At 38.6% G+C, this 61,827-nt stretch overlaps 1 protein-coding gene and 1 pseudogene across 1 annotated transcript; both read left to right on the forward strand.

The window, feature by feature from the left end:
• The first annotated feature begins 7,952 nt into the window (after nucleotides 1-7,952).
• GPRASP1 (G protein-coupled receptor associated sorting protein 1) lies at nucleotides 7,953-14,304 on the forward strand. The gene is given in 3 exon segments (XM_043571176.1): nucleotides 7,953-8,784; nucleotides 9,465-13,412; nucleotides 13,415-14,304. Coding segments are annotated over 2 exon segments (4,179 nt in total). The 5' UTR covers nucleotides 7,953-8,784; nucleotides 9,465-9,775; the 3' UTR covers nucleotides 13,957-14,304.
• A 2,087-nt stretch (nucleotides 14,305-16,391) lies between these two features.
• On the forward strand, nucleotides 16,392-60,047 carry LOC122477112 (annotated as a pseudogene).
• The last annotated feature ends 1,780 nt before the right edge of the window (nucleotides 60,048-61,827 follow it).

The raw sequence follows: 61,827 nt of genomic DNA on the forward strand, positions 1-61,827 counted from the left end.
GTAAACTTTTAGAAGTGGTAAATATGTTGTGATGATGGTTTCATGAGAGTATGCATATGTTCAAACTTACCAAATTGTATATGTTAAATATATGCAGTTTTTAATAGGTCAGTTATATCTCAATAAAGCTATTTTAAAAAGTCATCATTACACTTAAGGTCATCAAGTTTTCTCCTATGTTATCTTCTAGGAGTTTTATAGTTTTGCTTTTAATATTTAGCTCTGTGATGTTTTGAGTTAATTGTTGAAGGGTGTAAGGTCTGTGTTTAAATTAAGTTTCTTGCAGTTGGATGCTCATTTCTTCCAGCACCATTTGTTGAATACACCATCTTTGCTCCATTATATTGCCTTTGCTCCTTTGTCAAAGATTAATTGACTGTATTTATGTCAGTATATTTCTGGACTCTCTATTCCATTGATCTATTTGTCTATTCTTTTTTAAAAAAATTCTATTACTTTTTTTAACGTTTATTTATTTTGAGAAAGAGAGAGAAAGCATGAGCAGGGGAGGGGCAGAGAGAGAGAGGGAGAAAGAGAATCCCAAGCAGGCTCGCCACTGTCCGTGCAAAGCCCAACGTGGGGCTCAAACTCACGAACTGTGAGATCATGACCTGAGCCAAGATCAAGAGTCAGATGCATAACTGACTGAGCCACCCAGGTGCCTATGTCTACTATTTTGTCAGTATCATACCATTTTGGTTACTGTAACTTCATAGTAACTATAGAAGTCAGATAATATCAGTCCTCTGACTCTCTTCTCCTTCAATATTGAATTGTCTATTCTGGGTCTTTTGCTTCTTCATATAAACTTCAGTATCAGTTTGTGAATATCCACAAAATAACCTGTTGGGGTTTTGATTGGGATTGCATTGAATCTATAGACCAGGTTGGGAAGGACTGACATCTTGATAATGAGTCTTCCTATCTTTGAACATGGAATATCTCTCCATTTATTTGGTTGGGATCTTTCTTTAATAGGCAAAAACCAAACAAACAAACAGCTCTATGACTCTAATGATAAGAGAGAAGAGGAAATAATTTGAGCTGCACAATCAAAGGATATGCTAGTTTGAAAGTTTACATGCATGTGTATGTGGGAGATAGGGGTGGGACTGGGGGCACAGCTTCTTCTGTATCCCTGGCTTTATGCTCGGGAAATTATTTTGTTCTAAGTTGTGGCATAGGTCCCAAGCATATGGTGGGTATAAGAGACAGAATAGAACTAGGACTCTTCCTTTATTAGGCTCAGAGGGTGGGGAGCCTAGGTTCCACAAGTTCACTACTTATTGGATAACTTAAAGCATAAAAGTGGGACTTAGGGCAGGGGAAGAAAAAAGGAGGATCAGTTAAGAGTTCAGTTACTTAGGTTAACCAGGATGTTCTGAAAAGTAATTTCATGGATGGGGTGTCCCAGTTCATTATATGGTTGTTTTGCTAGTAGGTGGGTCATACATCTAGCCATATGTTTATTCAAGATGGATGTCTTTTCATGAATAGACAATTTTCCATTGAAGACATCCAGATAGCCAACAGGCACATGAAAAGATGCCCAACATCACTTATCATCAGGGAAATACAAATCAAAACCACATTGAGATGCCACCTCACACCAGTCAGAGTGGCTAAAATTAGTAACTCAGGAAACAACAGATGTTGACGAGGATGCGGAGAAACGGGAACCCTCGTGCACTGTTGGTGGGAATGCAAACTGGTGCAACAGCTCTGGAAAACAGTGTGGAGGTTCCTCAAAAAATTAAAAATAGAACTACCCTACAACCCAGCAATAGTGCTACTAGCAATGTATCCAAAGGATACGGAAGTGCTGATTCATAAGGGCACATAAACCCCAATGTCTATAGCAGTGCTTTCAACAATAGCCAAGAGCCCAAATGCCCATCAACTGATGAATGGATAAAGAAATTGTGGTTTATATATACAATGGAATACTACTTGGCAATGAGAAAGTATGAAATCCTGCCATTTGCAACGATGTGGATAGAACTGGAGGGTATTATGCTAAGTGAAATAAGTCAATCAGAGAAAGACAGATATCATATGTTTTCACTCATGTGGAACTTGAGAAACTTAACAGAAGACCATGGGGGGAAGGGAAGGGGAAAAATAGTTTCAAACAGAGAGGGATGCAAACCATAAGAGACTGAAATACAGAGAACAAACTGAGGGTTGATGGGGGAGTGGGAGAGAGGGAAAAATGGGTGATGGGCATTGAGGAGGGCACTTGTTGGGATAAGCACTGGGTGTTGTATGTAAGCAATAAATCATGGGAATCTACCCCCAAAACTAAGAGCACACTGTATACACTGTATGTCAGCCAACTTGACAATAAATTATGTGTGTGTGTGTGTGTGTGTGTATTTGTGTGTGGTCTTTTTTAAACTTTTAATTCCAGTTAGTTAACATACGGTGTAATATTAGTTTCAGGTGTAAAATTTAGTGATTCAGGAATTCCATACATCACACAATGCTCATCACAAGTGTATTCCTTAATCCCTATCACCTATTCAACTTATCTCCCCACCTACCTCCTTCCTGGTAGCCATCACTTTGTTTTCTATAATTAAGAATTTGTTTCTTGGTTTGTCTTTCTCTGTCTCTTTTTTTCCCCTTTGCTCATTTGTTTTGTTTCTTAAATTCCCCATATGAGTAAATCATATGGTATTTATCTTTCTCTGATTGACTTATTTCACTTAGCATTGTGCTCTTTAGCCCCATCCATGTCATTGCAAATGGCAAGATTCCAATCTTTTTATGGCTGAATAACATTCCATTGTATATATACCACATCTTCTTGATCCATTCATAAATTGATGGACACTGGGCTGCTTCTGTAATTTGGCTATTATAAATAATGCTTCTATAAACATAGCGGTGCGTGTATCTCTACAAATGAGTGTTTTTGTATTATTTGGGTAAATACCTAGTAATGCAATTGCCAGATTATAGGGTAGTTCTATTTTTATTTTTAAATTTTTTTAATATTTATTTATTTTTGAGAGAGAAACAGACAGAGCATGAGGGGAAGAGGGCAGATAGAGAGGGAGACACAGAATCTGAAGCAGGCTCCAGACTCTGAGCTGACAGCACAGAGCCCGATGCAGATCAACCTTGAGATCATGACCTGAGCTGAAGTCAGACGCTTAACTGACTGAGCCACCCAGGCACCCTGCATAGTTCTATTTTTAACTTTTTGAGGAACCTCCATGCTGTTTTTCACAGTGGTTGCACCAGTTTACATTCCCACCAATAGTACAAGAGGGTTTCTTTTTCTCCACATTCTCGCCAACACTTGTTGTTTCCTGTGTTATTGATTTTAGCCATTCTGACAGGTGTGAGGTAACATGTCATTATAGTTTTGATTTGCATTTCCCTGATGATGAGTGATGGTGAGCATTTTTCACGTGTGTGTTGGATGTCACGTGTTCACGTCTGGATGTCTTCTTTGGAAAATGTCTCTTCATGTATTCTGCCCATTTTTAATTGGATTATTTATGTTTTGGATTTTGAGTTGTATCTGTTCTTTATATATGGCATACTAACCCATTATTGGATATGTCATTTGCAAATGTCTTCTCCCATTCCATAGGTTGTCTTTTAGTTTTGTTGATTGTTTCCTTTGCTGTGCAGAAGCTTTTATGTTGCTGTAGTCCCAATAGTTTATTTTTACTTTTGTTTCCCTTGCCTCAGGAGAGGTATCTAGAAAAAAGTGGTTATACCCACTGTCATAAAAGTTACTATGTGTTTCCTCTAGAATTTTAGTGGTTTCAGGTCTCCAATTTAGCTCCTTAATCCATTTTGAATTTATTTTTACATATGATGCAAGAAAGTTGTCCAGTTTCTGTCTTTTGCATGTTGCTGTCCAGTTTTCCCAACACCATTTGTTGAGACTTTTTCCCACTGGATATTCTTGCCTCCTTTGTCAGAGATTAATTGACCACATACTTGTGGGTTCATTTCTGGGTTTTCTATTCTGTTCTATTGCTCTACATGTCTGTTTTTGTGCCAGTGCCTTATTGTTTTGATCACTACAGCTTTGTAATATAAGTTGAAGTCTGGAATTGTGATTCCTTCAGCTTTGCTTTTCTTGTTCAAGGCTGCTTTGGCTATTTGGAGTTTTTTGTGGTCCCATACAAACCTTTGGATTGTTTGTTCCAATTCTGTGAAAAATGCTGTTGATTTTGATAAGGATTGCATTAAATGTATAGATTGCTTTGGGCGGTACAGACATTTTAACAATATTTGTTCTTCCAATCCACGAGCATGAAATGTCTTTGAATTTATTTGTGTCATCTTCAATTTCTTTCACCAGTGTTTTATAGTTCTCAGAGTACACATCCTTTACTTCGTTGGTTAGGTTTATTCCTAGGTATTTTGTTATTCTTGGTGCAGTTTTAAATGGGGCTGTTTTCTTAATGTCTCTGCTACTTCATTATTGCTGTATAGAAATGCAAGATTTCTGTACATTGATCTTGTATCCTGAGCCTTTACTGAATTTGTTTATCAGTTCAACCAATTTTTGGTGGAATCTTTCAAGTTTTCTATATATAGTATAATGGATGTCTTTTAACCAGATACCTTGGCAATTAAAGCTCAATGTCAACCACTTACACTACAGACATTTAGATTTCAAGGCTAGTCAGTGTTGCACAGGTGCTAGTTGGAGATACTGGGGAGTGAAACTCTGGCTGTTGTAATCTACTTTAAAAGGAAGTAAATAGAATATTATTTTAGCAACCAGAAGGACATAGCTCAGCATCCTGTTTCAATCTTTTATAGGCTCTCTGATATTAAAGATGACACTTAACTTATCTGATACATACACATAAAGTGCTAACACGTAAAGAGTTTAAAGTAGGACTTTTCTCAGTTTGATAAGTATTAAACAGCAATAGGGCCTGTTCTGTAAGTGAATTGAGAATAAATTGTCCAACAAATTTTCAAAGTCTCACAGTATAATCAGTCGACTTGTGGTAGATCCACTCTATTGTCAATAAATATCCACTCAGAATCAATATTGAATCACCTTGAGAATTACCAGACAACTTTATGCTGGTATGACCATAAAATTTTAGGATAAAAATGGAATAAGAAAGAAACTACAAGTAAATATAGCTTCCACAAGAACAGAGATATCTTTCATTTTTGTTTGTACTGTATCTCTAGTGCCTAGGAAAAGTAAGTAGTTACATACATATTTATTGAATGAATGGAAGACACCAGAGACTTTAAGAAAGTGAAAGAAGACTTCTTCAGGAAGGCAAAGAGATTCACACACCCACAGATCCCAGCAGAGTTCATTCCCTTCTTTAAGCCTGGCATTCCGCCAAGACAGTATGCTATGGAGCAAAGAAAAAAGTGATCCACAATTCAGCGAAAGCCATTAAACAGCACAGTAAAAGCAGCACTCCTCTGATAATTGACATCCATTGTCAGTCCAGATACTGTATAGAATCATCTACAGATGTTTTTTTATCACCAAAATATTGCAGAATTATAATAAATAGTTAAAAACAAGTAAAAGCTGAAGTGAAAATATATGAAAATTCGTGGTAAGAATATGGCTCTCTTTTCATTCTCAAAAACATCAGTGATTTTCAATATATAGGGACTTTCTCCAAGATGAATCTCAAAGCCGATGCAAACATTTTTCTTTAGTAAATAGAGATGGGGAATGCTGGAGAGGGTGGTTATAGTGGTAAGAAAAGAGCCCCCAAAGTGATCCTCCCAAGGGTTGAGGTCCAAATAAACATAGTCGAGTAGAATGGACTATCATGATGCTGAGTAAATTCGGTTCCTACTGCCTCTGTAACACATTACCACCATCTTGGCAGCTTAAAATAACACAAATGCATTATCTTACAGTCCTGGATGTTGGGAATACAAAAAGGATCCCACTGGTCTAAACTAAAGGTGATGGCAGGACTTCATTTTTCTGAGGAACCCTTGGGAAAATCTGTTTCTTTAGCCTTTTCTGGCTTCTGGGAGCTGCCTGCATTCCTTGGGCCTTGGCTTTGTTTCATCTTCAAAGCCAGCAATGCCCTGTCCAAACCTTTATCAGGCTACTTCACTATGACACTGACTCTTCTGCCTACATCTTGCACATCTGAAGTACCCTTGCAATTACAATGGCCAGGAAGCCCCAGCATATTCTTATTTTTGAAGTCGGCTGATTAGCAATCTTAATTGCATCAGCAACCTTAATTCTGTCTCCCCTGTAACATCACATATTTACAGGTTCTGGAGAATAGGATGTGGATATCACTGAGGGACCTTTATTCAGCCTACCACAGTGAAAGTGCCATTTAATTTAATTTAAAGGGTTTAAAATGGGCAACAACAGGTCTGTGCTCAACCACATTTGTGCTTAAGCTCAGTTGCTCTGTCTGCCCCATGGAGCACAGAGAGGAAGAGCTCAAGACTAGAGGAAGGATGTAGGGGTAAGGGACTCAGAGGATTTAAGAACCACCAGGCTTCTGTCTTGGAGAAGTAGGTACATGATGGGGCCCTCTCCAAAGAGTGTCTGGGGGAACTAGATAGGTGTGCATTGCAAGTGGCTGAGATCCAAGCTGGTTCTAATCCCTGCCACATTTCCACATTGCCAAAGATAATGAGAGCTTAGATGTGACTGCAAGAGAAGACTTGATAGACAGGACAGTGGAAGAAGTAGCCAGGACTATCCTGACACCTGGCCATGGGGCAACAGACCTGAAAGATCCTATGACCTAGTGTGGGTCCTTACAAGGGAAGGCCCTCCTTCTTGGGCAACTCTGGGGACTGCAAAATGGCAAAACATGTGACTAGTCTGAATAAGAGGGGGAAAATAACTGTGTGGTAGAAATAATGGGCACAAAGCAGTGGTTGGTTTTCTCGGGCTAGAGGTATGGGTCTGCTTTCCTTTAGAAAAGGCACAGTGGTGAGGCCTCCATGGGAGCCCCCTCCCACCTTAGCTCATCAGCCTCCAGGAAAGAGGGCAGGCCAAATGGGGAAGCGCATGGTGGGCAGACCAAGCAGCCTGGGGGTTCTCATACACATAGGGGCTGTTGATATATATCTGCTGCTGCCTGCATAGCACTGCCACCATCACCACCACCACCACCCCTGACCTCGCGATTCTAGCCCCCACCACCAATGGTCCCCAGGTCCCTTTTATTGCTGTGCCAGCAGTGAGGGGGTGGTCGCCTCAGAGGCCTGCAGAGGTCCGCCCCTTAGGCTGGCGAACCTCCTGGCCCCACCCCCCCCCACCCCCCGGTCGGAACTAGGGTGGGCCAGGGAGGGGGCGTCTAGCCCATTTGTGCTGTATCCCTCCGCCCCCTTCCCAACACCCTTGCTGAGAGCGGTTCTTGCCGCATCTTGCGCAGTCCCTGGTCAGTTTGGTGTGGCACCGCGGGGGGGTGGGATGCCTTTTTGCGATTCTGACCGCCCTCTAGGTGGTGGGAATCCGAGTGAGGAGCTCCGAGAAGAGGGGGAAGACAGCGACCTGCACCTTGAGCCTGTGAAGGCAAGTGGGTTGTCGTGGGGAGGGTGGGGGGACCCCCACTGTCGCCCGGCTTACAGCCTGCCCGGACCCCAGCCTCTGGCAGCCTGGCAAGGGAGAGGCGACCCGGTCGTACCCTGTCCGTGACAGAGGTGCGCAGCGCCGCGGGATCCCTGGCGAGGAGAGGCAGTGACCGGTGCGGGCCGGGCCCAGGGCATGGGGGCTAGCGGGAGATGCTCCCTCGGATCCTCTGGAGCGAACTGCGCCAGCCACTCCGCAGCGAGCTTTCCAGGCGCCCATGACCCGCCCTGGACAGTGCTGTGCCCGGAAAGAGCTGTCGGGGTGGGGGAGGGGGAGAACCTGCTATAACAGAAATGGCGGAGCTGGAGCTGGGAGGGGGTGCAGCATCAGAGTTGTGTGTCCATCTGGCGGGGGGAAAAGGGGGCGGTGGTGTCTGCTACTCCCGGGCCCTAATTCTGGAAAGGGGCCTGTTGGACCTCGTGCTCTGGGTGCTGCCTCTTCTCACAGGTGCCCGGTTGATACGCAGTTTTCAGTCTTCGTGGTAGGTCTGGCGGTTTCATCCCACAGGTTGCATTTGTAGAGGAGAGGCTTGAAAAAAAAGGAAGAGCAGGACAAGATGCCTGACTCTGGTAGTGTATGGGGGAGGGGCATGAGCAGCAGCCATTGAATGGAAACACAAATATGAATGGAGTTAACTGTGACCAGAACAGGTCAGGCATCCAGGAATACCTTCTAAAATTCCCCCTTTGTACTAGCTTTCTAAGCCTTTCCCTTGCCTTTCTTCCTCACCTTCACTCAAAATTGGTAGCAGTAAAAGATGGACTAGGAGGTGAGGGTGAGACAGAAGTCATAATTACAAGTGCCACTGCACAATCTGTTTTCTGTAACATGATGGGTACTTTACCCCACTTCTGTAGTACCAGTACAAGGTACTGTGAACACCTACTGGTGAATCCTCATAACTGGAGAAGGGAGTAATGTAATGGTCAGAGTGTAATGTGAAAAGCAGCTGTTATCCAGAACCCTGAAACAGAGGGCCTAAATTATATGAGAATATTCTCTCAACAGGTCCTCTAACTCTTGTTTTCAACAAGATAGAAGATAATATGGATACTTTTTGGTGTTGGTCTGTCCACCAAGCATTCAGTTGCTGCCATTATTTCCTGAATGTTTTGCCTTTGTGTCTGTCCATAGACTTCCTTTAAGGCTGCTCACTTCTATAAGGAAGGAGAGGAGGAGACTGGTTCAAATCTCTGGAGGTTGGCGTGAAGGTGGGTAAATCAGGGGAACACTATAGAGTAAGATCATGGCAAGTGTCTTTGATCCAAGTGGGTATGGGAAATCCTCCATCTCTCCTGCTTGCTGCTATATTTGCAACTGCCACAGCATCCCTTTTCCATTTCCTTCAATAGATATTAGGAATATTGGGGTATGTGTGGATTGGTTGTGATAGGGAAGAGAAAACCTGAGAACATGGACATTGAGATAGGAAACAACAAATTGAACTCTTGTGGTAAGAGATACTTCCATCAGGGTCAGCGTGCCCTCTTATTTATCCACAGTCAGGCTCCACTCTTTCCTTTATTTTTACTTATTCCAAGGCTGCTTTAGGGCTTGACGACCCTGGAATCAAGGAAAGGAGGGGAAAATTGCACCAAATCCTTGCAGGTTGGTGTGAAGTAGGTACAACTTTGGGTGGGGAAGTGGAAATCAACACTGGCCCAAGAGTGATTAGGGTAATCTGGGGCCTCCTAAGCCTCTCCCATTGCCAACACTCACCAGTTTCACACCTGTTTTATAGCAGGCAAAGTAATATGGCAAAATCTGGGGTAAAACATGTGGGTCCAACTGTTCCACTAAGTATTCAAGGTCCAGTCTCTCCATGTGAATCTCTGCATGGAGTGATGCAATTAGAAGAGATTCAAAGCCCCGTGTCATTCTTTTTCCTTAGATCCACCTCTAGTGGCAGCTCTGGTGGTGTTGGATTGCTGCTGACCACCACCGTCAACAGGTCTGCTCCTACCTGGGAACATCCATTGTCCCGCAGCTTGCTTGTACCTATGCACTTTGTGGTATTGACTGAGGCTAGGCTTTGGAAGGAGATCGATTGATTGATGGACTGGTGATTGACTCTAACTCTTGTTTTCAACTATATCACCTGAACTGAAGATCATAGTGTGAAGATATAAAACTGTGAGAGATCTGTGGTAGAGGCTGAGACATGTAGGGGTACTTAACTGGGCCTCCTCTGTAACTTATACCATGACTGGGGCTGAGATTGAACATGCTGCTCAGGAGAAGCCTGAAAAGAAGGCTGAAGAAGAGATTGGGGGTGGGGCTGAAAGAAAGAATAAAGTCCCACTGGTGGTCAGACCCAAGGTTAGAACCCAGGCACAGGTAATGCCTGGGGTAAGGCCTAAATCTGATGTCATGGTAGTAAGTGGGGCAAAGCCCAAAGCAGAAACCATGGCAGTAGGTGTGGTACATACTAAGAATGAGGCCAAGGTAATCCCTGGGGTGAGGCCTACAGATAAAGCCCCTTCATGGACCATGACTGAATATGATGGTGAGGAGATGTTGAAGAGAGAGGGAGTGTCCCAGACCAATTCCATAGCCTGGCCACTGGTCAGTACTGAGTTTGAGTCAGTTGCTAAAATGAAGACCTTATCTATGGATAAGGAACTGATCAGTGTGGACACTGATTCCTTTCCTGTCACCAAGGTCAAGTCCCAATTAGGAATACAGCCTTTGTTTGGGTCAGGGGAGAAGTCCAATGTGGGATCCTGGTGGTGCCCCACGCCTACATTCAAACAAGAGATCTCTCACAATTGTGATTTCAGATGGGTGGACAGATCTTGTCTGAATTCCTGGTTCTGGAGTGGAGAAGAGGTCAGTACAAAGTTTCATCCTAGAGACAGGGTAAAGGCCAATGCCAGATCCAGGCACAAGGCCAAAGAAGAGGACATGTCTAGGCCCAATACCAACTGGGAGTTTTATGTGTCTAGTGCCGGCTCTGAGGATGAATCTATTAAGACATCCTGGCTCTGGGCCAGAGAAAAGGCTAATATCTGGTCCATGCCCAAGGAAGAGACCAATAACAGGTCCAGGTTTAGGTCCAAGAAAGAAGTCTTTGAGTCCATTTCTGGATCTGAATGTGAGGACAATGTGAATTCCTGGCTCTGGGCTAGAGAGGAGGGCAAAGGCAGGTCTAAACCCAGAGTCAGGAAAGGGGCCAATGTCAGGGCCAGGCACAGGACCAAGCAAGAAGCTTCCATTGATTTTGTATCTGGATCTTTAGATGTAGTCCAAAAAGAGTCCTGGTTCTGGCCTGGAGAAAAGGCTAATAACTTGTCAAGGCCCAAGTTCAAGAAAGAGGCCAAGGCCAGAATAATGGCAAAGGAAAAGGTCAAAAATAAGGCCAGAGCCAGGGCCAAGCCAGAAACCAGGTCCAAAGAGGAGTTCCTCATTGGGACCTGGTTCTGGGCTGCAGAAGAATCCAGCATAGTAGGTGGGGCCAGTGTCAAGTACAGCTCTCAAGTGGAGGATGATTCCATTTTTGGCAGTTGGTTCTGGACTGAAGAAGAAGCCAGTATAGAGACTGATGCTAGCAGTAAATCCAGACCAAGCACTGAGGAGGAATCTATTGGCAATTTCATCCTTGGGTCTGGGGAAAAGGCCAGTATGGAAACTGGGGCTGAGGCCACCTCCAAATCTATGCTAGAAGATTATAAAGAAAACGTCATTGTTGGTTCCTGTTTTTGGATTAGTGAAGAGACCAACCTAGAGGCTGAGGAAGAGACCATTTTTGGGTCTTGGTTTTGGGTCAGTGATGGGGCCAGTATGGAAGTTGATATTAGAGCCAGCTGTGCATCCAGGCTAAGGTCTGAGGAAGAAGGGGTCATTGGTCCCTGGTTCTGGGATGGAAAAGAGGTTGATACAGAGGCTGAGTTTGGAGAAGCCAGGCCAGGAGATGAAGAAGAGTCAATATTTGGGTCCTGGTTTTGGGCTGGAAACCAGGCCAAGATGGATTCTGGGGCTAAAGTCAGTTGTGATACCATGCCAGGGGCTGAGGAGGAACCCATTATTGGGTCATGGTTCTGGAATGGAATAGAAGCTTGTGTGGGGACTGAGGTCAGCAACAAGTCTACCCTGAAGGACAAGGATGAGGTTATTATATCATCTTGGTTTGGGACCACAGAAGAGGTCAGTATAAAGTATGGAACTGGTGCCAGATGCAAATTTATGGCAGAGGCTGAAGAGATCAATAATGAGTCTTGCTTCTGGGATGAAGAAGATCCCTGCATATATACTGCCAATGGAAGCAGGTGGAAGTCTAGGCCAGAGGAGGAACAGGACACTGTTAATTCATCGTTCTGGTCCAGGAAACACACAAGGCCAGAGACCATTATAGGGCCCTGGTTACAAGCTACAGAAGAGGTCAGTACAGATGATGGGACTGGAGAAGAGACCAACCCACTGATCAAGGAGGAGACCATGATCACATCCTGGTTCTGGAAAGGAGATGAAACCATTAGAGTGGCTACAGACAAAGAAGAATCCAGGCCAGATGCTGAGGAGGAGGACATTATTGGTTCTTGGTTCTGGGCTGGGGAGGAGGACAGGCTCAAGACAGCAGCTGAAGCTAGAGAAGAGGACAGGCTGGCAGCTGAGGAGGAAGCTATTGTTGGGTCTTGGTTCTGGGCCAGGAAAGAGATCATTAGGAAAGAGGCTGGCTTTTGCAACAAATGCAGTCCAGAGGCTAAAGAGGAGGAAGCCATTGTTGGGTCCTCGTGCTGGGCTGAAAAAGAGGCCAGTATGGAGGCAGGAGCCAGTTTCGAGTCCATGCCAGTGACTGAGGAAGAGGAAATCACTTCCTCAGTCCTGGTTGGGTCCTGGTTTGGGGCTGAAAAAGACAACAGTATAGAGGTTGGGCCTCAGGCAATAGAAGAGAGCAGGTCAAGGACTGAAGAAGAAATCATTTTTGGGTCCTGGTCCTGTGCTGCAAAAGAAGTCAGTGTAGAAGCAGAGACATTCTGTGAATTCAATCCAGAGGATGATGAGATAATTGTTGAGTCCTGGTTCTGGTCTGAAGAGAAGGCTATTAACGAGACTGGAACTGTTGTAACTTGTAAGACCAGGCCAGACAATGAGGAAAAGGCAGTTTTTGGGTCCTGGTTTGGAGCTAAAGATGAGGCCAATAACAGGACTGACAATGGGACCAACTGTGAGACCAGGACAGTAGATGAGGAGGATGATCCCATAGTGGGATCCTGGTTCTGGACAGGAGATGAGGCCCATTTTGAATCAAACCCTAACCCTGTGTTCAGGGCCATTTGCAGGTCTAGGTGTTCATTTGAGCAGGAACCTGATGCTTCACACAGGCCCCAGAGCTGGGAAGAGGTCACTGTTCAGTTCAAGCCTGGTCCATGGGGTAGGGTTGGCTTCCCATCTCCAATACCCTTTAGATTTCCAAAAGAAGCAGCATCTATGTTCTTTGAAATGTTTGGAGGAAAGCCAAAGCACATGGAACTTAACCCAGAAGGGGAAGAGCAGGAATCTTTGCTTCAGCCTGATCAGCCTGATCCTGAGTTCCCATTTCAATATGATCCATCCTACAGGTCAGTCAGGGAAATTCAGGAACATCTTAGGGCCAGAGAGAGTGCAGAACCTGAGAATTGGTCCTGCAGCTGCATACAGTGTGAGCTTAATATTGGTTCTGAAGAGTTTGAAGAACTCCTTTTATTAATGGACAAAATCCGAGATCCTTTTATTCATGAAATATCTAAAATCGCAATGGGTATGAGAAGTGCTTCTCAATTTACCCGAGATTTCATTCGAGATTCAGGTGTTGTCTCACTTATTGAAACCTTGCTCAATTATCCCTCCTCCCGAGTTAGGACAAGTTTTTGGAAAACATGATTCGCTTGGCTCCACCATATCCAAATCTAAACATGATTCAGACATATGTATGTCAAATGTGTGAAGAAACCCTTTCTTATAGCTTAGATTCCCCTGAGCAAATTTCTGGAATAAGGATGATTAGACACCTCACTACAACTACTGACTATCACACACTGGTTGCCAAGTATATGTCAGGATTTCTCTCCTTACTAGCCATGGGCAATACCAGAACAAGGTTTCATGTTCTGAAAATACTACTGAATTTGTCTGAAAATCCTGTCATGACAAAAGAACTACTCAGTGCTGAAGCAATGTCAGAATTTATGGGCCTTTTTAACAGGAAAGAGACAAATGACAATACTCAAGTTGTTCTAGCAATGTTTGAGAATATTGGTAACAATATCAAAAAGGAGATGGTGTTGTTCACTGATGATGATTTCAGTCTTGAGCCACTTATTTCTGCATTCCATGAAGTTGAGGAGTTTGCTAGGGAACTGCAAAGCAAAACAAATGATCAATATGACCCTGAAGCAGGCCAGTAAAATTAGTATGATTAATCACTTGCCTTTGTCCTAATGTTCCTGAGTTAACAATTCCTTGAATAATGTTTTGGTTTACATGGTCGGTTGTGTTGTAATGTACATCTTTATTGCTAGCACTGACTTTGCCCAACTCTGTATGAGCTGAATCATTCTTCTGGTGCCAAATGAATATTAGAACTGACAGAACATTTGTTGATATTTGTGTTTTTGTCTAAATTGTGACACTTAGTATTTCGGCTAGAGTGAACTGAGCCATCATAAGTAAGCCAGCTACCCTTCTGATTGTTGTTCTAGTGTGTTGATGTCTATTTGAGTCTTGTGTTTTCAATAAAGTTCTGTTTTAAAGTTGTCAGAAGTCACCCTTCTCCTTGAACTTAAAATATAGATGCAAAGATAATACAGGAACACACATAGATAATTAATCTATAAATAATATGCTCATTGAAAAAGTTTATTCTGATGACATTAAATGCAAAGGTTACCATGGGCTGCTACTCAGGGAATACCTCAGGAGAAAAAGAACTCAATTAAGCTGGGCTCTGGAATATATGAAAGACTGGGTGGTGTGAATAAAATCATGGAGTTGGGAAAAGTTGTTCTATGTGAGTTACCCAGTCAGACTGGAGTGGCTGGGAAGGGTGTATTAAGGGATAGAGAGGATGAGATAAGTTTTGAAGAAATAAGAAGTTGAATTTTGCATCTCAAAATACGGGTGTTTCATTGATACTGCTTAAAAGTTAAAAGAATTAAGAAAGTACAGAAAATTAACTGAGACAGGAAAACCATTTCTTCATAGTGGTGCCCATGGAAAATGTTATGGTAGTAATACCATACAGCCTCTAAAAGTGATGAGGTATAGATTTTTCAATTGAATAAGAAAATAATAAAGCAAAATGCTTTATTTGGTGGAATAGAAAAGACTGGTATTATACATAGAAAGTATAATTCCATTGTAAAAATAAATGTGGTAAATAGACCAAATGTATGCAGTTTTGACTGTAAAACATAACAAAGGAGTAAACAAATGTGAGAGACTACAACTTCAAAATGACTGGCTTGCCAAGTAAAAGTACATATTAAATTAAAGGGAATAAACTTTAAAATTTCCAAAGTTCCTGAATTCACGCTACATGTTTTTCACATTCAAAAATGTAATACATATTCAGACAGAAGCGAAAGTCAGGCATACAGTTGTTTTGGTTTGGGATAGGGGATTTTGGGAAGTCCAGGTTAAGAGTAAATCTGCAAAGTTTTATTTTCAGGAAAACAACCAAACATGGTGACCCTGTCATTTTTTTATTTGTCAGGATGGAAAGTGGTGTTTTTTCCTACCTGATTCTGGTATGCAAGGTTTATGGGCATAGAGCAAAGTGGTAGTTTTGCCTGCCCTCACAGTGTTTGTTTTGCTTATCAATATTTTTCAAGACATACTGTGTGTGTGTGTGTGTGTGTTAATATGTCTCCAGAGTATCATACAGATTAATAAAAATAACTTCCTTTCCAAACCCCTTCCTCACCAAGTATTCCTTGCCAGCCCTGTGCTGCTAAAGAGCAAGGCCCAGGCCTAGCACTAGCACTGGAAGTTCCAGCTCTAAATCCAGCCTTCCTTCAGCTCTCTATCTTCACCAGGGTCAGGAGCTTCAAATTCTTCTAGCAAGCATCTCAACCTCAGGGGCAGAATATTCTACCATCCATGCTGCAGGGCTGCGGCAGACAGGTTGACTACGTGGTCACGTGAAGCTGGTGGTGGGTCACGTGACCACGTTCTCACTTGCAGAAGCACAGAGGTGTGTCGCACTGAAAGGGGACTGGAAGGACATACACCTGACAACTGACAGATGGCCATGGGAGGAGTGGTAGAATGTTGGGCTGGGTGGGCAGGTGTCTCTCCATCCTGAAAACGGATCTCTCAGGCGACTGGAATTACAGCATTTGTTTTTAGAGGGCACAACCCCTCAGCCAGCGTCTGAGCCAGGCTCAGTCTTTTGCCCAGGAGCTCAAGAGGCAGGAAGTCATCCTGCAGGAGGCAAATATGGAGAAGCAGTGGTTGCTGTTGGAGGAGGTGGGTGCGAGGCTGGGAATGGCATCCATGGGACATGGTGGCTGAGAATAGGTCCGGTGCAGGAAGTCCCTAGGACCATCCTGGGTCTCTGCTTCTCTCACCTTCTGAACACCCCTCCCCCACTCCCAGGCTCCCCGCCCAGCCCAGCTGTGTGTGACTCCATTACTATGTGTCCGGTAAGGGAGGTGGACTCACGGAGGGAGTTGGCTTTAGGGGAGACCAGAGAGAGGAAATGGTGAAGTGACAATTCCTGAACACCCGTGGCGTTTTCTTTGAAAAGGCAGGGATGGGGACTAATGGGATCTATGATTTACGTTACCACACCCATCCTCTCACCTAGTTGGCACTCTTTCTATGCTTTCAAGTGGTCAGGATGGCTAAGCTCAATATTGGGGGTGAGTTGGGGTGGGGGATGAGAGGGGAACAAGATTGACTTTTACTCCAAGGCTCCAACTGACTGGAGATGTAAGAGCGGAATTAACCTCAATCCTGCCAGCTCTAATGAAGGTGAGAGGCAACACACTTAAGAGGAAAGAACCTAGGGGCCCCTGGGTGGCTCAGTAGGTTAAGCCACTGACTTCGGCTCAGGCCATTATCTTGGGTTCATGGGTTCAAGCCCCACATCAGGCTCTCTGCTGTCCTCCCCAAGCCCACTTCAGATCCTCTGTCTCCCTCTCTCTGCCCTCCCCAGCTCGTGCTCTCTCTGTCTCTCAAAAATACATTAAAAATTATATATATATGTATATGTATATATATGTGTGTGTGTGTATATGTATACACACACACACATATATATACATATATATATAATTTTTACACACACACACACATATATATATATATATGAATTGGTAGCTTCAGTATGGACTAAATGTAAAAAAAAAAAAAAAAAAGAGGAAGGAACCTAGATGCTTTGGGGTCTTCACATAGGATTTCTTATTGGTAATCCAGCAAGCTTCTCAACTCCCAAGAGGACCCCTGTATCTCATCTGGGGCAGCAGTGTTCTTGAGGTCTGCCCTGGATATAAGGTTCTGAAAGGGCCTAGATCCATTGTACTCCCAACAGCTCCCTCCCATCTAGGGATGCAAAGGTAAGTGCTCTGTCTGCTCTGTCCTAGGTCCGTCCCTTTCCCATCCTGAGACTTAGAGGAATGTTTCTAGGAACCACCTATAGAAACCATTTTATGGATGGTCCCACAGGTTCCCCTCTGTCAACCTTCACTTTTTTTCTTGTTTTTGTTTTCTGGGCAAAGCTTTAGACTTGGTGATTTACAGCTCTCCTTTGTGGCACTTCCTTATTTTTCCTTATCTCTTTTGGTCAGAGCTCAGAACTGTGAAAGAGCCACAGGATACCAAAGTTTTTTTAAGGAAAACACAGTTAGGAAAAAATAAATTTTATTAATTCCATTAATTTCTCTATTTGCACATTTTCCAGACTTGAAGCCAGTTGATACATAGAGATCATTCTCATTCTTTACAGCTGCATAACACTCTCTTGTGCCACTACCGTAATTTGTTCAATCACTCTGTATGTGGACATTTATTTCCAATATCTTGCTGTTATAATTAATGGTAGTATAACCTTACGCAAATGTATTTTTGGATGGTTAGAGTTCTGTCTTCAGGACATATTTATAGAAATGGGGATGGTGGATCAAATGATAGTTATGTGCAGTGTAGTTTTATTAGGTAATCCCAAATATCCCTCCAAAGAGGTATTACACATTTTCACACCCACTAGCAATGTATGAGAGTGCCTGTTCTCCTTCAGCCTTGCCAGTTAACTTAATATCCTTTTAATATTTGTAGAATATCTACTGATGTCACCTCTCTTGTTCCTAATGTTAGTAATTAGGTCTTCTGTTTTTTTTTTTTTCATTATCATTGTGGCTAATATATTACCAGAATCCCACCAAGGGCCAACCTTGCAAGCAGACCTTTTTAGGCTAGCAAATTCAGGTCTGATGTGTTAACTCTTCTACACATTTGGTGAATGGTGTTAGAACAATTACCTAGTCATTTGGGAAAAACAAAGTTAGATGAGACTCCAATACATATGAGCAAATTCCAGGAAAAATAGGTATCTTAAATATTTTAAAAGATATGGGAGGTTAAAGAGAAAGAAACACTTATTTACCTAGAATAAATATTCTCTTGTGTTATGTAGAGGAAAATGGACATAGATTCTTATGTAGAGGAAAGTGGACATGGATTCTTTCCATGTAATACCAGTATCTTTTATTAAATAGTCTGCCCTACTCCAATGGTTTCCAATGTCTCCTTTGTAGTGTATGGAGTTGGTTTCATATATGTTTCTCAGGTAAATGCTCTCTGGTGTTAGAAATATACAGGTTTGTTTATTGCAGTTTATAGTAAGCATTGAGGGTTATCTGAAATGTTATATCCATAATTCACATATGTGATTGGATTCTCCAGTTAATTTTATCATTTTATCATATCTTTATTTTTTTATTATAAAATTTATTGTCAAATTGGTTTCCATACAACACCCAGTGCTCGTCCCAACAGGTGCCCTCCTCAATAACCATCACCCACCCACCCCTCCCTCCCACCTCCCATAAACCCTCAGTTTGTTCTCAGTTTTTAGGAGTCTCTTATGTTTTGGCTCCCTCCCTCTCTAACCACTTTTTTTCCTTCCCCTCCCCCATGGTCTTCTGTTAAGTTTCTCAGGATCCACATAGGAGTGAAAACATATGGAATCTCTCCTTCTCTGTATGATTTATTTCACTTAGCATAACACTCTCCAGTTCCATCCACGTTGCTACAAAAGGCCATATTTCATTCTTTCTCATTTCCACATTAATTTTATTATATCTTTAATATGATATCATTATATTGACTTCTTTGAAACTCTTGGAATTTCAAAATAGGAAAGTGTGTTGGCAAGGCCAAAAAATATGTCTCTGTGTTGCCAAAGCCATTTTGTTGTCTTTCATGAAGACTTTCATGATGGTGCTTATTACCTATATGACTTTTTAAAGAATCAACAATTTCTGTACCTAAACCATACCAGATTAGAAGCTGATTTTCCTCACATAGAAAATTAACATCCATTTATATCGGGTAAGCTTATAATTAACAAAATCACAAGGCTTATATAAAATCCAGAGTATCAGTTTACTTATTTGTACAGAGAAATAGCAACATCAGAGGAAATAAAATAATATAATCCAGTGAATTTTCTCACTGTACAACTGTAGGAAATTAAAATCAAAATCTAAAGGTCAATTAACTTGAATTTAAAAGCACTTTTTTCATATATATATTTTTTTTTGAGAGAGAGAGAGAGAGAGAGGGAGAGAGGGAGAGAGGGAGAGCATAAGTTGGGGAAGGGCAGAGAGAGGGAGGGAGAGAATCTTAAGTAGGCTCCACACTCAGCATGGTGCCTGATGTGGGGCTCGATCCCACGATCATGACCTGAGCCTAAACCAAGAGTCGGACGCTCAACCAAATGAGCCACCCCATTCATATTTAAAGTGTTTTAAAGTTTGTTTTAAGGCTAGAAGATAAGATTACTCTTGTTTTAAATTTTTTCAAAAATTTTTCCACCTTTATTTAAATGAATTGACAAAAAAACATTGTGTAAGTTTAAGGTGTACAATGTGATTATTTGATATACATATATATTGTGAAATTATTACCACAAATTTGTTAGTTAACATCCATCACCTCACTAGTTACCTTGTGTGGTGTGTGTGTGTGTGTGTGTGTGTGTGTGTGTGTGTTAATAACATTTAAGATCTACTGTCTTAGCAAATTTCAGTTTATAATACACTATTGTTAACTAAAGTCATCAGGCTGTACGTTAGATCCCCAGGACTAACTCATCTGATAACTGCAATTTTGTACCCTTTGAACTACATCTCCCTGTTACCCGCACCTACTTGGCAACCACCAGTCTACTCTGTTTCTGAGTTTGACTTTTTTAGACTCCACATATGACAACATACAATGTTCGTCTTTCTCTGACTTATTTCACTTAGCATAATGTCCCCAAGGTCCATCCATGTTGTCTCAAATGGCAGGATATCCTTTCTCATGGCTGAATATTATTCACATTTGTAATGTAAATATTATTTACATTTTCTTGATTCATTTATCCATAAGTGCATAATTAAGTTGTTTCCATGTCTTGGCTATTGTGAACAATACTTCAAAGAAACATGGGAGTGCAGATATCTTTTTGAGATAGTGACTTCATTTCCTTTGAATATATACCCAGAAGTTGGATTCTTGGGTCATATGGTAGTTCTATTTTTAAGTTTTTTGAAAAGCCTCCAGTTTTCCATAGTGGCTGTTCCAATTTACATTCCCACCAACAGTGCAGAACAATTCCGTTATCTTCACATTCTTGTCAACACACATATCTCTTGCATTTTGATAATAGACATTCTAACAGATGTGAAGTGAGATCTCACTGTGGTTTTGATTTGCATTTCTCTAATGGTCAGTGATGTTGAGCATATTTTCAAGGACCTGTTAGCCATTTATATATCTTCTGAGGAAAACAGTCTATGCAGATCTTAGGCCCATTTTAAAATCAGATGATGATGATGATGATGATGATGATTACTATTCAGTTGTATTGTTTCCTTATATATTTTGAATATATGGTTTGCAAATATTTTCTCCCATTCTGTATGCTGTGTTTTCATTTTGTTTATCATTTATTTTGTTGTGCAGAAGTTTTTTAGTTTGATGTAGTCCTAATTGTTTATTTTTGCTATTGTTCCCTGTGACTTTGGCATCATATCCAAATATATAGTTGCCAAGATCAATATCCTTTTGTTTTCTTGTAGGAGGAACTTCAGGTATTAAATTTAAGTCTTTAGTCCATTTTGAGTCAATTTTTGTGAATGGTGTAAGATAGGGGTCAACCTTCATTCACTGTCATGTGAATATCCAGTTTCTCAGTACAATTTATTGAAGAGAATGTCTTTGCCCCATTGAGTATTCTTGGCATTCTTGCCAAATATTAGTTCACCATCTATATGTGAGTTTACTTCTGGGCTCTCAATTCTGTTCCATTTCTCTATTTGTATGATTTTATGACACTACCTTGATGTTTTGATTATTTAGTTTTGTAATAAAGGTTGAAATCAAGAAATGTGATGTCTCCAGCTTTGTTCTTCTTTCTCAATATTTTTTTGGGTATGTGAAGTCTTCCGTGGTTTCATGCAAATTTTAGGATTTTTATTATATTTCTGATAAAATTCCATTGGAATTTTGATAGGGATTACATTTAATTTTTTTATCAACGTTTATTTATTTTTGGAACAGAGAGAGACAGAGCATGAACGGGGGAGGGGCAGAGAGAGAGGGAGACACAGAATCAGAAACAGGCTCCAGGCTCTGAGCCATCAGCCCAGAGCCTGACACGGGGCTCGAACTCCCGGACCGCGAGATCGTGACCTGGCTGAAGTCGGATGCTCAACCGACTGCGCCACCCAGGCGCCCCAACATTTAATTTATATATCGCATTGTGTAATGTGTGTAATATGGACATTTGAACAATATTAATTATTCTGCTCAATAAACACAGAACAGTTTTCTATTTGTTTCTTCTTCAATTTCTCTTACCAATATCTTCTAGTTTTCAATATACAGATCTTTCACCTTAAATTTATCGCTAAATATTTTGTTGTTTTGATGGTATTGTAATTTGAGATTATTTTCTTTGTTTAACAGTTTGTTGTTAGTGTATAGGAACACAACTAATTTTTCTTTATTGATTGTATATCCTAAAGCTTTAACGAATTTTTTCCAACAGTTTTTTGGTTGAGTCTTTAGGATTTTTTTAATTTAGTTTTTTTTTCTTTTTAATTTACATCCAAATTAGTTAGCATATAGTGCAACAATGAATTTGGGAAGAGATTCCTTAGTGCCCCTTACCCATTTAGCCCATCCCCAATCCCAAAACCCCTGCAGTAGCCCTGTTTGTTCTCCATATTTATGAGTCTCTTCTGTTTTGTCCCCCTCCCTGTTTTTATATTATTTTTGTTTCCCTTCCCTTATATTCACATGTTTTGTCTTTTCAGGTCCTCATATGAGTGAAGTTATATGATTTTTGTCCTTCTCTGACTAATTACACTTAGCATAATACCCTGCAGTTCCATCCACGTAGTTGCAAATGGCAAGATTTCATTCTTTTTGATTGCCGAGTAATACGCCATTGTATATATATACCACATCTTCTTTTTTTTTTGAAGGTCTAAGAAATTTTATTTTATTTTATTTTTTTTAATATATGAAATTTATTGTCAAATTGGTTTCCATAAAACACCCAGTGCTCATCCCAAAAGGTGCCCTCCTCAATACCCATCACCCACCCTCCCCTCCCTCCCACCCCCATCAACCCTCAGTTTGTTCTCAGTTTTTAACAGTCTCTTATGCTTTGGCTCTCTCCCACTCTAACCTCATTTTTTTTCCTTCCCCTCCCCCATGGGTTTCTGTTAAGTTTCTCAGGATCCACATAAGAGTGAAACCATATGGTATCTCTCTTTCTCTGTATGGCTTATTTCACTTAGCATCACACTCTCCAGTTCCATCCACGTTGCTACAAAAGGCCATATTTCATTTTTTCTCATTGCCACGTAGTATTTAATTGTGTATATAAACCACAATTTCTTTATCCATTCATCAGTTGATGGACATTTAGGCTCTTTCCATAATTTGGCTATTGTTGAGAGTGCTGATATAAACATTGGGGTACAAGGGCCCCTATGCATCAGTACTCCTGTATCCCTTGGATGAATTCCTAGCAGTGCTATTGCTGGGTCATAAGGTAGATCTATTTTTAATTTTCTGAGGAACCTCCACACTGCTTTCCAGAGCAGCTGCACCAATTTGCATTCCCACCAACAGTGCAAGAGGGTTCCCGTATCTCCACATCCTCTCCAGCATCTATAGTCTCCTGATTTGTTCATTTTGGCCACTCTGACTGGCGTGAGGTGATACCTGAGTGTGGTTTTGATTTGTATTTCCCTGATAAGGAGCGACGTTGAACATCTTTTCATGTGCCTGTTGGCCATCCGGATGTCTTCTTTAGAGAAGTGTCTATTCATGTTTTCTGCCCATTTCTTCACTGGGTTATTTGTTTTTCGGGTGTGGAGTTTGGTGAGCTCTTTATAGATTTTGGATACTAGCCCTTTGTCAGATAGGTCATTTGAAAATATCTTTTCCCATTCCGTTGGTTGCCTTTTAGTTTTGTTGGTTGTTTCCTTTGCTGTGCAGAAGCTTTTTATCTTCATAAAGTCCCAGTAATTCACTTTTGCTTTTAATTCCCTTGACTTTGGGGATGTGTCAAGTAAGAGATTGCTACGGCTGAGGTCAGAGAGGTCTTTTCCTGCTTTCTCATCTAAGGTTTTGATGGTTCCCTGTCTCACATTCAGGTCCTTTATCCATTTTGAGTTTATTTTTGTGAATGGTGTGAGAAAGTGGTCTAGTTTCAACCTTTTGCATGTTGCTGTCCAGTTCTCCCAGCACCATTTGTTAAAGAGACTGTCTTTTTTCCATTGGATGTTCTTTCCTGCTTTGTCAAAGATGAGTTGGCCATACGTTTGTGGGTCTAGTTCTGGGGTTTCTATTCTATTCCATTGGTCTATGTGTCTGTTTTTGTGTCAATACCATGCTGTCTTGATGATTACAGCTTTGTAGTAGAGGCTAAAGTCTGGGATTGTGATGCCTCCTGCTTTGGTCGTCTTCTTCAGAACTACTTTGGCTATTCGGGGCCTTTTGTGGTTCCATATGAATTTTAGGATTGCTTGTTCTAGTTTCGAGAAGAATGCTGATACAATTTTGATTGGGATTGCATTGAATGTGTAGATAGCTTTGGGTAGTATTGACATTTTGACAATATTTATTCTTCCAATCCATGAGCAGGAAATGTCTTTCCATTTCTTTATATCTTCTTCAATGACCTTCATAAGCTTTCTATAGTTTTCAGCATACAGATCTTCTACATGTTTGGTTAGATTTATTCCTAGGTATTTTATGCTTCTTGGTGCAATTGTGAATGGGATCAGTTTCTTTATTTGTCTTTCTGTTGCTTCATTGTTAGTGCATAAGAATGCAACTGATTTCTGTACATTGATTTTGTATCCTGCAACTTTGCTGAATTCCTGTATCAGTTCTAGCAGACTTTTGGTGGAGTCTATCGGATTTTCCATGTATAATATCATGTCATCTGCAAAAAGTGAAAGCTTGACTTTCTCTTTGCCAATTTTGATGCCTTTGATTTCCTTTTGTTGTCTGATTGCTGATGCTAGAACTTCCAGCACTATGTTAAACAACAGCGGTGAGAGTAGGCATCCCTGTCGTGTTCCTGATCTCAGGGAAAAAGCTCTCAGTTTTTCCCTGTTGAGGATGATGTTAGCTGTGGGCTTTTCATAAATGGCTTTTATGATCTTTAAGTATGTTCCTTCTATCCCGACTTTCTCAAGGGTTTTTATTAATAAAGGGTGCTGGATTTTGTCAAAGGCCTTTTCTGCATCGATTGACAGGATCATATGGTTCTTCTCTTTTCTTTTATTAATGTGATGTATCACGTTGATTGATTTGCAAATGTTGAACCAGCCCTGCATCCCAGGAATGAATCCCACTTGGTCATAGTGAATAATTCTTTTTATATGCCGTTGAATTCGATTTGCTAGTATCTTATTGAGAATTTTTGCATCCATATTCATCAGGAATATTGACCTGTAGTTCTCTTTTTTTCCTGGGTCTCTGTCTGGTTTAGGAATCAAAGTAATACTGGCTTCATAGAATGAGTCTGGAAGTTTTCCTTCCCTTTCTATTTCTTGGAATAGCTTGAGAAGGATAGGTATTATCTCTGCTTTAAACGTCTGGTAGAACTCCCCTGGGAAGCCATCTGGTCCTGGACTCTTATTTGTTGGGAGATTTTTGATAACCGATTCAATTTCTTCGCGGGTTATGGGTCTCTTCAAGCTTTCTATTTCCTCCTGATTGAGTTTTGGAAGAGTGTGGGTGTTTAGGAATTTGTCCATTTCTTCCACGTTGTCCAATCTGTTGGCATGTAATTTTTCATAGTATTCCCTGATAATTGTTTGTATCTCTGAGGGATTGGTTGTAATCATTCCATTTTCATTCACGATTTTATCTATTTGGGTCATCTCCCTTTTCTTTTTGAGAAGCCTGGCTAGAGGTTTGTCAATTTTGTTTATTTTTTCAAAAAACCAACTCTTGGATTCGTTTATCTGCTCTACAGTTTTTTTAGATTCTATATTGTTTATTTCTGCTCTGATCTTTATTATTTCTCTTCTTGTGCTGGGTTTAGGCTGCCTTTGCTGTTCTGCTTCTAGTTCCTTTAGGTGTGCTGTTAGATTTTGTATTTGGGATTTTTCTTGTTTCTTGAGATAGGCCTGGATTGCAATGCATTTTCCTCTCAGGACTGCCTTCGCTGCATCCCAAAGCGTTTGGATTGTTGTATTTTCAGTTTCGTTTGTTTCCATATATTTTTAATTTCTTCTCTAATTGCCTGGTTGACCCAATCATTCTTTAGTAGGGGTTCTTTAACCTCCATGCTTTTGGAGGTTTTCCAGACTTTTTCCTGTGGTTGATTTCAAGCTTCATAGCATTGTGGTCTGAAAGTATGCATGGTATAATTTCAATTCTTGTATACTTATGAAGGGCTGTTTTGTGACCCAGTATATGATCTATCTTGGAGAATGTTCCATGTGCACTCGAGAAGAAAGTATATTCTGTTGCTTTGGGATGCAGAGTTCTAATTATATCTGTCAAGTCCATCTGATCCCATGTATCATTCAGGGCCCTTGTGTCTTTATTGACCATGTGTCTAGATGATCTATCCATTTCTGTAAGTGGGGTGTTAAAGTCCCCTGCAATTACTACATTCTTATCGATAAGGTTGCTTATGTTCATGAGTAATTGTTTTATATATTTGGGGGCTCCTGTATTCGGAGCATAGACATTTATAATTGTTAGCTCTTCCTGATGGATAGACCCTGTAATTATTATATAATGCCCTCTTCATTTCTTGTTACAGCCTTTAATTTAAAGTCTAGTTTTTCTGATATAAGTATGGCTACTCCAGCTTTCTTTTGGCTTCCAGTAGCATGATAAATAGTTCTCCATCCCCTCACTCTCAATCTAAAGGTGTCCTCAGGTCTAAAATGAGTCTCTTGTAGACAGAAAATAGATGGGTCTTGTTTTTTTATCCATTCTGATACCCTATGTCTTTTGGTTGGCGCATTTAATCCATTTACATTCAGTGTTATTATAGAAAGATATGGGTTTAGAGTCATTGTGATGTCTGTATGTTTTATGCTTGTAGTGATGTCTCTGGTACTTTGTGTCACAGGGACCCCCTTAGGATCTCTTGTAGGGCTGGTTTAGTGGTGACAAATTCCTTCAGTTTTTGTTTGTTTGGGAAGACCTTTATCTCTCCTTCTATTCTAAATGACAGACTTGCTGGATAAAGGATTCTCGGCTGCATATTTTTTCTGTTTAGCACACTGAAGATCTCGCGCCAATTCTTTCTGGCCTGCCAAGTTTCAAAACAGAGATCAGTCAGGAGTCTTATAGGTCTCCCTTTATATGTGAGGGCATGTTTATCCCTTGCTGCTTTCATAATTTTCTCTTTATCCTTGTATTTTGCCAGTTTCACTATGATATGTCGTGCAGAAGATCGATTCAAGTTACGTCTGAAGGGAGTTCTCTGTGCCTCTTGGATTTCAATGCCTTTTTCCTTCCCCAGTTCAGGGAAGTTCTCAGCTATAATTTCTTCAAGTACCCCTTCAGCACCTTTCCCTCTCTCTTCCTCCTCTGGGATACCAATTATGCGTATATTATTTCTTTTTAGTGTATCACTTAGTTCTCTAATTTTCCCCTCATACTCCTGGATTTTTTTTATCTCTCTTTCTCTCAGCTTCCTCTTTTTCCATAACTTTATCTTCTAGTTCACCTATTCTCTCCTCTGCCTCTTCAATCCGAGCTGTGGTGGTTTCCATTTTGTTTTGCATTTCATTTAAAGCGCTTTTTAGCTCCTCGTGACTGTACCTTAGTCACTTGATCTCTGTAGCAAGAGATTCTCTGCTGTCCTCTATACTGTTTTCAAGCCCAGCGGTTAATTTTATTACTATTATTCTAAATTCACTTTCTGTTATATTATTTAAATCCTTTTTATCAGTTCATTAGCTGTTGTTATTTCCTGGAGATTCTTCTGAGGGGAATTCTTCCGCTTGGTCATTTTGGATAGTCCCTGGGGTGGTGAGGACCTGCAGGGCACTTCCCCTGTGCTGTAGTGTATAACTGGACTTGGTGGATGGGGCCGCAGTCAGACCTGATGTCTGCCCCCAGCCCACTGCTGGGGCCACAGTCAGACTGGTGTGTGCCTTCTCTTCCCCTCTCCTAGGGGCGGGATTCACTGTGGGGTGGCGTGGCCTGTCTGGTCTACTTGCACACTGCCAGGCTTGTGATGCTGGGGATCTGGCGTATTAGCTGGGGTGGGTAGGCAAGGTGCACGGGGGCAGGAGGGGCAGGCTTAGCTCGCTTCTCCTTTGGTGATCCACTTTAGGAGGGGCCCCTCTTCCGTGGGCCTCTCGTCTGCGCTTGGCTCTGGAGACTCCGTTCTGCTAATCCTCTGGCGGTTTTCTGGGTTATTTACGCAAATGTAGGTGGAATCTAAGTGATCAGCAGGACGCGCGGTGAGCCCAGCGTCCTTCTACACTGCCATCTTCCCTCTCTCCTCGCCAAAATAATTTCATTGAAATGAGGATTATTTTCAGTTCCCCATATAGGGCGATCTGGAGAGGAGAGCTTGATCCAGCGAGACCAGATAAAATGTTCTAACAAAACCTCCAGAGTAATTAACAGGCGTTATCTACCCAAGGAATGGAACAAATAGGAAGTTCATGTTCTAAGGAGCTGCCTTGTTTGTGCCAGTAGCCCCACACTAGCTCTTTATTAATTGCACCACCTGGGATACTGATAGCGAACTGAGCTTTGGAACATTTCAGGCCTGGAATGGAATGCAGTTTTTACACAAGTGTCTTGTGGTTCAGAAATCCGATTTCACAGCTTATCTTCCGTTAGATGAAAGTGTTTACGGTGTGTCTGGAGCTGGAGTAAGTTCCTGCGGGTGCCCAAGAGCAGGGGCCTCCTCTCTCCTCTCATTAATTTGCTGATGCCTAACTGCACTGACGCAGCGGTGAGATACCGGGGAGAGAGCTATACCACATCTTCTTTATCCATTCATCCATCGATGGACATTTGGGCTCTTTCCATACTTTGGCTATTGTTGATAGTGCTGCTATAAACATTGGGGTGCATCTGTCCCTTCAAAACAGCACACCTGTATACCTTGGATAAATGCCTAGTAGTGCAATTTCTGGGTGGTACGGTAGTTCTATTTTTAGTTTTTTGAGGAACCTCCATACTGTTTTCCAGAGTGGCTGCACCAGTTTGCATTCCCACAAAAAATGCAAAAGAGATCCTCTTTCTCCACATCCTTGCCAACATGTGTTGTTGCCTGAGTTGTTAATGTTAGCCATTCTGACAGGTGTAAGGTGGAATCTCATTGTGGTTTTGATTTGTATTTTCCTGACGATGAGTGAAGTTGAGCATTTTTTCTTGTGTCAGTTAGCCATATGGATGTATTCTTTGGAGAAGTGTCTAGTCATGTCTTTTTCCCATTTCTTCACTGGATTATTTGATTTTTGGGCATTGAGTTTAATAAGTTCTTTACAGATTTTGGATACTAACCCTTTATCTGATATGTTGTTTGTAAATATCTTCTCCCATTCTCTCAGTTGCCTTTTAGTTTTGCTAATTATTTCCTTTGATGTGCAGAAGCTTTTTATTTTGATGAGGTCCCAGTAGTTCATTTTTGCTTTTGTTTGCCTTGCCTCTGGAGACGTGCTGAGTAAGAAGTTGCTGCGGTCAAGATCAAAGAGGTTTCTGCCTGCTTTTTCCTCGAGGATTTTGATGGCTTCCTGTCTTACATTGAGGACTTTCATCCATTTTGAGTTTATTTTTGTGTATGGTGTAAGAAAGTGGTCCAGGTTCATTCTTCTACATGTCGCTGTCCAGTTTTCTCAGCACCACTTGCTGAAAAGACTGTCTTTATTCCATTGGATATTCTTTCCTGCTTTGTCAAAGATTAGTTGGCCATACGTTTTTGGGTCCATTTCTGGGTTCTCTATTCTGTTCCATTGATCTGAGTGTCTGTTCTTGTGCCAGTACCATACCGTCTTGATGATTACAGCTTTGTAGTATAGCTTGAAGTTGGGGATTGTGATGCCTCCTGCTTTGGTTTTCTTTTTCAAGATTGCTTTGGCTATTCGTGGTCTTTTCTGGTTCCATAAAATTTTAGGATTATTTGTTCTAGCTCTGTGAAAATGCTGGTGTTATTTTGATAGGGATTGCACTGAGTATGTAGATTCATTTGGGTATTATAGACATTTAAAAAATTTTTTTTCAACATTTTTATTTATTTTCGGGACAGAGAGAGACAGAGCATGAATGGGGGAGGGGCAGAGAGAGAGGGAGACCCAGAATCGGAAACAGGCTCCAGGCTCTGAGCCATTAGCCCAGAGCCTGACGCGGGGCTCGAACTCCCAGACCGTGAGATCGTGACCTGGCTGAAGTCGGACGCTTAACCAACTGTGCCACCCAGGAGCCCCTAGACATTTTAACAATATTTGTTCTTCCTGTACAGGAACATGGAATATTTTTTCCATTTTTTTGTGTCTTCTTCAATTTCTTTCATAAGCTTTCTATAGTTTTCAGTGTATAGATTTTTCACCTCTTTGGTTAGATTTATTCCTAGGTATTTTATGGGTTTTGGTGCAATTGTAAATGGGATTGATTCCTTGATTTCTCTTTGTGTCACTTCATTGTTGGTGTATAGGAATGCAACTGATTTCTGTGCATTGATTTTATATCCTGCAACTTTGCTGAATTCATGAATCAGTTCTAGCAGTTTTTTGGTGGAATCTTTTGGGTTTTCCATGTAGAGTATCATGTCATCTGCGAAGAATGAATGTTTGACCTCCTCTTGGCCGATTTGGATGCCTTTTATTTTTTTGTGTGTGTTGTCTGATTGCAGAGGCTAAGACTTCCAATACTATGTTGAATAACAGTGGCGAGAGTAAACATCTCTGTCTTGTTCCTGACCTTACGAGGAAAGCTCTCAGTTATTCCCCATTGAGGATGATATTAGCGTTGGGTCATTCTTATATGGCTTTTTATGATCTCCAGGTATGATCCTTCTATCCCTACGTTCTTAAGGGTTTTTATAAAGAAAGGATGCTGTATTTTGTCAAATGCTTTCTCTGCATCTATTGAGAGGATCATATGGTTCTTGTCCTTTCTCTTATTGATGTGATGAATCATGTTAATTGTTTTGCGGATATTGAACCAGTCCTGCATCCCAGGTATAAATCCCACTTGGTCATGGTGAATAATTTTTTTTAATGTATTGTTGGATCCACCTGGCTAATATCTTGTTGAGGATTTTTGCATCCATGTTCATCAGGGAAATTGATCTATAGTTCTCCTTGTTGGTGGGGTCTCTGGTTTTGGAATCAAGGTAATGCTGGCTTCATAAAATGAGTTCGGAAGTTTTCCTTCCATTTCTATTTTTTGGAACAGCTTCAAGATAATATGTGTTAACTCTTCCTTAAATGTTTGGTAGAATTCCCCTGTGAAGCCATCTGGCCCTGGACTCTTGTGTTTTGGGAGATTTTTTATTATTAATTCGAGTTCCTTACTGGTTATGGGTCTGTTCAAATTTCCTATCTCTTCCTGTTTCAGTTTGGGTAGTGTATATGTTTCTAGGAATTTGTCCATTTCTTCCAGATTGTGCATTTTATTAGCATATAATTGCTCATAATATTCTCTTATTGTTTTTCTTTCTGCTCTGTTGGTTGTGATCTCTCCTCTTTCATTCTTGATTTTATTTATTTGGGTCCTTTCCCTTTTTCTTTTTGATCAAACTGGCTAGTGGTTTTTCAATTTTGTTAATTTTTCAGTGAACCAGCTTCTGGTTTCATTTATCTGTTCTACTGTTTTTCTGGTTTTGATAGCTTTAATTCCTGCTCTAGTCTTTATTATTTCCTGTCTTCTTCTGATTTGGGGTTTTATTTGCTGTTCTCTTCCAGATCTTTAAGGCATAATGTTAGGTTGTGTATCTGAGATCTTTCTTCCTTCTTTAGGAAGGCCTGGATTGCTATATACTTTCCTCTTACAACCACCTTTGCTGCATCCCAGAGGTTTTGGGTTGTGGTGTTATCATTTTTCCATATACTCTATGATTTCCTCTTTAACTTCTTGGTTAGCCCATTCATTCTTTACTAGGATGTTCTTCAGTCTCCAAGTATTTTTTCCCTTTCCAAATTTTTTCTTGTGGTTGATTTCGAGTTTCATAGCATTGTGGTCTGAAAATATGCACGGTATGATCTCAATCTGTTTATACTTGCTGAGGACTGATTTGTGTCCCAGTGTGTGGTCTATTCTGGAGAACATTCCATGTGCACTGGAGGAGAATGTATATTCTTCTGCTTTAAGATGAAATATTCTGAATATATCTTACAAGTACATGTGGTCCAGTGTGTCATTCAAAGTCACTGCTTCCTTGTTGATTTTTTGTTTAGATGATCTGTCCACTGTTGTGAGTGGGGTGTTGAAGTCTCCTACTATTATGGTATTACTGTCGATGAGTTTCTTGATGTTTGTGATTAATTCATTTTGTATTTGGGTGCATCCACATTTGGTGCATAAATGTTTACAATTGTTAGGTCTTGGTGGATAGACCCCTTGATTATGATATAATGTCCTTCTGCATCTCTTGATACAGTCTTTATTTTAAACTCTAGATTGTCTGATATAAGTATGGCTACTCTGGTTTTCTTTGTTGACCATTACCATGATAGATAGTTCTCCATCCCCTTACTTTCAATCTGAAGGTGTATTTAGGTCTAAAGCGGTTCTCTTGTAAACAGCATATAGATGGATCTTGTTTTCTTATCCATTCTGTTACCCTATGTCTTTTGATTGGAGCATTGAGTCCAATGACACTTAGAGTGAATACTGAAAGATATGAATTTATTGCCATTATGTTGCTTGTAGACTTGTGGTTTCTCGTGGTGTTCTCTGGTCCTTTCTAATCTTTGTTGCTTTTGGTATGTATGTATGTATGTATGTATTTATATTTTCATCTATTCTCTCTTAAAATTTCTTGCAGGGTTTTTTAATGTTCACAAACTCCTTTAATTTTTGTTTGTCTGGGAAACTTTTTATCTCTCCTATTTTGAATGACAGCCTTGCTAGATAAAGAATTCTTGGCTGCATATTTTTCTGATTCAGCACATTGAATATATCCTGCCACTCTCTTCCGGCCTGTCAAGTTTCCGTGGATAGGTCTGCTGCAAACCTGATCTGTCTTCCCTTGTAGGTTAGGGACTTTTTTTCCCTTGCTGCTTTCATGATTCTCTCCTTGCCTGAGTATTTTGTGAATTTGACTATGATATGCCTTGTTGATGGTTGGTTTTTGTTGAATCTAATGGGGGTCCTCTGTGCTTCCTGAATTTTGATGTCTGTGTCTTTCCCCAGGTTAGGAAAGTTTTCTGCTATGATTTGCTCACATAACCCTTCTACCCCTATTTCTCTCTCTTCCTCTTCTGGGACCACTATGATTCTGATGTTGTTCCTTTTTAACGAGTCACTGATTTCTCTCATTCTTAAATCGTGCTCTTTTGCCTTAATCTCCCTCTTTTTTGTGTTTTTCATTATTTTCCATAAATTTGTCCTCTGTATCACTCATTATCTGTTCTGCCTCATCCATCTTTGCCGCTGTGGCATCCATCCATAATTGCAGCTCAGTTATAACATTTTTTATTTCATCCTGACTAGTTTTTACTTCTTTTATCTCCACAGAAAAAGATTCTAATCTATTTTCTACTCCGGCTAGTATTCTTATTATTGTGATTCTAAATTTTGCTTCAGACATCTTGCTTGTATCTGTGTTGTTTAAATCCCTGGCTGTCATTTCTTCCTGTTCTTTCTTTTGAGGTGAATTCCTTAATTTTGTCATTTTTTTTAATTTTTAATTTTTATTTTTTATAATGTTTTTCAAATTTATTTATTTTTGATAGAGACAGAGTGCGAGCATCAGCTGGGGAGGGGCAGAGAGAGAGGGATACACAGAATCCGAAGCAGATTCCAGGCACCAAGCTGTCAGCACAGAGCCTGACACAGGGTTTGAACTCATGAACTGCGAGATCATGACCTGGGCTGAAGTTCGATGCTTAACCGACTGAGCCACGCAAGCACCCCAGTCGTTTCCTCATTTTGAAGGGTGAAAAGGAATTAACGAGGTAGAAAAAAAATAAAATTAAATAAATTAAAATTAAAAAAATATTAAAATTAAAAAGTTAAACACACACACACACACACACACACACAAATCGAATAAATGATGCTATATCCCAGCTGTGTTTTGGTGTGGGTGTTGAAAGTGGCTTTGTAGATTAGAGAAAAAAAGGGTGGGGGGAGAAAACCAATTAAAAAAAACAAAACATAATAAAACAAAACGACAAAAAAAGAAATCATTTTGAAATTTGAAAAAATGCATACACTGAAGTAGACTAAAATGAAATGATGGGAATAAAATAGAATTTGAAACATTTTACACAAAAGTAAAGAATACAGTAGAAAAAACTAAAGACAAATATTTTTAATAAAAATTAAAAATGAAAATGAATTGTTTCCCTTTCTGTATTCAAGAAAAAAATCAAACGAAAAAAAGAATAGATAAAAAGAAAAAAAGGAAATCGTATGAAAATTTGAAAAAGTGAATACACTGTAGTAGACTAAATTAAAGTGAAGGAAGTAAAATAGAATTTGAAAAAATTACATAAAAATGAAAAATATAGTAAAAAATTTAAATAAAAATAGTTTTAATAAAAATTGAGCATAAAAGTGATTTTTTTCTCTTGCTCTATTCAAGAAAAAGAAAATAAATGAAAAAGAGTAAACAGTCAAAGAAAAAAAGGAAATCATTTGAAAATTTCAAAAACTGAATACAATGAAGTAGACTAAAGTAAAATGATGGGAGTAAAATAGAATTTGAAAAATTTTACACAAAAGTAGGAAATACAGTAAAAAATTTAAAGAAAAGTATTTTTAATAAAAATTGAAAAATTAATTTTTTCTCTTTCTGTATTCAAGAAAATAAGTGAAAAAGAGAAAAAAAAGAAAATTGAATAGATGGACCTGCTAACAGATATGACTGAAATTATATCATTTAGATATAATAGAAGTCAGACTATGAAGCACTTTATAGTCCATAAACTAAGCAGGCAGTGAGTCTTGTGTTCCTGAAGAATGAGGTTTGCCCAGTTAGGCAGGGCTTTGTGTAATGGCTTCGTTCTCCACTAGATGCCGCTGCTAGCCTACTGGGGTGGAGTGTTGTCACATTTGTAGTTGCACATGTACATGTGCAGGAGTGGTGAAAATGACATCACCCAGCTACCCAGTCTCTAGTATCGGAACTCTTTTCTTCCCGATCAGCAATCATGCACCTGTCCTTTGTCTTCAGCTTTCATCCACTCCCTGCTTTTACACACTCTGTGACCAAGCACCAGGTAGTACCTCTCTCCCGAGTTTTGTCTCAGATGCAGCTATTTTCCCTGGCCCCTTACTTTGAGGGACTGTGGCTTTGGCTCATTCCGCCCCTCTGTGGAGGGTCTCACCAAGCAATGGCCGAATGCAGGCTGCACACAGGAATGCTTGCTGGACCCTGCTGCTGGTGGTGCCCCGCGACTGAGGCCAGGTGCCAGCCCACCCCAGGAAAAGTTCGTTAAATAGTGTAGCAGCATTTCAGAGACGATGGAAAATCACAACACACATCTGGCACCAGGCTTCACCCTTAATGACCTTGTTCCAGCACCAGCGAATGTGGCCATTATCTGGGATCTGCTGGGACCAGGTGGCCTCAGTCTCTACCAAATGACCTTTCAGGAGTGGAACCACTTTTCCCTGTGTGGCCCAAGAACCTCCCAGACCCCACTCTGCTCCTGGGGATTATCCTTTTCCACAAGAGCGCCACCAGGTATCGAGCTGCAGAGTTGCAGTCTCTGCACTCCCCTTGTTTATAGTCTTAATGGAATTTAAAACCTTTCCTTTCGCCTTTCTCCTGTCTCCCTTTTTAGTTTAGTCCCTGTTGCTGTTTCCAATTTTCCACTTTCCCTCCAGCTGCTTTTGGGAAGGGATGCTTTTCCTGTATTCTCCCCCACCCCATCTCTGTTCTCTCCACCCGCAAAAGCAGCTCTGTGCCCTCCATGGCTTCTCTATCCCCAAGTTCACCTCTCCACACTGCATACCTGCTGAATTCTGTGGTTCTCATTGTGCAAATTGTTGTGTTAATCCTCAGATCAGTTTTCTAGGTGTGCAGGATGGTTTAGTGTTGGTCTGGCTGTTTCATGGACACGAGACACACAGCAAACCTCCATGCTGTTCTGCCATCTTGGCTTCCCCCACATCTTTACGATTTTTTAAATATAAAGTTATTTTATGTGCAAACACAGATAAGATGCGCACTTATTCCTTTCCAATTTAGATGCCTTTTCTTTCTTTTTTTTTAAATTCTGACACAGTGTTACATTAGTTTTAGATGTACAACATAGTGATTGAACATCTGTATACATTATGCTATGCTCACAAGTATAGCTACCATTTGTCACTATACAATGCTATTAGAATACCACTGACCATATTCCCTATTCTATACATTTTATCCTTGTGAATGATTCATTCCGTAACTGGAAGCCTGTATCTGGCACTCCCCTTTTCCCATTTTCCCCCTTCCCCTCTGGCAACTATCAGTTTGTTCTCTATAACTATGGGTCTGTTTCTGATTTTTGTTTGTTTATTCATTCATTTTTAGACTCCATACATAAGTGAAATCATATGGTATTTGTCTTTGATTTATTGTACTCAGTGTAATACCCTTCAGGTCCATCCATGTTGTTGCAGATGTCAAGATCTCATCTTTTTAATGTGTGACCAGATCCCATTATATATGTGCATACACACACACACACACACACACTACATTTTCTTCATCCATTAATCTATTGATAGATACTTGGGTTGCTTCCAAATCTTGGCTATTGTAAACAATGCTGCAATACACATAGGGGTGCATATATCTTTTCAAATTACTGTTTTTGTTTCCTTTGGGTAAATGCCCAGTAGTGGAATTACTGGATCACATGGTAATTATTTTTTATTTCTTTGAGGAACTTCCATACTGTTTTCCACAGTGGCTGCACCAATTTACATCCCACCAACAGTGAACAAGGGTTCCTTATTCTCCACATCCTCACCAACACTTATTATTTCTTATCTTTTTGATTCTAATCATTTTGGCAGGTGTGAGGTGGTATCTCATTGTGGTTTTGATATGCTTTTCTCCTATGATTAGTGATGGTAAATGTCTTTTCATGTGTCTTCCATATGTATTTCTTCTTGGGAAAACATGTATTTGGGCCCTTTGTTCATTTCTTAAATAGATTATTTGGTGTTTTGGTGGTGAGTTATATAAATTCTTTATATATTGTGGATATTAACCCCTTATGGTATATAATGTTTGCAAATACCTTCTCCCATTCACTAGGTTGTGTTTTGTTTTGTTGATGGTTTCCTTCACTGTGCAAAATCTTTTTATTTTGGTAGTCCCAATATTTTTGCCTTTGTTTCCCTAGCTTGAGGAGATATATCTTGAAAATGCTGGTAAGGCCAATATCAAAGGAATTACTGCTTATGTTTTCTTTTAGGAGTTTTATGTTTTCAATCTCACGTTTAGGTCTTTAATCTATTTTGAGTTTATTTTTGTGAATGCTATAAGAAAGTGTTCCAATTTCATTTTTGGCATGTAGCTGTCCAGTTTTCCCACAAGCATTTATTAAAGAGACTATAGTTTCCCCATTGTATATTCTTGCCTTTTTTGATATAGATTAATTGACCGTATAAGCATGAGTTTATTTCTGAGCTCTCTATTGTGTTTTATTGGTTTGCAGGTGTATTTTTATGCCAGTACCATACTGTTTTGATTACTACAGTTTGTAGTATATCTTGATTTCTGTGATTGTGATACCTCCAGTTTTTTTCTTCTTTCTTTAAGATTGCTTTGGCTACTTGGGGTCTTATGTTCCATACAAATTTTAGTATTATTTTTTCTAGTTCTGTGAAAATGCAGTTGGTATTTTAATCGGGGTTGCATTGATTCTGTAGATTGCTTTGTGTAGTATAGACATTTTAACAGTATTAATTCTTCCAATCAATGAATATGGAATAATTTTCTATTTGTTAGTGTCATCTTTAATTTCATCAGTATTTTATCATTTTCAGATTACAGGTCTTTCATCTTCCAACTTAAGTTTATTCTTAGGTATTTTCTTCTTCTTGGTGCAGTTGAGAAAATGGAATTGTTTTCTTAATTTCTTTTACTGCTACTTTGTTATCAGTGTATAGAAATGCAACCATTTTGTGTGTACTAATTTTGTGTCCTATGACTTTACTGAATTCACTTATTACTTCTGATAGTATGGGGGGATCTTTAGAATTTTCTGTATATAGTATCATGTCATCTGCAAATAGTGACAGTTTTACTTCTTCTTTACCAATTTAGATGCCTTTTATTTCTTTTTCTTCTCTGCTTGCTGTGGCAAGGACTTTCAGTACTATGTTGAATAAAAGTAGTGAGAGTGCACACCCTTGTTTTTTTACCTGATGTTAAAGGAAAAGTTCTCAGGTTTTCACCATTGAATATGAAGTTAGCTGTGGTTTTGTCATATATGACCTTTATTATGTTGAGATATGTTCCCTCTAAACCCAGTTTGTTGAGAATTTTTACTATTAATGGGTATTAAATTTTGTGAAATGCTTTTTCTGCATCTACTGAGATGATCATATAATTTTAATCCTTCTTTTTTTAATGTGGTATATCACATTGATTTGCAAATATTGAAGCAAACTTACATCCCCAGAATAAATCCCACTTCATTGTGGTGAATGATTCTTTTAATATAATATTGAATGTGGTTTCCTAATATTTTGTTGATAAATTTTTATGGATGCCTTTTATTTCTTTTTCTTGCTTGCTTTCTCTGGTTGGGACTTACAGTGTTTTTGTTGAATATGAGTAGTGAAATGGGCACCCTTATGTTTTTCCTGATTTTGGAAGAAAAGCTTTCAGTTTTTCACCATTTTGTATAATGTTAGGTATAAGCTGCTTATATATGGTGTTTACTATACCCAGTTTGTTGAGAATTTATCATGAAAGTGAAAGGCTATTGAATTTTTTTCAAATGCTTTTCCTGCATCTATTGAGAAGATTATATGATTTTTATCCTTCATTCTGCTAAGGTGGTATATCTCATTATTTATTTGGATATGGCAAACCATCCTTTCACCTCAGGGTTAAAATTCCACTGGATCATGGTGTATGAGTTTTAAATGTGCTGTTAAATTCAATTTGCTAGTATTTTGTTGAGATGCATGCATGTATATTCATCAGGGATATTGGCCTGTTGTTTTGGTATGAAGGGGTTACTGGCCTCATAAAATGAGGTTGAGAGTATTCCCTCTCTAAGTTTTTGAGAAGTGATGTTAATTCTTCTTTAAACATTTGGTAAATTCACCAGTGAATTCATCTGGTAGTGGCATCTTCTTCTGGTAGTGGCATCTTCTGAGAGATGTTTGATTACTGATTCAATCTCCTTATTCATTATTTGTCTGTTTAAATGTTCTATTTGTTCATGATTCAGTCTTGGTAAGTTGTATGTTTGTAGGAGTTATGCATTTCTTTTAAGTAAGCCAATTTATTGGCTTTTAATGATTCATAGTAATATGCCACTTTGTATTTCTGTGGTAACGTTTGTAATGTCTCTTCTTTCATTTATATATTTATTTATTAAGTCCTCTCTCTTTTTTTCTTGAATAGTCTAGCCAAAGTTTTGTCAATTTTGTTCATCCTTCAAAAGAACAGTTCTTAGATTTGTTGATATTTTCTATTGTTTTCCTTTTCTTTATTTCATTTATTACTTTTTTATTTTTAATTTTTTATTTAAATTCTAGTTAGTTAACATATACTATAATATTGTTTTCAAGAGTAGAATTTAGTGATTCATCACTTACATATAAGACAGCCTACACAAGTGCCCTCCTTAATACCCATCACCCATTGAGACCATCCCCCACCTACCTCCCTCTATTACTTCTGTTTTTTCTGTATTGTAAAAATCTTATGGTTTGTTTCCCTCTCTCTCTTTTTCCCTTTCCCATATGTTCATCTGCTTATTTCATCAATCACATATAATTGAAGTTATATAGTATTTGTCTTTCTGTACACATTCTAGCTCCATCCATGCCATTGCAAATAGCAAGATTTCATTCCTTTTGATGGGTGAGTAATATTCCATTGAATATGTATATCACATCTTCTTTATGTGGCTGAGTAATATTCCATTGAATATATATATATATATATATATATATATATATCACATCTTCTTTATCCATATCAGTCTATGGACATTTGGGCTCATTCCATAGGTTGACTAATGTTGATAATACTGCTATAAACATCATGGTACATGTAACACTTTGAATCTGAATTTTTGTATCCTTTGGGTAAATACCTAGTACTGAAAATGCTGGTTTTGTTGAAGATACTGTCTTCTTTCCACTGGGTATTCTTGATTACTTTGTCGAAGATGAGTTAACCTTATAGTTGTGGGTCCATTTCTGTCTTTTCTATTTTGTTCCATTGATCTGTGTGTCTTTTTTTGTGCCAGGACCATACTGTCTTGATGACTACAGCTTTGTAATATAGCTTAAAGTCCAGAATTGTGATGCCTCCAGCATTGCTTTTCTCTTTCAGGATTGTTTGGCTATTTGAGGTCTTTTGTGGCTCCTTACAAATTTTAGTATTGTTGGTTCTAGCTCTGTGCAAAATGCTGGTGGTGTTTCTATAGGGATTGTGTTAAACTCGCAGGTTTCTTTGGGTAGTAAAGTCATTTTAACAATGTTTGTTTTTCCAATCCATGAGCAGGGAATGCTTTTCCATTGTTTTGTGTCCTCTTCAATTTCTTTCATAAGTGTTCTATTTTTTTCAGATTACAGATATTTTACCTCTTTGGTTAGGTTATTCCTATATATCTTTTGGGTTTTTGTGCAATTGTAAATAGGATTGATTCCTTGATTCCTTTTTTTTTGATGCTTCATTATTGATGTATAGAAATGCAAGAGATTTCTGTACATTGATTTTATATCCTGAAACTTTGCTGATTTCATGTATTAGTTCTAGCAATTATTTTTGGAGTCTTTCAAGTTTTCTTCATAGAGTATCATGTTGTCTGCATATAGTGAAAGTTTGACTTCTTCCTTGCCTATTTGGATGCCTTGTATTTCTTTTTATTGTCTGATTGTGGAGACTAAGACTTCCAGTACTATGTTAAATAGTTATGATGAGAGTGGATATCCCTGTCTTGTTCCTGAAAATAGAGGAAAGCCTCTCAGTTTTTCCCATTGAGGATAATATTACATGTGGGCCTTTTGTATATGGCTGTTATGATGTTGAGGTATGTTTCATCTATCCCTACTTTGTCGAGGGTTTTTGTCAAGAATGGGTGTTATATTTTGTTTAATGCTTTTTTTTCATCTATTGAGAGGATCATATGGTTCTTTTTTCTTTCTTATATTAATGGTGTATCATATTGATTGATTTGCAAATACTGAACCAGCTCTGCATCCCAGGAATAAATCCCACTTGATAGTGGTGAATAATTCCTTTAATGTGATGTTAGATTTTATTTCCTGGTATCTTGTTGAGAACTTTTACATCCAGGTTCATCACGAATATTGGCCTGTAATTCTCCTTTTTAGTGGGGTCTTTGGTTTTGGAGTCCAGGTAATGCTGGCCTCGTAGAATGAGTTTGGAAGTTTTCCTTCCATTTCTATTTTTTGGAACACTTTAAGAAGAATAGGTATTAACTCTTCTTTAAATGTCTGCTAGAATTACCCTGTGAAGCTATCTGGCCCAGGACTTTTATTGTTGGGAGATTTTTTATTACTGATTCAATTTATTTGCTTGTTATGGGTCTTTTCAAATTATCTATTTCTTCCTTTTTCAGTTTTGGTAGTGTGTGAGTGTCTAGGAATTTGTCCATTCCTTCCAGATTGCCCAATATGTTGGCATATATATATTTTTTATAATATTATCTTACAATTGTTTCTATTTCTGTGGTGTTGTTGTGATCTCTCCTCTTTTATTCATGGTTTTATTTATTTGGGTCCTTTGTCTTTTTGACAAAACAGGTTAGGGGTTTATAATTTCTATTGATTCTTTCAAAGAACCAGCTCTTAGTTTCATTGATCTATTCTACTGGGGTATTTTTGTTTCTATATCATTTATTTATGCTCTAATCTTTATTTTTTCCCTTCCTCTGCTGGATTTAGGCTTTTTGCTCTTACTTTTCTAGCTTCTTTAAGTGTCGGGTTAGGTTGTGTCTTTGAGACATTTCATGCCTCTTCGGGTAGACCTGTATTGCAATATACTTCCCACTTGGGACTGCCTTTGCTGCATCCCATATATTTTGGATTGTCATGTTTTCATTTTCATTTGCTTCCATGTACCTATTATTTCTTCTTTAATTTCCTGGTTAACCCATTCATTCTTTAGCAGGATATTAATTTTTTAAAATTTTTTAATGATTATTTATTTTTGAGACAGAGACAGAGCATAAACAGGGGAGGGGCAGAGAGATAGGGAGACACAGAATCTGAAACAGGCTCCAGGCTCTGAGCTGTCAGCACAGAGCCCAATGTGGGGCTTGACCCCATGAACTGTGAGATCATGACCTGAGCCAAAGCCGGATGCCCAACTGACTGAGGCACCCAGGCGCCCCTAGTAGGATATTCTTTAGCCTCCATATATTTATGGTCTTTCCAAAGTTTTTCTTGTGGTTTACTTCAAGTTTCATAGCATTGTGGTCTGTAAATATGCATGGTATGATGCTTGTTGAGCACTAACTTGTGACCCAATATGTGATCTATTCTGGCTAATGCTCCATGTGCACTAAAAAAAAAATGTGTATTCTACTGCTTCAGGATGAAATTTTATGAAAATATTTTAAGTCCATCCAGTCCAGTGTGTCATTCAAACCGATTGTTTCCTTGTTGATTTTCTGCTTAATCTATCCATTGCTGTAAATGTGTGTTAAAGTCCCCTGCTATTACTGTATTATTATCAGTGAGTTTCTTAATGTTTGTTATTAATTGTTTGGCATATTTTTGTCCTGCCAATTAGGTGGCATATTTATTCACAATTGTTAGATTTTCTTAATTATGATGTAATGTCCTTCCTCATTTCGTGTTACTGTCTTTGTTTTAAAATCTAGTTTGTCCGATATAAGTATGGCTACTACAGCTTTCTTTTGATGTCTACTAGCATGAAAGATGGTTCTCCATCCTCTCACTTTCAATCCACATGTGTCTTTCAGTCTAAAATTAGTCTCTTATAGGGAGCACAGAAATGTCTCTTGGGTTTTTTTTTCCATTCTGATACCCTATGTCTTTTGATTAGAGCATTTAGTCCACTTACATTCAGTATGATTATTAGCAGGTATGAATTTAGTGCCATCGTGTTACCTTTATTTTTTTTCTTCTGGTGATGTTCTCTGTTCCTTTCTAGTCTTTGTTACTTTTAGTCCTTTTTTTTTCCCCACTCGAAGATTCCCCTTTAATATTTCTTGCAGGCCTGGCTTAGTGGTCACAAAATAGTTTAGTTTTTAATTTGTCTGGGAAACTATCTCTATTTCTATTCTGAATGACAGTTTTCTGGATAAAGAATTCTGGAATGCATATTTTTCCCATTCAGCATGTTGAATATATCATGACACTCCCTTCTGCCCTGCGAAGTTTTGGGGGACAGATCTGCTGGGAACCTGATCTTTCTTCCCTTGTAGGTTAAGGATTTTTTTTTCCCCTTGTTGCTTTCAGAATTCCTTCATTGTCTGTGTGTTTCTTTAATTTGACTGTGATATGTCTTGGTATTAGCTAGCTTTTGTTGAATTTAATGGGAGTTCTCTGTGCTTCTTGAATTTGATTATTTGTTTCCTTCCCTGGCTAGGGAAGTTTTCAGTTATACTTTTCTCAAATGAACCTTTTCCTCTCTCTTCATCTTCTTGGACTCCTCCTTATGCTTTAAGGAGTCGCTGATTTCTATAATCTACATTCATGATCCAATACTTTCCCTTCCCTCTTCTTTTCAGCTTCATTATTTTTCATATTTTTATCTTCTAAATCACTGATTCATTCATCTGCTTCATCCATCCTCATTGTCACGGCCTCCATTTTGATTTGCATCTCAGTTATAGCATTTTTAATTTCAGATTAACTAGTTTTTACTTCTTTTATCTCTGAAGTAAGGGATTCTATATTATCTTCTATGCTTTTTTTCAAGCCCAGCTAGTATCCTTATAATTTTTGTTTTAAATTCTAGTTCAGACATCTTAATTATATCTGCATTAATTAAATCCTTAGCCATTACTTCTTCCTGTTCTTTCTTTTGGGGTGAATACTTCTGTCTTGTCATATTATCAAGGTCACTGTTTTTTTTTGTATGATTGTTAGGAAAGCCTGTTATACTCCTGCTCTTAAGAGTAATGGCTATGGGGCGCCTGGGTGGCTCAGTCGGTTAAGTGGCCGACTTCGGCTCAGGTCATGATTTTGCTGTCCGTGAGTTCAAGCCCCGCGTCAGGCTCTGTGCTGACAGCTCAGAGCCTAGAGCCTGTTTCAGATTCTGTGTCTCCCTCTCTCTGACCCTCCCCCATTCACGCTCTATCTCTCTCTGTCTCAAGAATAAATAAACGTTAAAAAAATAAATAAATAAAAATAAAAAAAATTAAAAAAAGAGAGCAATGGCTATATTAAGAAGTGGTCACACCTCCATTAAAAGGAAGCTAGATCCTATATCTTTCCCCTAGAGCTGCAGCTTTGCAACACTCTGATCAGTAGACTTGGTGCATAAAAAAAGGTTTGTACTGGTCTTCTTGTGGTGTGGACTGCTGAACTAAATCTCAGGTTGACTTGCCCTTGCCCTAGTGGAGATACACCTGCAGGGCACAGGGGAGCAGGGTTTGGTGTAAGCAACTCTGAGCTCCACTTTGGTTGTGTTGTGTTGCTCACTGAAGCTGGTCAGTGCTGATGGGTAGAGGAGGGAGGAGGGGAATGGCATCACCACACTCTCATCCTAGGAGCAGGGAGCTCTTGCCTACCACTCTTTAGGAAGCCCTCACAGAAAAGCAAACAATCATTTCTCACTTCCTCAGCTTCATCTAGATCCCTGTCTTCACCCTGTCTGTGTCTGAGCTTTGTGCCTGCCAAGCAGCACATCACTCCTGTGTCTTATCTCAAGCTCTGTGGCTGGTTTTCAAAACTCCCAATTTTAGAGATGTGTGGAGCACACACACACACATCCTCTCTGGGTGAGTGTTGCTGCATCGTGGCTGGTGCTGACTTGTCCCAGAAACCAGTTGCATGACCACACAGCAGTTCATAATTTATGGTAAAGCACAGCAGAAAGCCAGCATCAAGGCTCACTGCCCTCACCTGACGTCCCCATTCCTATGTTAGTGAATGGGGCAGCTCATTGGAGCGTGCCCAGGTCTTTTGTCCCATGATTGGCCGTGCCACCTCTCCCAAATGCATTCCAAACAGGGGAACTGCTTCTCTGCATGTGACCGAGAGTATCTTCAGACCATGTTGCCCTGGGTCCCACCCTCCTTCCCCATTGGAGTACAACCCCTAAGTACAACACTGGTGATGGCATAGACCTCCAAACCTTTAGACTGTGCACTCTGCTGTTTATAAAAATGTGTAGTATTCATCCCCTCTTTTTCCCAGTCAATAGTGTTGGGGAAGAGTTTTTCTTGTATAATTCCCTATATGCACTTTCACCCTTTCTCTCTCTCTCTTTCTTTCTCACTCACTTCTCTCTCTGTCATCAGATCTCCCTCTGCATCACAGCACTCGCAGCTCTTTTCTCCCCCATATCAACTCTCCACAACTCTTACCTTCCATGATATGACATTTTTCTCAACTCTAGCTGTGCATTTTTGAACCCTCAATGCTCAGATCGATTTATTGTGTGTTCAAAATGATTTGCTATTTATCTAGCTGTGTTTGTTTGAGGGACAAGGTGAGCCTAGGGTCTCCCTACTCCTGTGCTATCTTAACTCTACTCCTATTTCATAGGAGAATAATGTAGTCTTCAGTCTCTGGCCAGACTTCCTGATTGGGCAGAGCTGGAGGCTATGCCTAACAATTTAGGGGGAAAGTTGCCTTGGCTCTTGGCCTGAGAGAGGCTGTAGACTGTGTTCTATTGTTGTATGGCATCATACTTTGGGCTTTGGCATCTAGAAGAGCCAGATGCTATGCTATCCTATGCTATGCTATGCTATGCTTTGCTATGCTATGCTATGCTATGCTATTTATGTATTTATTTAATTTGTATGTATTGTATTTGCAGTTTTATAGGGATGTTGGCTTGTTTCCTGGAATGTTTGGGGTTGTGGACTGTGCTCTGAATTTGCCTGGAATTGCTGTTTGGTCTCCCATCTCAAGAAAGGCTGGAGTCTATGCTCCACATTTTGGCAGGGCTACTTACTTGTTTTCCTGTCTGAATAGGCTATAGGATGGGCTCCAAAATTGCCTGTGGTCTATAGCCAGGCTTCCTGGTTGGGCAGGGCTGTAGGATGTGATCAACAGTTGGGCAGGGTAGCTGGCTTGCCACCCTCTGCAGGCAAAGTCATAGGATGGACTTCATGGGACAGCTTGTTGGCTGAAGACCCAAACCAGGCAGAAATGCCAACTAAGCTCCATGGCCACTTGGGACCACTGGCTCAGTTTTACAGATGCCTAGGCTCTCTGCATGGGAGCTACTGCCAATAGGAAAACAGTCTGCTTGCTCTGACCCTCACCCCCTTTTCATCTCTAGCAGATTCCCTTTAGTCTAGCCCCACTGGTTGCCTCAGTGATCTCCATGAAGTAAGATTGAATTGAAGAAGAAGAAGAAAAAAAAAAAGGATTTTGTGCCAAAATCAGATGTGCTACATCAAAGCACAAATTATTTTTGTAGCAAAATTTTCTTGATTAAAGTAGCTATGAGCACATTTACATTTTGATGAAAGCTCCTATGTCTTTGAATATTGGTAACATAATTTGCAACTTATGGAAAGACAGTCCATATATTTACTGTGTTAAGACCATTGCCATGGAATTTTTTTTAAATTTTTTTTCAATGTTTATTTATTTTTGGGACAGAGAGAGGCAGAGCATGAACGGGGGAGGGGCAGAGAGAGAGGGAGACACAGAATCAGAAGCAGGCTCCAGGCTCCGAGCCATCAGCCCAGAGCCTGACGCGGGGCTCGAACTCCCGGACCGCGAGATCGTGACCTGGCTGAAGTCGGACGCTTAACCGACTGCGCCACCCAGGCGCCCCTGGAATATTTAATTATAGGATATTTGGACAAAGATCTGATTTCTTCAGAGGAAAGCAAGTAACTCCATTTAGAAGTCCACCGGCTCTGATATTCTTAATTTATTAATTAGAAAACTAGTTATCAATATATGGAATAAAGAATTTAAATACAGAAGTCACAAAAATACAGGCTTATTGCTGAAACAGTAAATAAAGGTAGCATTTTGTTTTGTTTTGTTTATTCAAGTTTTACTTAAATTCTACTTAGTTAAAATAGAGTGTAATATTAGTGTCAGGTGTAGAATTTAGTGATTCATCATTTATGTACAACATCCAGTGCTCATCACAAGTGCCCTCCTTAGTACCCATATCTAACCCATCGCCCTTGTCCATCTCCCCTCTATTAACCCTCAGTTTGTTCTATATAGTTAAGGATCTATTTCCCGATTTGCCTTTTTTTTAAATTTCCCTGTGTTCATCTGTTTTGTTTCTTAAATTCTACGTATGAGTGAAATCATACCATATTTTTCTTTCTATAACTGACTTATTTCACTCAACATAATACACTCTAGCTCCATCCAAGTCGTTGCAAATAGCAAGATTCTATTCTTTTTTATGGCTGAGTAATATTCCAACGTGTGTGTGTGTGTGTGTGTGTGACATCTTTTTTTACCTATTCATCAGCCGATGGACATTTACACTCTTTCTATAACTTGACTATTTTAGATAATGCTGCTATAAATGTCAGGATGCATGTATCCCTTTGAATTAGTATTTTTGTATCCTTTGGGTAAATACTTAGTAGTGTATTTGCTGTGTTATAGGGCAGTTCTATTTTTAACTTTCTGAGGAATCTCCATACTATTTTCCAGAGTGGCTGCACCAGTTTGCATTCCCGCCAACAGTGTAAGAGTGTTCCTCTTTTTCTGTATCCTTGCCAATACCTTTTGTTTCCTGTGTTGTTAATTGTAGTCATTCTGACTGGTGTGAGGTGGTATCATGGTTTTGATGTGTATTTCCTTGATGATAAGTGATGTTGATCATGTTTTCACGTGTCTGTTAGCCATATGTATGTCTTCTTTAAAAAATGTCTATACACGTCTTCTGCCAATTTTTTAATTGGATTATTTGGGTATTGGGTGTTGAGTTTGATAAGTTATTTTTACATTTTGGATACTAACACTTTATCAGATCTGTCATTTGCAAGTATCTTCTCTCATACCAAAGGTTGCCTTTTAGTTTTGTTGATTGCTTCCTTTGCTGTGCAGCTTTTAATCTTGATGAAGTCCAAATAGCTTATTTTTGCTTTTGTTTCTCTTGCCTCAGGAAACATATTTAGTAAGAAGTTGCTCTGGCCCATATCAAAGAGGTTACTGCCTGTATTATTCTCTAGATTTTTATGGTTACCTGTCTCACATTTAGGTCTTTCATCCATTTTGAATTTATTTTTGTGTATCATATAATAATAACATGGTCCATTTTCATTCTTCTTGTTGCTGTCCAGTTTTCCCAACATTTGTTGAAGAGATTGTCTTTTCCATTGGATATTCTTTCCTGCTTTGTCCAAGGTAAGTTGACCACATAGGTAACATTTGTAATGAGAGGAGAATGGAATAAAATATCCTAGACATATTGTGACAATTGATTAACTGTTTAAAGTAAATAAACTCAGGTTTCCATTCAAAGCATACACCTAGAAAAATCAGAGAAATTTTTTTCAAACCCTTTCTCCTTTGCTACAAAAGAAAACCATGATCTGTGTACAAAAAGTTATATATCATGGCCAAGTGGGATTTTACTCAGGTATAAAGGGCTGGTTCAATATTCAAAAATCAATTAATGTAGTCCATCACATCAACAGGCTAAAAAAGAAACACCAATAAGCATACCAATAGATACAGAAAAAGCATTTGGTAAAAATACAACACCCATTTTTGATAAAAACTTTCAAACTAAGAAGAGGGGAAACTTCTCAACATGATAAAGAAAATCTACAAAAGCTTACATCTAGCATCATACATAATGGTGAGAAGTCAGAACCTTTCCCACAATGATCAGCAACAAGACAAGAAGTCTTTTCTCACTATTACTTTTCAACTTTGTATTGGAAGTTCTTGTTAATGCATTAATGCAAGATAAAGAAATAAAAGGGATGTAGATTTAGAACAAAAAGCAATAATAAAACTTTGTTCAAAGGTGACATCATTGCCTATGTAGAAAATCTGAAATAGTTGACAAAAAACAAACAAAAAACCCTCTGGAGCTAAATGAATATAACAAAGTTGTAGGATATAAGGTTAATATAATGTAAAATGGCCAGGGGTGCCTGTGTGGCTCATTAAGTGTCTGACTTTGGCTTAGGTCATGATCTCACAGCTTATATGTTCGAGCCCCACATTGGGCTCTGTGCTGACAGCTCAGAGCCTGGAGCCTGCTTCGGATTCTGTGTCTCCCTATCTCTCTCTGCTCCTCCCCCACTCACACTCTGTCTTTCTTGCTCAAAAAATAAATACATTAATTTTTTTTTTAATGGCCATTGCTTTCCTGTATACCAACAATGAGTAACTGGAATTTGAAATTAAAAACACAATGCCATTTACGTTTGCCACCATTTACATAAGTCACCCCCAAAATGAAATACTTGTGTAAAATCTACAAAATGTGTATAAGATCCATATAAGGAAAATTACAAAACTCTGGTGAAAGAATTCAAACGAGATAAATAAATGGAGAGGTGTTCCATGTTTGTGGATAGGAAGAATCAGTATTGTGTAAATGCCAGTTCTTCCCAACTTTATCTATAGATTCAATGCAGTCCCAATCAAAATCCCAGCAAGACATGTAGACATTGACACGCTGATTCTCAAGTTTATGTGGCAAGGAAAAAGACACAAAATATCCAACACCATATTTAAAGAGAAGAACAGGGGCGCCTGGGTGGCTCAGTTGGTTAAGCGTCCAATTTTGGCTCAGGTCATGATCTCAGGGTTTGTGAGTTCAAGCCCTGTGTTGGGTTCTGTGCTGACAGCTCAGAGCCTGGAGGCTGCATTGGATTCTTTCCCACTGTCTCTGCTCCTCACCTGTTCTCTCTCTCTCTCTCTCTGTTCCTCCCCTGTTCTCTCTGTCTCTCTCTCTTTTTCTCAAAAATAAATATTTAAAAAATATATTAAAAAAATAAAGAGAAGAACAAAGCTGGAGAATTTTCACTATTTGACCTTAAGACTTATAAAGCTACAATAATCTAGACATTATGATACTGGTGAAAGAATGACAAATAGATCTATGGAATAGAATTGAGAGTCTGGTAATAGACCCATATAAAAATAGTGAACTGATCTTTGATAAAGGAGTAAAGGCAATAAAATGGAGACAAGTTAGTCTTTTCAGTAAATAGTGTTGGAATAACTGGACATCCATAGGCAAAAAAAAAATGGGCACAGACTTTATATTCTTCACAAAAATTAACTCAAAATGCATCACAGAGCTAACTGTAAAATGCAAAACTATAAAACACCTAGAACCTGACATAAAAGAAAATCTTGATGACCTTGGGATTGGTGATGACATTTTAGTACAACACCAAAGGCACAGTCTATGAAGACAAAAAAAACTTGGTAGGCTGGACTTCATTAAACTGAAAAATTCTGCTTTGAGGGGCACCTGGGTGGCTCTGTCAGTTAAGCATCCAACTTCAACTCAGGTCATGATCTCATGGTTTGTGAGTTCCAGCCCTGCATCAGGCTCTGTGCTGACAACTCAGAGCCTGGAGCCTGCTTTGGATTCTGTGTCTCCCTCTCTCTCTTCCCCTCCCCCATTCACATTCTCTCCGTCTCTCTCTCAAAAATAAATAAACATTAAAAAAACTAACGCTGTAACAAGAGAAAGAAGGACATTACATCATAATTAATGGATCTATCCAAGAAGATCTAACAATTGTAAATATTTGCATCCAAATTGGGAGCACACAAATATATCATTCAATTAATAATAAACATAAAGAAACTCATTGATAATAATACCATAATAGTAAACTTTAATACCCCACTTTACAGCATGGGCAGATCGTCTGAGCAGAAAATCAACAAGGAAACAGTGGGTTTGAATGACACACTTGACCAGGTGTACTTCAGAGATAAATTCAGACCATTTCATCCTAAAGCAGAAAAATACACATTCTTCCTAAGTGCATATAGATCGTTTTCCAAAACAGAACACATACTAGGTCACAAATCAGCCCTCAACTGGTACAGAAAGATTGAAATCATACCATGCATATTTTCAGATCACAACACTATGAAGCCTGAAATTAACTACAGGAAAAAATGTGGAAAGCCCTCAAATACATGGAAGTTAAAACTCATCCTACTAAAGAATGGATGGGTTAACCAGGAAATTAAAGAAGAAATGATAAAAAATACGTGCAAACCAATGAAAATACACAAGAGTCCAAACCCTTTGTGGTGCAGCAAAAGCAATCCTAAGAGGAAATTACATTGCAATTCCAGCCTATCTAAAGAAGCAAGAAAGGTCCCAAATACACAACCTCACCTTAAACCTAAAGAAGCTACAAAAGGAGCAGCAAATAAAGCCTAAAGCCAGCAGATGAAGGGTAAAAATAGAGGTTACGGTAGAAATAAAAGATATAGAAACAAACAAACAAAACCCAGTAGAACAGATCAATGAAACTGACAGCTGGTACTTTGAAAAAAATAAATGAATTGATAACCCCCAAGCCAGATTTATCAAAAAGAAAAGAGAAAGGATCCAAATACATAAAACAATACATAAGAAAGGAGAGATCACAAACACCAGAGAAATACAAACAATTATAAGAATACTATGAAAATTATATGCTAAAAAATTGGGCAATATGGAAGGAATGGACAAATTCCTAGAAACACACTACCAAAACTGAAAAAGAAGAAATAGATAATTTGAACATACCCATAACAAGCAAAGAAATTGAATTGGTTATAAAAAAAAATCTCCCACCAAACCAGAGTCCTGGGCGAGTTGGCTTCCCAGAGAAATTCTACCAGACATTTAAAGAAGAATTAATGCCAATTCTCCTCAAACTCTTCCAAAAAATAGAAATGGAAGGAAAACTTCCAAACTCATTCTACGAGGCCAGCATTACCTTGATTCCAAAACCAAAGACCCCACTAAAAAGGAAAATTACAGGACAATATCCCTGATGAAACTGGATGCAAAAATTCTCAACAAGATACTAGCAATTTGAATTCAACAGTGCATTAAGAGAATTATTCACCTGTATCAAATGGGATATATTCCTGGGATGCAGGGGTGGTTGGATATTCACAAATCAATCAATGTGATACCCCACATTAATGAAAGAAATGATATGATCCTGTAAATAGAAATGCAGAAAAAGCATTTGACAAAATACAGCATCCACTCTTGGTAAAAATCCTGAAGAAAATGGCAATAGAAGGAACATATCTCAACATCATCAAAACATCCACAGCTAATATCATCCTCAATGGGTAAAAACTGAAAGCTTTCCCCCTAAGATCAGGAACATGACAGGGATATCCACTCTCACCACTTTTGTTCAACATAGTACTGTAAGTCCTAGCCTCAGCAATCAGACAACAAAACAAAATAAAAGGCATCCTAAATGGCAAGGAAGAACTCAAACTTTTGCTCTTCACAGATGACATAATACTCCACATGGAAAGCCCAAAAGACTCCACCAAAAAACTTCTAGAGCTGATACATGAAGTCAGTGAAGTCACAGGATATAAAATCAATGTACAGAAATTGGTTGCATTTCTATATGCCAGTAATGAAGCAGCAGAAAGAGATATCAAGGAATCAATCCCATTTGTAATGTCACCAAAAACCATAAGATACCTGGGAATAGACCTAACCAAAGTGGTAAAATATCTGTATGCTGAAAACTATAGAGCTTATGAAAGAAGTTGAAGAAGACACAAAGAAATAGAAAAGCATCTCATGCTCATGGATTGGAAGAATATTATTAACATATCAATACGACCCAAAGCAATCTACACATTCAATGCAATCTCTATCAAAGTAACACCAATATTCTTCACAGAGCTAGGACAAACAATCCTAAAATTTGTATGGAACCATGTAAAATCCCAAATAGCCAAAGTCATGTTGAAAAATAAAACTGAAGTTGGAGGCATCACAATCCCAGACTCTAATCTGTATTACAAAGCTGTAATCATCAAGACACTATGGAATGGGCACAAAAACACAGACACATAGATAAATGGAATAGAATACAGAGCCCAGATATGGACACACATATGTATAGCCAACTAATCTTAGAGCAGAAAAGAATATCCAAAGGAAAAAACTCTCTTCAACAAATGGTGATGGGAAAACCTGACAGCAACATGCAGAAGAATGAAACTGGACCATTTCTTACACCATACACAAAAATAAACTCACAATGGATGATAGACCTACATATGAGACAAGAAACCATCAAAATCCTACAGGAGAAAACAGGCAGCAAACTCTTTGACCTTGGCCACAGCAACGTCTTGACATGTCTCCAAAGGCAAGGTAATAAAAGCAAAAATAAACTATTGGAACATCATAAAGATAAAAAGATTATTCACAGTGAAGGAAACAATCAACAAAACTTAAAGGCAACTGATGGAATGGTAGACAATATTTGCAAATGACATTAGGATAAAGGGTTAGTATCAAAAATCTATGAAGACTTACCAAACTCAACATCAAAAAAAAATAGACAACCCAGTGAATAAGTGGGCAGAAGACATGAACAGACACGTTTGCAAAGACATCAGATGGCTGACACATGAAAAGATGCTGAACATCGCTCATCATCAGACAAAATACAAATCAAAACCACAATGAGATACCACCTCACACCTGTCAGAATGACTAAAATTAATAACTCCAGAAACAACACATAATGGTGAGGATGTGGAGAAAGGGGAGCCCTATTGCACTTTTGGTGGGAATTCAAACTGGTGCAGCCACCCTGGTAAACAGTATGGAGGTTCCTCAAAAAAATTAAAAATAGAACTATGCTATGACCCAGAAATTGTACTACTAGGTATTTATCCAAAGGACACAAAAATGCTGATTAGAGGGGCACCTTCACTGCAATGTTTGTATCAGCGTTAATAATAATAGCCAAATTATGGAAAGAGCCCAAATGTTCATTGACTGATGAATGGATAAAGATGTGGGACACACACACACACACACACACACACAGTGGAATACTATTTGGCAATGAAAAAAATGATATCTTGTCAACAACATGGATGGAACTTGAGGGTATTATGCTAAGCAAAATAAGTTAGAGAAGGACAGATATTATATGATTTCACTCATGTGGAATTCGAGAAACACAACAAATTAACATAGGGGAAGGGAAGAAAAAATAAGATAAAATAGGGAGGCAAACCATAAGAGACTCTTAAATACAGAGAACAAACTGAGCGTTGCTAGAGGGGAGGTGGGTGGGAGGATGGATTAAAAGGGTGATGAGTATTAAGGAGGGTACTTTTTGGGGTGAGAACACAGTGTCATGTGTGATAGAGGAATCTCTGGATTCTACTCCTGAAACCAAGACTACACTGTTTTAACTAACTTGAATGTGTGTGTGTGTGTGTGTGTGTTTATGTGTGTGTTAATTATGAAACTACAATAATTAGATAATTTGGTGATGAGTTAAAAGTAGAACTATAGAACAGACTAGAAGTCAGAAACTGGCCAAAATAGATACAGAGAGTTTATATATAATAAAGATGGCAAGACAACTCTGTGGGAAAAAGATGGATTGTTCAAAAACAGTATTTGGGGAGTAGTGTCAGGAAAGATTGTGTTGTAGAAAGGGCCATGAAACCATCTCTCCACCTAGAAAATAGCTTTACTTGTAAAAATTATCTGAAGTGACTAGATTAGAACCATGGATTCTATTTGAACTATTGCTACTTTCAGGGGAAAGCTTAGCTGACAAATGATGGATATTATCAGTCAATTTCAGCTACTAATTCTCCAATCTCCAGGCCCATGGCAGGAAACTATGGGACAGCAACATGCATTTGAAGCATGACTCGCTGGAGCCAGGGTGGACAATAGGGACATTGTCCTCTAAGGATTGGGGTTTGTGTTCTGATTTTTGATAATTTCTGCTCACTGAGGTGTAGGCACCAAGGCTGGTAATTGTTTCACACCTACCAGCTAAGGTGGGTTCCAAAGTATGTAGAGGAGATGGACCTGCAGCTTTTTTGGTGGGGGGGAGGCATTAAAAAACAAATGCATGTACAGGATAATTTAGAAAGCCATAGTGCATGCCCAAGGAAAGACATAGTCTCAGAAAAACCCCAAGAAGATCTCAAATTTCACCTCAGCCTGATTTCCAGCAAAGAGACACCCTGCAATAATAACATAAAAACCAGTAAAATCCTGGATATCGGAAAGAGATTGTGATTTCCAGAGTTACCACATCATAAGATTCAAGTGTTCGGCTTTCAGCAAAAGATCATAAGGCATACAAAGAAACATGAGAATGTGACTCATTCAACAGAACAAAATAAATCTACAGGAAACATACCTGAGGAAGCACAAGTGTCACACATAATAGACAAAGACTTTAAAGCTAACAGAAGTCATAGACAAAGAAAGAGAAATAATGGATGAATGAAATGAGGATATCAGTTAAGGGAAATAATACAAAGGAACCAAAAGGGAATTTTGGACTTGAAAGTTAAAATGACTGAAGTGAAAAATACTCTTGAGAGGTTCAGCAGATTTGAGCAAGCAGTAAAATGAATCAGTTAATTTGAAGTAAGGTCAATGGAAGTTATTGAGTCTGATAAATAGGAAGAAAAAATGAAAAGTGAACACAGCCTGAGAGACCTGTGGGGCACCACAAAGCTGAACAATAGACCAACATAAACAATTGTGGGAATTCCATGAGAAGAGAGATAGAAAGGAGCAGAAATTTGGGGTTTTTTTTTGGGGGGGGTGTTGAGTTTAATAAGTTCTTTATATATTTGGGGCACTAGCCATTCATCAGATATGTCATTTGCAAACATCTTCTCCCATTCCAAAGGTTGCCTTTTAGGTTTTTTTTTTAATTTACTTTGCTACTAAGTGAAATAAGTGTTGTCAGAGAAAGACAAATACCGTATGATTTTACTTATATGTGGAATTTAAGAAACAAAATAGATGAATATAGGGGGAAAGAAGAGAGAGACAAACCAGAAAACAAACTGTATACTATAGAGAAAAAACTGAGGGTTGCTGGAGAAGAGATGGGTCAGGGAATGGGTTAAATGGGTGATGAGTATTAAGGAGGGCAGTAGTTGTGATGAGCACTGGGTGTTGTATGCAAATGATGAATTACTAACTTCTGCACCTGAAACTAATATTACATTTTATATTAACCAACTTGAACTTAAATACAAGAGTATAAAAAAAGCAATCATTGAGCTATGCTTTTGGGTACAGAATGTATAAAGATATGATCTGTGATAACAATAGCAGAAAGAGGGGCAATGGAAGTGTATGGAAGTAACTTTTGTAGACTACTAGAGTTCAGTTGGGATGAATTCAGATATTGTTATGACTTTACAATATTAAATGTAATTCCCATAGTCATAAAGAAAATATCTATACAATATATCCAGAGGAAAATGAGAAGGTAATTAAGTATTTTTAAAAAATTAATTAAATATAAAAGAAGGCAATAATGAAGGAAATGAGGGATGCAAAAGCTATAAGGCTTATAATAAATAACATAACGGCAAAAGTAAGTCTATCCTATCAATAATTAATTTAAGTGTAAATGGATAAAATATTTCAATCAAAATAAATACATTTGCAGAAGAGATTTAAAAAACATGATGCAACTATATACTCTACGCAAGAGACTCATTTTAGCTCCAAAGAGAAGATTAAAAAGTAAAGGATGGAAAAAAAATTCTATATAAATAGTAAACAATAGAATACTGTGTTGGCTATACCAATACCAGAAACAATAGACGGAGATTTTAAAAGGTTATAGACAACAGAGAAGGACATTTTATATTAATAAAGTGTCAATACAGAAAGAGGACATAACACGTATAAACATTTACATACCTAGTAGACACTTTATGAATCAAACATTGACAGAATTGTAGAAGCAAACATTGACAGAATTGGAGGGAGAAATAGTTGTAAAATAACAGTTGAAGACTTTAATACATCATTTTCCATAATGTGTGGATAAAGTAGGCAGAAGATGAGTAAGGAAATAAAAAAAACTTGAACAACATAATAAACCAACTAGACCTAATCAACGTTTACAGAACACTCAACCCAACAAAAAAGAATACACATTATTCTCAAGTACACATAGGACATTCTCCAAGAAAGACCACATGTTAAGACATAAAACAAGTCTTTGTAGATTTGAAAAGATACATATACAAAATAACTTCTTCAACAATATGGCATGAATTTAGAAATCAGATAAAGAAAACTGGAAAATTCACAAATTGCAGAAATTAAACAACATCAAACAAATCGGTCAAAAAAGAAATTACAAAGAAAATTAGAAAATATTTAAATATGAATGAAAACAAAAACACTGGACCACTTTCTCACACCATACACAAGAATAAATTCAAAACGGTTTAAAGACCTACGTGTGAAACTTGAAACCATAAAAATCCTAGAGGAGGACACAGGCAGTAACCTCTTTGACATCTCCCATAGCAACTTCTTTCTGGATATGTCTCCTGATGCAAGGGAAACAAAACCAAAAATAAACTACTGGGACGTATTCAAAACAAAAAGCTTATGCACAGCAAACAGTCAACAAAAGTAAAAGACAACCTACTGAATGGGAGAATATATTTGGAAAGGACATACCTAATAAAGGGTTAGTATCCAAAATATACAAACAATGTATAAAACTCAACACGGAAAAATGAATAATCCAAGTTAAAAAATGGGTAGAAGACATAAATAGACATTTTTCCAAAGATTACATACAGATGGCCAATAGGCACATGAAAAGATGCTGAACATCACTGATCATCAGGGATACAAATCAAAACTACAATGAGATATCACCTCATATTTTTAAAATGGCTAAAATCAACAACACAAGAACAACATGTTTTGGTGAGTATGTGAAGAAAGGGAAACCCTCCTGCACTGTTGGTGGGAATACAAACTAGTGCAGCCAGTGTAGAAGACAGTATAGAGGTTCCTCAAAAAGTTAAAAATAGAACTACCCTAAGATCCAGCAATTGTATTATGAGGTATTTACCCAAAAAACAAAAACACTAATTCCAAGGGATACATGAACCCCTATGTTTATAGCAGCATTATATTCTCTACAATAGCCAAATTATTGAAAGAGCCCAAATGCCCATCAACTGATGAATGGATAAGAAAATGTGATATATGTATACACTAGAATATTATTCAGCCATAAAAAGAATGAAATCTTGCCATTTGTAAGGACATGGATGGGGCTAGTGAGCCAAATGAGCAAAGGGAAAAAAAAGGGAGAGAGAGGCAAACCAAGAAACAATCTTAGCTATAGAGAACAAACTGATGGTTACCAGAGGGGAGGTGGGGGGAGATGAGTTAAATAGGTAATGGGGATTAAGGAGTACACTTATGATGAGCACTGGGTGTTGTATGGAAGTGTTGAATCACTATGTTGTCCACCTTAAACTAATATTACACTGTATGTTAACTAACTGGAATTTAAATAAAAACTTTAAGAAATAAGTAAAATTATCTGTTTGCAAATGATTTGATTTTATATGTAGAAAATGCTAAAGATTTTGTGTACACACACACACACACACACACTGATAGAACCAAAGAATGAATTCAGGAAAGTTGAGGATGCAAAATCAAAAATTAAATATCAGTTGTGTTCCTGTAAATGAACTGTGGACAATCCAAAAAGGAAATTAAGAAAACAATTTCATTTACAATAGCATCAAAGCCATACAATACTTAGAAATAAACCTAACTATGGAAGTGAAAGACTTGTACACTGAAAACAAGAAAATATTGCTGAAAGAAGTTTTGTGGGGTTTTTTTGCTGAAAAAAAGTTTTAGAAGACACAAATAAAGGGAAAGACATCCTATGTTTATGTATTTGAAGGTTTAATATTATTAAGATGACCATACTACCCAAAGTGCTCTCTCTACTGATTCAACACAATCCCTATCACAGTCCCAACATACCTTTTTCAGAAATGAAGAAAACATCCCAAAATTCATATAGAATCTTAATGGACCTCAGATAGCCAAAACAATTTTGAAAAAGAACCAGTTTTGAGGCCTGACTTTAAAATATTACAAAGTTACAGTTATCCAAAGAGTGTACTGTCATAAAGACAGACAAAAAGAGCAGTGGAATAGAATAAAGATCCTAGCAATATATTTTTGTATATATGGTTAAATTATATTTAACAAAGGTGCCAAGACCATTTAATGGGGAAAGGGCTGTCTTGTAAACAAATGGTGATGGGAGCTTTTCCACCTGCTCCCCCTCCCACTAGTGCCACTCCTGCTATACCATCAGCTCAGAGCTCCCAGTTCCTGTAAAGCTAGCGCCAACCTCATCTTTCTCCAGCCAGAGTCGTAATCATCTACTGGAACCTCATTAGCCATGATGAGATGTTCTCTGACATCTATATGATCTGCAGATCATAGATGGGCTGTGCCTGGAGGTGGAGGGGAGGATGGTCAGTAGGACAGAGGGTAACATTGGTGACTTGCTCATCAGTGGAAATGCCTCTGATAACGGCACCAAATGCAAATATACCAAAAGCACAGTGAGACATAACTTTCAGGAAAACAGCTTCACAAAAGAAGCCTACAAGAAGTAAATTGAAGATTACATGAAATCAACAAAGGCAAACTTGAAGAACAGAGGCCAGAAAGAATAAAACCTTTTATAACAAGGGCCACAGAACAAATCAAGCACATCCTTGCTAATTTCTTTTTTTTTTAAGTTTTATTTTTTTAATTTTTAATTTATTTATTTTTAAAATATGAAATTTATTGTCAAATTGGTTTCCATTCAACACCCAGTGCTCATCCCAACAGGTGCCCTCCTCAATACCCATCACCCACCCTCATCCTTGCTAATTTCAAAAACTACCAGTTCTTTATTGGTGAAAATACGAATCCAGATGGCATGGTTGCTCTGCTGGACTATTTTGAGGATGGTGTAACCACAAATATGATTTTCTTTAAGGATGGTTTAGAAATGGAAAAATGTTAAGGAATTTGGCTATTGCTTTGGATGTATCGCCTGTTGTCATAACTGGCTGCTGCTCTTCATCCACACAACGCTGGGATTTAAACAAATAGGATTGATGTCATCTTGAGCTCTTCATTTATTTTGACCTTGATTTACTTAGAAAAGCATTGTTTTTAAGAAAAAAGAAAGTCATGTAGGTTTATAATAATGAAATGCATTTAAACTCATTTGAAAGAATTCCTCTTAGTTTAATACATATTTAAATCCATCCTGTGCAGTGTCTTGGAGAAGCTAGAGCCTGGTTGTAGACTATTGCTAGAAAGCACAAGACTGCCTGCAGATAATTTCTACAGTGAAAACTACTTCTGGGACTGGAATATAAAAAACAAGAACAAAAAGTCTTACTTCTGAGTTCAAGTAAAGGGAAAGGCCATAAGTATAGCTGTGCCAACATTTGAAGTGGATTCCTTACACATTTCATCACCTACAAATGGAAGTGTTTAATTATGGAAGCGATTACCAAAAGAAATAAAAAGAGACCAATACAAATGGAAGAAAATACAAAAAAGAAATACAAAACAAAGCAAACAAACATAAAACCAGATATGATGATGGGAAAGCTGGGTATCTATATCCAAAAGAAATTGGGGCCCTTCTCTTGTACCATATACAAAAAATAACTCAAAATAGATTAAAGACCTAAATGCAAGAACCCAAATTATAGAACTCTTACATAAAACAGAAGGAAAAATCTTTATAAATTGGACTTGGCAATTATTTCTTCAATATAACACCAAAAGTACAAGGAACAAAAGGTAAAGTAGACAGATGGGACTACATCAAACATTAAAAAACTTTTGTGAATCAAAGAGCATGATCAACAGAATGAAAGGTACCCTATGAAGGGGAGAAGATAATTGAAAATTATTATGTGCCTAATAATGGATAAATATTTAGAACTTTTTTATTTTAATTTTTAAAAATGTACATCCAAATTAGTTAGCATGTAGTGAAACAATGATTTCAGGAGTAGATTCCTTAATGCCCCTTACCCATTTAGCCCATCCCCCCTCCCACAACCCCTCCAGTAACCCTCAGTTTATTCTCCATATTTATGAGTCTCTTCTGTTTTGTCCCCCTCCCTGTTTTTATATTATTTTTGTTTCCCTCCCCTTACGTTCATCTGTTTTGTCTCTGAAAGTCCTCATATTATTGAAGTCATATGATTTTTGTCTTTCTCTGACTAACTTCACTTAGCATAATACCCTCCAGTTCCATCCGTGTAGTTGCAAATGGCAAGATTTCATTATTTTTGATTGCCGAGTATACTCCTTAGTATATATATATACCACACCTTCTTTATCCATTCATCCATCGATGGACATTTGGGCTCTTTCCATACTTTGGTTGTTGTTGATAGTGCTGCTATAAACATGGGGGTTCATGTGTCCCTTCAAAACAGCACACCTGTATCCCTTGGATAAATGCCTAGTAGTGCAATTTCTGGGTCATAGGGTAGTTCTATTTTTAGTTTTTTTTGAGGAATTCCATACTGCTTTCCAAAGTGGCTGCACCAGCTTGCATTCCCAGATAAATGTTTAGAATTTATAAAGAACTGTAACTCAATAACAAAAAGTCAAACAACTTGATTTAAAAATGGGCAATGAACTTGAATATACTTTTCGCCAAAGAAGATATACAAATGACCAACAAGCACATGCAAAGATGGTCCACATTACTAATCATCAGAAAAATGTAAATCAAAACCACAATGTGATACTACCTTACACCTATTAGGATGGCTATTATAAAATAAAAATCAGATAACAACAAGTTTTGGCAAGGATATGGAAAATTTGGAGCACTTAAGATCTGTTAGTGGTATTGAAATAGTGAAACCATTGTGGAAAACAGTAGGGAGGGTCCTCAAAAATTTTAAAATAGAATGACCATATTATCTAACAATCTTACTGCTGGGTATATATCTGAAATAATTGACAGCAAAGT

The sequence above is a fragment of the Prionailurus bengalensis genome, chromosome X (genome assembly GCF_016509475.1).
Source record: "Prionailurus bengalensis isolate Pbe53 chromosome X, Fcat_Pben_1.1_paternal_pri, whole genome shotgun sequence".
NCBI classification, from domain to species: domain Eukaryota; kingdom Metazoa; phylum Chordata; class Mammalia; order Carnivora; family Felidae; genus Prionailurus; species Prionailurus bengalensis.